General features: G+C 39.9%; 4 protein-coding genes across 5 annotated transcripts; all 4 read left to right on the forward strand.

Moving 5' to 3' along the window:
• Positions 1-10,237: 10,237 nt before the first annotated feature.
• On the forward strand, positions 10,238-38,563 carry LOC148039092 (uncharacterized). The gene is made up of 3 exons (XM_087674979.1): positions 10,238-10,612; positions 37,662-38,061; positions 38,169-38,563. The coding sequence occupies exons 2-3, from the start codon at positions 37,933-37,935 to the stop codon at positions 38,265-38,267; spliced, it is 228 nt and encodes a 75-aa protein (XP_087531105.1). The 5' UTR covers positions 10,238-10,612; positions 37,662-37,932; the 3' UTR covers positions 38,268-38,563.
• On the forward strand, positions 17,001-19,111 carry LOC148039093 (uncharacterized). Its single transcript, XM_087674977.1, has one exon. It carries the CDS (start codon positions 18,170-18,172, stop codon positions 19,109-19,111), a length of 942 nt encoding a protein of 313 aa, XP_087531103.1. The 5' UTR covers positions 17,001-18,169.
• Positions 19,390-20,823, forward strand: LOC148039094 (uncharacterized). Its single transcript, XM_087674978.1, has 2 exons — positions 19,390-20,277; positions 20,407-20,823. The coding sequence occupies exons 1-2, from the start codon at positions 20,170-20,172 to the stop codon at positions 20,536-20,538; spliced, it is 240 nt and encodes a 79-aa protein (XP_087531104.1). The 5' UTR covers positions 19,390-20,169; the 3' UTR covers positions 20,539-20,823.
• A 26,791-nt stretch (positions 38,564-65,354) lies between the features above and the next one.
• On the forward strand, positions 65,355-67,642 carry LOC148039095 (violaxanthin de-epoxidase-like protein). 2 transcript variants are annotated; one of them, XM_087674981.1, is made up of 4 exons: positions 65,357-65,558; positions 65,676-65,742; positions 65,896-66,113; positions 66,211-67,641. In XM_087674981.1, exons 3-4 carry the CDS (start codon positions 65,967-65,969, stop codon positions 67,486-67,488), a joined length of 1,425 nt encoding a protein of 474 aa, XP_087531107.1. In that variant the 5' UTR covers positions 65,357-65,558; positions 65,676-65,742; positions 65,896-65,966; the 3' UTR covers positions 67,489-67,641. The 2 variants fall into 2 exon arrangements, with proteins under 2 accessions (XP_087531106.1, XP_087531107.1); XM_087674980.1 differs by having other exon boundaries at positions 65,355-65,742; positions 66,211-67,642.
• The last annotated feature ends 4,447 nt before the right edge of the window (positions 67,643-72,089 follow it).

Below are 72,089 nucleotides of genomic sequence, written 5' to 3' on the forward strand. Positions count from 1 at the left end.
GGTCCTGCTCTTATCAATGCATCTTGCATATCTGAAGGACGCATTGATTCCAACTGAGTGTTCATTGGTGGGTTCAGCCCATCACAGAACTTCAAGACTCATTGGGGGATACTCATTGTCGGGGCGTATTTCAACAAGGAGACAAATTTCGAGTAGTATGCCTCCAGAGAGACATGCCCAATTGTGTACGCAGGTGGCATGTATCTTCCCTGCACTACTTCCTTTAGTTTATCCCAGGTTATTGTGCTTTTTGTGTGATTGCTTGGTCTTTACACCATTGCTTCCACCATAGTCTAGCTTCGTCGGTGAGCTTGAGCTTGGCAATCATGGCCTAGTTCACAGGTGTTGTTCCTGCCCGCACTAAAATAGTCCTCCATGGATTCAATCCATATTTCGGCATCAGCTTCAATAGTCTTCCCTTTTCCATCAAATTCCAGTGGTTTAATTTGTTAAAGAAGAAACTTCTTCTCTTGTGCCCCTGTTGGGCTTAGTGCAGAAACAAGACTCTGGTTCTGTGCTTGGGGTTGTATCTGGTTACCAAATTAAACTTTCCGTGTTAGGATTGCATTTACACACCCCTACACAACTTAAATCAACGCACATATTCTTTTCCATTGCTACTATGCAACAAATCGAATGAACATAAAATTCTTATCTATCCATAAAGAAGCATAAGCCTTAAGTACAATTATTCGGGAATAGGTAGAGATTGACTGTGATGATTTTCTTTTCAAGTGATACATCAACGCCAGGTCAATAATCTGCTGTTGCATTTAGCTATAGGGATAGAATAGTAATATGGATTGGGGCAATGGATTCTCACGAAGCGATAGGTCATGGGAAGTTCAAGAAATCCTTGTTTTTGAAATCCATGACATTCATTTTGCCCCATAACTTTAATTGTGTTTGCCGGCAAGACTTTGACCACCTCCTCATAGATATATTGGTTCTGTTCTACTTATCGGCGTCCGATGTGTAGGATCGAGTTTACATGAGCCTCATGGAAGGTGAATAACTTGATAATCTATAAGTCTTCCAACCACTTTAGCCTCTTCAGATTGTTTTGAAGATAGGCAAGTCGATTGGCATCTATGTAGTAGTATCCCATGCTCCAAGTCCAACGCCTTTCCACATACATCGATGAGGGGTTGTAGAGTCGATTTAGGATCCCCATCATGTCGGATCATCTGCGATAACTTGAAGAGTTCATAGACGTCCTGAACATGATATGAGATACGAGGAACCTGATCCATGCCTTGTAAGTCTAGAAGTGACAACAATCCACAAGTGAGTAAAAGGCTAAATATTTTCTAGTGAAAACATCAAGTCACTCTTCCCAATCTATCCTAATTGTTTTATTCATTGGTTGGCTATGATACCAACTATCCACCTAACGGCTGTCCAAGTATGTTTTTGCGGCCCATCGAGTCTAAGCGTTGTTGCTCGGCACTCCCATGGAATGTTCCAGGGTTTGTCGCCTAGGGTTTCTCGAGTCCACCTCACAACGGAACGTTCGTAGTCGAACCCACTAGGATCGACATAAAATCCGGGTTCCTCATGGTCAAGGTCTCCTGATAGCATTCTAGCGTCGAGTCTTGGACATCCTACTTTACGTAGAGATACCCAAGGTCGAAGTAGATCCATTTGAAAGTAAACTTAATATTAGCATTTTAACTTAGATACAAGTCTTGTTCAAAAGGGACGATTTTCGCAATCTGTGACAATGCACCTTATTTCTTCCAAGATTCCACCCTTGCACTAGTAACAGAGGCCCCGAGAATCTATCTCAAGTCACACAGATCATTTGAGTAGGACCCGGAGGTAGGGAATTTACAACCAGAGCCCCCTTGGCATCCAAGTATCCTCCCACATTCAAACTATCCCACGAAGAGACCTCTCGTGGTGGGTTTGGTCCACATTCCCGACACGATTAATTAGAACCCCCTTGGTTAGGGTTGGTGACCAACTGGGGTTGGCTTGGCACGTCCTCCATGAATTCTAATGCCAGGAGGCATATTTCACGGTGGATTGGTATATTTCACAGTGGATTTCGTGCCACGGTGGATTCCGTGAGGTTTTACGGTGGATTCCATAAACTTTGTTTACCGGGGCTCATACGCAAAGTGGATTCTTTGTGCGAGAAGTTGACGGGGACGCCTATCCTTTTCGGGCGTTTCATTAATTTAGTGTGTACATGGGTGATTCCATAGCAGGTGATTCCACAAAATACATATTAAATTAATAAACGTTTATGAGTTTAGAGTGCGCACTCGTGATAAATTAAGGTTAGGATTGATTTCTAACCAGTTGATTTATTTATGTAGCTGAAGACTGCTAGGTATTCACTTTTGTCAGTTTAATTGTATTATTTTACTAACGATTGTGAATGCTTCAGTTGATGTGTAGAGATAGCAGCAGTGGCGGAGGAAAAAGCATTGGAGGATAGCGTGTATTCGAGTTATCACTTATATTTTGATGGGTGCATACCTTAGGCATGGCGCCTATATTTTGTCGCGCCTATTTATTAAGGCGTTGGATATTTATTTATTATTTTGTATGCGCATAGACGCACGACTATGATGTTTGTATTTGGACATTGTATTAGGTATGCCTGACTCTTTGGGCGCCTGCCCATTAGCTTTATTTCTATTTGGCATTAAAGCAAACTCAAAAGCCAAAAGCGTGCTATTTTGTAATTTGGGCTATTATTTGAGCTTGAAGATGATTAATACATAAAATACATGCTTTGTGGAGCACTCACACAAGCCATGGGGGGAGATTGCACCCAATTGGTCTCTTGTTCATGTCATGCATGCTTTCTATCTTGAGTTTTGTGCAAAAAGTAGAGTTCTTTTGTTCTTGGGGACCTTCCAGTGCTCACTACGTGAGCATACAGCATCCAATCTGTGCACCAGTGGTATCAGAGCGAAGTTGAGATCGAGAGCTTCCAATCGCTACCCATCTTGTGCGAAGGCGGAGCTCTTGGAACGAACGAGCTCTACAGTCAGTTTCATTGCGAACGGTCGATACGAGTGGATTTCTGGCGGTCAAGAACCCTGTCTACAGCCTCTCATCGCGAAGGACCGGCCTGAGGAAGCGGAGGACCACGTCAATATTTCCTTCAACAAGTCGTTTGAAACAGTACACTAAGCTTCATCTCCATAGCCAAGAAGTTTAGAAGCTTTAGCTAAAAGCTTAAAAAGCTTATTATAAAGCTTAAGTTCATAAAATCGATGACTTCTGAACAGGCGGCATCTCAGCGTGATTTTCGGTGGGGCTGAAAAATGCCCCCACCTAAAATTCGTCGTTCAGCTAGATTAAGCTATAAGCTTAATCAACTAAGTCACAAGTCAAAAATTTTCAAAGTCTGTCAAGTTCTATCACTCTGTAAGTCCTGCAAGTCAGCAGAGGTCAAAACTGACTTATTCTAAAAACTCCCATAAGGACTGTTCCTGCACAGAAGCACTGAACTGCAAAGTTGTTCCCTGGAAGACCCTGTTCGCATACGCAGACTTGCTGAACCAGTTTCAGCATATGCAGAAGGTCATACGTAGATTTTACGAAGACTTCAAATCCCGCAACCGCAAAAGTCGAAGACTGTGAAAGCCAAACAAAAATCTATAAGCCTTGTATACCCGACTTTGAGCTACGCTCATCCCGCTAATTGGATTTTGAGAGTGTGAGGTCTTTTGGATTTTTAAGGATGACGGAACAAAATATGGATGATTTAATGGCTGAAGGCGATCTTCCTGAACCTACGATGGAACAAAAATTAGATTTAATTATGATGTAGCTGGATAAAGAACGAAGAGCCCGACAAGCTTTCTAAGTTCAATTGGCCAATTTACAACGATCGACTACCGACAAAGATGAACCACAACCCGAAGATCTTATCCGATGCGATTCTCAAAGCTCAATCCATCCGCAAAGAAACAAAGATAAGTAAAAGAAATTTCAAATTCTGTACTTTCAATGGAACTCAAGATGGAAAGACTGTTCTTGCATTTATTAGTCAGTTTGATGATTACTTTCATGAAGAGACATACACTGAAAAAGATAAAATTAAATGTGTCACTAATCATTTAGTCGATCGAGCATCTCTTTGGTGGACCGTGGTTCGTAAGAGCATAGATTGTCCCACTACCTGGGAGAGTTTCAAAAAGAAGTTTATGTAGAATTTTCTTCCTCCACAATTCCATGAAAAAGTCATAAAGCAATGGGACCTTCTTCAGCAAAGAGATCGTGAGCCTATTTCTCAGTACACTGAATGCTTTTGGAATGCCTTACTGCAACTACACATGCTTGAAGACGTACCTGAAGCGACTCACAAGCGCAAGTTTATGTCTGGATTACTTGGGCATTACTATCCTGAAGTCAATATGTTCAAGCCTGCAACCCTTGAAGATGCAATTTCTTTAGCTCATGACACTGAAGACAAGATTCGAGGAAGAGACAAGTGTCCACAACAATTTCAAGCAAATGGTAACTATGGTTCTAAGCGATTGAATTCAAATTTTAGAAGATTCAATCAAAGTCAATTTCCTTCATCATTTTTCCATAAGTCTTGGACAAAACCACCTCCTTTGCCATCAAATACCAATCAAAACCCTAAGCCATCCTCACAGCCAAATCCTAATATTATGTTGTTCAAGCTTTAAGACAATGGAAACATTACTTAATGGGTTCTGAGTTTATGATTAAGACTGACTAACAAAGTATTAGACATCTCCTTAGTCAACCCTAAATGGGCAGCTTTTATTCAGAGTTTTCATCCCCTTATCCAATATCAACCAGGTAAAGAGAATGTAGCAGCTGATGCTTTAAGTAGAAGACCGACCATTCATAATATCTCTGTCATATCATTTGATTCTCTAACTCCTATGAAAGATACTTATCATCAAGACATTACTTTTCAATCTGATTGGAATAAATTAGTTGGAAATAACTGGATTCCTATTGATTCACTATCTTACAATGATGGATTCATGTTTTATGAAAATAGATTATGTGTTACAGTCCCATTTAGATCTTTTGTTTTGAATGAGATTCATTGTTCTCCATATCAAGGTCATAGAGGTATACTTCGCGTATATTAATTGAAGATTTTTATTGGCCACATATGGACACTGATGTATCTAACTTTGTTTTTGAATGTTTAGTTTATCAAAGAGTTAAGAGACATCATGGTAAACAGTATGGTTTACTTATGCCTTTATCTATTCCATCAAGACCATGGGAACATATTTCTATGGATTTTATTACTGGTTTACCTAACACTAAAGCTAACCATGATATGATTTGGATTGTTGTAGACAGGTTTAGTAAACAAGCATATTTCATTCCATGCAAGAAAACTTTAACAGCATCTCAGGCAGCACAGTTGTTTTTGAAAACTGTTTTCACTAATCATGGATTACCAAAAGTTATTATTTCTGACTGTGATTCTAGATTTTGTAATAATTTTTGGATTACTTTGTTTGCTAACCTAGGAACAAAGATTGATTTCTTATCTGCATTTCATCCTAAAACTAATGGTCAAACAGAAGCCACTAACAGTACTATTTTAGATCTTTTACGTGCTTACACTATTTCTAAACCACAGACATGGGATACACATTTACATTTACTGCAGTTTGCATATAATAATACACCACACACAGCTACAAAGAAAGTACCGTTTGAAGTAATTTATGGTTATAGATTGTCTACACCTGTTGCATCTTTATCAAATAGAATTCAGAGTGCTGATGATATTGCTAACATGCACGCTACTATTTTTTATGAGGTTAAAGACATGATTGCCAAAGCCCAGCAATCATAAACAAAACAAGCCAATAAGAAAAGACAGGCCATGAATTTCAAAGTTGATGACTATGTTTGGTTAAGAATAGAAAAACGTAGATTACAAAATGTAGATAAACACCCAGTTGTGAAATTAGCACCTAGATTCTATGGACCATTTAAGATCATTCATAAAATCAATGACAATGCATTTAAGTTAGAACTACTACCACATTGGAAAATTCACAACACTTTTCACATTAGTTTATTACGACCTTTTAGAGGCCAATTACCTGTACACCTTGTTTATGAAAATCCACCTTTGCTAGATGAAGAGACTGAAATCCTTGAGCCTGAAGCTATCATAGATACTGACTTTATGACCACTAGAACTGGCCGTAGATATTCTAGATATTTGGTCAAGTTTAAAAACCATCATGTTCAAGAGGCCCAATGAATGTACGCTAGAGACTTAAATGCTTTCCCCACTCTATTAGCTCCACATTGAGCTAATAGCAATTGAGGACAATTGCTATCCCACCCCGGGGGTATGATGCCAGGAGGCATATTTCACGGTGGATTGGCATATTTCACGATGGATTCCGTAAACTTTGTTTACCGGGGCTCATACACAAAGTGGATTCTTTGTGCGAGAAGTTGATGGGGACGCCTATCATTTTCGGGCGTTTCATTAATTTAGTGTGTACATGGGTCCATAGCGGGTGATTCTGCAAAATACATATTAAATTAATAAACGTTTATGAGTTTAGAGTGCGCACTCGTGATAAATTAAGGTTAGGATTGATTTCTAACCAGTTGATTTATTTATGTAGCTGAAGACTGCTAGGTATTCACTTTTGTCGGTTTAATTGTATTATTTTACTAACTATTGTGAATGCTTCACTTGATGTGTAGAGATAGCAGCAGTTGGCGAAGGAAAAAGCATTGAAGGATAGCGTGTATTCGAGTTATCACTTATATTTTGATGGGCGCATACCTTAGGCATGGCGCCTATATTTTGTCGCGCCTATTTATTAAGGCGTTGGATATTTATTTATTATTTTGTATGCGCATGGGCGCATGACTATGATATTTGTATTTGGACATTGTATTAGGTATGCCTGACTCTTTGGGCGCCCACCCATTAGCTTTATTTCTATTTGGCATTAAAGCAAACTCAAAAGCCAAAAGCGTGCTATTTTGTAATTTGGGCTATTATTTGAGCTTGAAGATGATTAATACATAAAATACATGCTTTGTGGAGCACTCACACAAGGCACGGGGGGAGATTGCACACAATTGGTCTCTTGTTCATGTCGTGCATGCTTTCTACCTTGAGTTTTGTGCAAAAAGTAGAGTTCTTTTGTTCTTGGGGACCTTCCGGCGCTCACTATGCGAGCATACATCATCCGATCTGTGCACCAAATTCAACCTGATTCATTATTCCAAATTCTTGTGAGTTTGGGGTCATACAATCCTTTCACAGACGATGTTCTTAAATTTACAAGCACAAAAAATAGTGAAGGCGAGTGCTCAGGACATCTGTTAAGGTGAAGTCCCTATCTTTGATGCTTAGCATTTGCCCTTCTTGGGTCTTTCTTGCCTTGGTGTTAACTTCCTTTATCCTCTAAGGGATAGAGCATACCCCCTTTCCGACCCCACTTCTATGTGATAGGAGCGAGCAATTATGCAATTGGATTCATATCTGATAGTTCTCGGATGGTACTGCCATAGCTTGCTAGTCTTTAGTCCAGGGTTGTTGTCTTGGGAATATGACACTCGAGTTTTCTTGTATTAACATTGAGATGTATCATGGTTAAAGGTGATATCTCCAAAGTTGTTTTGGATTTATTGCGACCAAATGCAAGATAGAAACCAATGAGGGGTCTATTTGTCTTTAGGTCAGCATATGTTTATAACAATAGCTTGGCTTGTTTATAACTAAACCCTAATTAAGTCGAATTGAGCCCTAGCCTTATGTAACATATAGGGTTTCATTTATCGATTTGCCTCGGACAATTAAGTTTGGCAATTCATGTGCGCGTCTTATATCTATCTTTAAGATGAATCCCTAGCATGTAATGTAACTAAAACTGTCCACGGATGCCACGCAAAATGATATGCGAGTCCTTCCTAAGTTGATGATGCAATGCAGCTCTTCTATTCTTGGGAATTCGTTTCAATGCACTGATGCAAATCATAAATAGTGATTGTATTTTTTTATTTGTGCAAGGAACATGAAATCATCACGCCTAATGCAAATATGAATCGCATCTCTTTAAGGGTTTATAGGTTGCCATCATCTTGCACAGTCTTGCATATTTGCAAATTTCGCAATGCAAAAGTATTATTTCTTCCTAATGATGAAGTCTATGCTTTATCATTCTGATAACCCTTTTTTTTGAGTTTCTTTTACCTCTCAAGCATGCCAATGCTAGTGCATAAATCTAATGCTCTATGAACATGCTCAATAAGATCCTTGATTTCAATGTGCACCAATGTGTAATCTTTTGTGCAAGTTGTTCGTTCTAAAGCATGCCAGAGTGCAATAAAACACAATACCGAACATGATTTTATAATACAGCCTAGTTGGTGGTTAGCTATCGTAGATTTTCGCATGGATACTCCTCCTAATGTAGTCGATCTACATTTTTCAAAGATTCCTACCAGAGTATGATTTATGGAATGCACATGGTTACAAAGTATTGCAGTTCCTTGACTCGCAACTCCATAAATTGATGTGAGATTCGCACTCGATTGGACCTTACTTTGCTTGGGAGGCATCGTATAGTTCGACTTTTTCTTCGTGGCTATGCACCCGGGCTATAAGGGAGTTGACTCCTCATGGAAGAAATTGGCTGTGAGAACCCTCTCAAGGAGGGGGGGGGGAAAGAGGGGAAGCTTGAAAGCTTCCAAGGGAAATTTCCCTTTCTCTCTCTCCTCTCTCTCTCTCTCTCTCTCCCTCTTTTCTCTCACTCACTCACTCTCTCTCCCTTCAGTCCAATAGCAGGGGAGGGTAATGATAGTAATCCCCCCTCCTTCTCTCGCCTAAGGGGGGATTTTATAGTGGTATTGGGGGGAAAATAGTATGGCATGGAGCCCACCCCTTATCCCCATTAGGGCAACCAGGTGGATGGCTGCCATGCAGAGTATGGTGGAGGGGGAGAGAAGGGGTAGTCGTACAGCTCGTCGTCTCGTAGCACCTGGAGTCGTTTGCCACCACAGCTCTCCCTCCCTCTGCCAGATGTCGTCCTCATGGCCGTTGTCCCATCGTAGTCCCCCCCTTCGTTCACCAGTTGGTGGTGTGAGTAGAGGGCGTTTTTTATTTTATTTTTTTAAATTTCGTTAATTTAAAGGGGGGGTCTTACTGTTATAAGTGCCAAGGGGGGGGATATTACACATACAATGTGGGATAACCAAGCTGCTCATACAAGGCTTTTGGCAAGCTACAACATTGCGGATTTTAGAACAATTCATATGTAGCATAGTTTATAATGGTTGAACTGCCATATCCACTTTGGGCTATAAAATTTAAATGGCTAATTAATAATGAACACGTTATGATAGGTTGCACTAATGTAGTCTACACTATATGTAGATTGTAAAGCTTAAGCAAGATGTTGATGGTTGGAAGGTCAATGATAGTTTGGCCACTCTTTAGCCAAGGCTGTAAACCATCCCTTTGCTAGCTATGGCACTTGGCACCCTACCTCTCATAGCGCTTGCCATGTGAGATTGTAATTAATTGGAGCTCATTGCTTGGGAGTCAGTCATGGTACTTCTACATGACTTGAAATGTCCTGGGACATGCAGGTTGTGAATTGAGTCAATGGTAGAAATACAATGTTCCAACTTTGAGTAGTCATAGGCAGCGGTTAGGTTGATCCGCAAACTCTGAGCAGATGATGTAGCAATACTAAATGGATATTTCAGGTCAACGGGACAACCATGGCAAATATGTTTTTTTTCCACTCAATACTATGATGAATGTATAATGGTTTATAAGTTTACTTGGCAGTGGATTTCAGGCCGCATACCTTTGCGTTGCAGAGAGCAGGTTGTTTGTGTCTTCACTCTCCAAGTGGTTGGAATTGGAACATAGTCACATGCGGCAATGTGTACCAATAGGAATCACGATCCATCACTTAATGAGTTAGTTCATGTCAACAACATCCATAGCTGCAGTATTGTTTTACAAACTAAGAGCACGAATCCTTAAGAGTAGAGGATCTTTAGTTTTTTCTTTTTGCAATCTTTTACGTGAGACTAGAATCTCGTTTACAATTTACAAACTCACCATTAATAAATTAAACGTAAGTACTAAGTTAAGAAGTTTAAGCAAAGCTATTATATTTTTGCCTTTCTTTAAGAAGGGCAAAGTTTTGGATTGACATTTCAAGGAGAGTTTTGATTTGTGTACCACTTTCTCTAGCAAAGAGAATTGCCTTTGAAAGGGCGTGGGAAGTTGCAAAAATGATCCGATTCCTAAGACTTTCTAGGTCTGTGCCCACGGAGACTTTGTGAGTCTGTACCCCCAGTATCATGGGCTCTGGCGGCGGCAACTTGATGAGAGGCACGTGTGAACCTGACAGGTCTGAAAGCGGCGCCTATTGACCTGCTCGCTTCTGCCAGACATTCGCGAGAAGTAGGGGACAGAGCAGGGACGTGACAGATCGTTCAGTTCAACGAGCAGACGGGGCGATGCCTGTGCTCTGGATAGTGGAGACGACACAAGCCGCCAGGAGAAGTGGCAATTGACGTCGCATTCAGTCCAGCCGGCAAACAAGTGTCCACAGGACAGTCCGACAGGCCACGGTTTTTGCAGAAACAGGTCAGGGGTCTTCTTCTTCTTCTTCTTTCATCAGCAATAGGAAGTGAACATGGCAGAGCTGCGAGGCCAGTGTTGGTGTCAGCTGGTTGAGGCAGCAGCGACTGCAGATATGTTCCTGCTCTGATACCAGTGTTAGGTGTGGAGCTCTTGTGTGGCTAGCAGGCTATGGATGGTGAAGCTCCATGATGGAGAGAGAAGAGAAGAAAGAGAGAGAATGTGAGAGAGCACTTGCACAACAAGGCTACAATCTGGCACAACAAGGCTACAAGCTGAAGAGATCGGTGATAGATGTTAATAATAGTACAATGCTTAGGGCCTCATAATATATGCCTAGGGTTTACCCAAACCTTTGATCCTTATTAAATGCTAGGAGGTGTAAAAGGTTTTCACATCTTTGACACACACTTACACACCTAAGGTGTCTCACACACGTCAGGGGTATGTATAAAACTAAAACTAACATAGATTATCTCTGAGCTAAGGAAAGACTAATCACTTGGGATACAACTTACAATCCAAGTTCTTCATAGTTGTTTATTGCAAAGTGTAGGAAGTGGAAAATGAGGCATCAAGAGGAAAAGCACAATGCGGAAAAAAAAAAAGTCACCTTACAAGAGAGTGAGCTCGGAAGAAATCTAAAAGCATGGGAACAACCACTAGGATTACAAGACGTAACCATGAAAGCCGCAAGAAGGCAAGGGCAAGGCCCCAATCACCCCTATTTTCACTCTCTTGACGTCCGCCACCACCATCGCCATCTCCACTTCCAGTTCTATGACCCAGGTAGATGCCAACAACTTAATCGCTTGGGTCCAGTACTTCGTGAATAAAGAAGTGGGCCAAGGAGCAAGAGAAGGAACCCCCCTAGTAGGAACCAAAAGGCCGGCTACGGCAGATACCGCGAGTCGAGGCAAGACCCTATGAGGCAAAATGTGGCAAGCTCCACAATCTCCGTCCCTGCAATAGAGAGGCCATTCGAAGAATACGATGAGTATGTCAAGAAGCTCCTCTCTCCTATTTAGTCTGATCGGACGCGCCCGTTCGATTTTGAAAATCGGATTAACTTTGAATCGGATCAACTACAAATCAGACCACTCCCTAATCGGACACACCACCTCCGTCCGATTTCGAGAATCGGACGAGAAGGAATCGGACATACTATCTCGTCCGATTGGACGCTCGCGGTTGTCCGATCGCCGCAATCGGACCTAGTATCATGTCTGCTCGAACATACATTCAATTGGACCAAGCATCCCCATCCAAAATCTGACGTATCCCAATCAGACCAACTCGAGCTGTTTGATCGGACACACCTTGTTCGATTGTGACAATTGGACCCGACCCCGTCCGATTCCTAGAATCGGACACTGGAAAATCGAATGTCCGATTTTCAAAATTGGACACTGGTAAATCGGACACAGCCTGAGAAAGAAAATGTGAAAATTTGACAAACCTCGGCTAACGAGAAGCGTGACCCGCGTCAGAAGAACCCACTGAACACCTCACAGGTAGTTACATGCCTAGAAATCATGGACAAATAGTCTAGAATAGTGTTTGGTGTTGTGGGTTGATTGTAAAACCCTAACTCGACCGAGCTGAATGGGATAGCGCAACGAAAAACCCGAGAAGTCGGTGAAAACAGCTAGAAACTGAACACATGACCCTATCAAGCCAACCCATAGACAAGAACGCCGAAGCTACACACTTTGTTTTTTCACTCACTCAGATTTCCATCACCCAAAATACATTTAAGGAAAGCGCAGAGCTTGGTTGCGCACAATGCACTGAAAAGAATATACCCACATACACATGCACAGAGTGAGGATAAGTTGAGGGCTGGTTGCAATTAACAAGGAATTCACTCAGAGATAAAACCTTGAAGGAACCTACTAGTAGAAGGAGACCCAAGAACATAGAAGGGTAATTTAATCCCCAAAAGTAGGACCAAGTGAAGAACATAGCTGAAAAGCCAAACACAACAAGGATAGACACTATTGTGGAAGTGGATCTACCCGGCCTTATCAACTTGATTGACAACTTGGCAGAACAGGAAGCCTTAGACATGGAAGAGGGCAGCTTAGGCCGAAAAAGTTACGTGAGGAGCTTGACCTAGGAGACCTTCCTGAAGCTGTACAGGAGTTGGTGAACAAATACGATGCTCAAACCCGGCTAGAACACTGGGGTAGACCTATAGAGGACGTCATAGTAGACCTCGAGGAAGAGAGGAAGCTGGCTCGTAAGGCTCTGCAAGGCCTGGCTGCGTACAACTAGGACCAGCAAATTAGGAGCTTGCGCCAAAGCTTGAAAATGCGAGAGATCGAGAGGGTGCTAGCTTTAGTAGGTAGAAATCGATCGGAGAGCGAGAGAGCGCTAGAGGGAGACCTCACACTGAGCGAGCTTCTGACGAAGCGACTGCTAGATAACACGGCAACAGAGCAAAGCACTGCATCATTAGCAATATCATTGCTAGCAAAGTTAGGGGTTAACCAAGGCTCTAAGAGCCAATTGAAAATTCATGTGATGGTGAAGCAACTGGACAAATACCAAGCAAATGACGACCCGTACAGCTTTGTGGAACAATTCGAGCACGTATGCGAGGCCAACGGCCTTATCGATTCTACTCAACGCTTCCAAGCTTTCGAATTGTGCTTAGGTGACAAGGATTGGACTTGGTACACGAGTTTGGATATTGCAGAGCGTGCCAATTTCAATGGCTTGAAAAATCTCTTCATTAAGAGATTTTGTGAACTTGGGTACTTCGATAACCTGCTAGTGCGACTCATGAATATCAAGCACAGAGAGAGGATATTCGAGGTTATGTGACGAGCCTCTTCAAGAGAATCCCAATGGGCGAGAGATCAACCGAAAGAGCGGTATCTATGGTATTTATCAGCCGAATACAAAGTGAAGAGCTCTACAAAGCCTTGGCTGGCAACTCGAGCTTGCAGCGAGACGCATTGGCAAGGGTCTTTAAGGAAGCTATTAGATTGGATGACTAGCTCAAGGAAAGAAGCTCTAGAGGCTCGAATTGAGAAGAGTCCAATACCAGGAGTTCCGAGAGGGTCTCAACGCCGAGTGAGAGCAGGCCCAAGCGTGCAGGACAAAGGAAAGGGCACTGATTCGAGAGAAGAGCTAGCAGAGATTAGGATGGACATAACCAAACTACAAGAGATGATGAGACGACCAACGCGTCCACATGTCCAATGCGTGCATTGTGGCGGGAACCACTTGCCAGCTGAGTGCCAGGACTGTAGATCATGACCTTGTGCTAATTGTGGTAGATTCGGCCATGATACCATGCGTTGTAGACTACCTCGGAGACTCCCATACCCGCAGCCTTACGGTCAACCCTACCTTGATATAATAGGCCACCGAACTTCTTTGGAAGGGGAGCCCCATTGGCTCTTTTGGCACCTAATGATACTAAGCCGCCTATCCCTAGGATGGAAATAAATCCTACAGGTATCCCTAGACCACCTGGACCTCACATAACCCACCCATCGAGTGACCCTCCAGTCCACTATATGGACGAGCCTAGCGGCGATAAGCCTTATGTAAACCTATACATGTCCTACGACGAGGAAGGTAACGCAATCCTTATGGACTATCGACCAGTGCCTGTGATGGCATTAGGTAGGGGGATAGGCAGAGGCCTAGGAACACAGACCCAAGAGCCGATCGTGCGTTGAACTTGCAGTCACTCGGGACACATTTCTTCGTGTTGCCCCAGGAGAGAGCAAGCAAATAGAGAGAGGGCATGACCTGAGATGTGCTGAGTGTGGAATCACTCATCTCTTTGTCGATTGCCCTAGGCGGAGGCCATTCTCTAGTTCGGGAAACAAGCCATCGGTTCTATTAGGATTGTTGGGTGTCGAGACACTCGATGAGAAGGCCACGCCTACCTGTTGCATATCATGACCTGCATGCAGACGAAGCAGATCGGCATATCATTGCCGAGACCTAGCAACCTTGATGCAACCTCAATTGGAAATAAGAGTTGGAGATGAAGGAAGAAAAGACCAGATGTTAATGTCACCCTCAAAACCAAAACTGCCACAACACTGTCGGTTGGAAGGAAAGTCATTGACGCAGAGGAAGAAACGTCAACCCTATGGACAGTTGAAAAGGAAAGTGCTAAGGTCGGGGAGTATCCCAACACGAAGCACCAACTCGAAGCCATCAAGAAGGTAGAAGAGTGGGTAAAGGAGGTCTAGGAGCACCTAAAGGACGCTGAGCCCATACTAAAAGACGTGATCGATGATCTCTCAAGCATAAGTATGCCAATCTCTCTCCCACGATCAAGATCGATGACTACGGGGGAAACCCAGCGTGTGTATTCAATTTCGTAGATGAATCCTACTCTCATTAGCTTGTCGATTTTTTTCCTTGACAACATGGGCGTGCTTTGGATTCATGGGGTATGGTCGCTGCTTGACCGGTGTTGCGTCAGGTGTCATGGGTATGTTGTGAGTCACCTCTGACTAGAGATATCTGCCAAGTTGATGCCGTCGTTGGTGTGGACCTTTACCTTGTCCATTCCTAGCAAGGCATATACATCTCCCTTCGGCTTTCTCTCTACTTTATTTGCCAAGCCCAACGCCTTTTCCACCAGCTCCGAGGTCAACTCAATTTGCACCTGACGAGTTCCCTCTCCCTCATGCACAGTTACGGTGCCGTGGTTCCTGTGGAAAGTCCTCAAGAACTTTGCATAGTGGAAGTAGTCCACCCCCTGGCTTATTGCTTCCACGTATTTTTGCAGATTGCATTGCTCGATGATCTTCCTCACAGCCCGCTCTTCAATGGCCAGGTTTTCTAGGTTGAAGATATGTCGGAACTTGAACTGGTTGAAGGCTCGTGTTTCCAATGAAAGTCCATATTTTGCTTGTTCTTTTTTTGAAAAAGGCAAATTGCCAGCCTTTTCTTGGCTTGCCATTATGGATGCCTGTCATGAAGCCATATTCACCATTAATGTTTTTCAAAATAATTAAAAGCAATAGGAACCGACTACATACTTGATGAATTGAAATGCTTGAGTGCAGTAGGCTCTTTTTTTTTTAGTAGTCTATTGATTTCAAATTTTATTGACATTTTCCTCAAATACAAGTTGTTGCATCCTACCCTTGCAACAAGATTTTGGGGACCCATCGTGGTTTGACCGTGCGTCGTTGTTTCTAGTTCTGTTTTGGCTTCCTAGGTTTCGAGTGTGGGTCCATCTTGGCTGAAATGCAACGGCATCAGGAACAAGAGGTGCAGTCCAGTGGGATAGACCCGAATGTGGTGACTTATAACATACAAAAACTGTAAACAACGCACGGTCAAACTGCGATGGGTCCCCAAAATCTTGTTACAAGGATAGAATGCAACAACTTGTATTTGAGGAAAATGTCAATAAAATTTGAAATCAATAGACTATTAAAAAAAAAGCCTACTTCTGTACTCAAGCATTTCAGTTTAGCAAGGATGTAGTCGGTTCTTGTTGCTTGTAATTATTCTAAAAAACACTAATAGTGAATATGGCTACATGACATGCACCCATCATGGCAGGCCAAGAAAAGGCTGACACATTGCCTTTTTCAGAAGAAGAACAAGCAAAATATGGGCTTTCAGTGGAAACACGAGCCTTCAACCAATTTAAGTTTCGACATATCTTCAACCTAGAAGACGTGGGCCATTGAAGAGCGGGTTGTGATGTAGATCATCGAGCAATGTAGTCTACAGAAATACGTGGAAGCAGTAAGCCTGGGGGTGGACTACTTCCACTATGCAGAGTTCTCGAGGACTTTCCATAGGAACAGGTCGTTGGAAACTCGTCAAGTGCAGATTGAGTTGGCCCCGGAACTGGTGGAAAAGGCGTTGGGCTTGGCAAATAAAGTAGAGAGAAAGCCGAAGAGGGATGCATATGCATTGCTAGGAATGGACAAGGTAAAGGTCCACACCAACGACGGCATCAGCTTGGCGGATATTCCGGATCCCGAAGTCCAACTCCAAGCCAAGATGGTACATGCGTTGTTCCGGCAGTGTTGTGGCACTTTTGGTTTTGAGGGCGACCTTTGCGTTTGGTCTTTTCTTCCTTCGTCTCGAGCTCTTCTTTCCAATTGAGGTTACGTCAAGGTTGCTAGGCCTTGGCAATGATATGCTGGCCTACTTCATCTGCGCACGGTCATGACATGCAACGGGATAGGCGTGGCCTCCTCATCGAGTGTCTCAGCACCGAACAACCCTGATGGAACCGATGGCTTGTTTCCCGAACTAGAGGATGGCTTCCGCCTAGGGCAATCGACAAAGAGGTGAGTGATTCCACACTTAGCGTATCTCACGTTAGCCTTATCTCTATTTGCTTGCTCTCTCTCGGGGCAACACAAAGAAATGTGTCTTGGGTGACCGCAAGTCCAACATACGATCTGGGCTCTTGGGTTTGTGCTCCTAGGCCTCTGCCTCTCCCCCTACATAATGCCATCACAAGCATTGGTCGGTAGTCCATAAGGATTGCGTTACTTTCCTCGTCATACGACACGTATGGGTTTACATAAGGCTCATCGCCGCTAGGCTCGTCCACATAGTGGACTGGAGCGTCACTCGGTGGGTGGGTGGTCCATGTGGTCTAGGGATACCTATAGGATTTATTTCCATCCTAGGGATGGGCGGCTTAGCATCACTCGGGACCTTAAACCTTTGCTGGCCAGCACCTTAGCCTTCCTGATCACTCCACTTGTAACTCCGAGGCATCTGAGCACTCTTTTTTTCCCATTTTTGTTCAGGACTGTTTTACAGCAGTGAACCTTAAGCTTCCCACTCCATTTTCTCCCTCCTATCCTACTCTAAACACAACAAAATCCAAAAGCAAAGTACTAAACTGATTTCTCCTACTCAACCAATCACCAAAAACCAAAAATATTTGTAGCATGGATTTGAAAACCCAAAACCTCCTATCTATCTCAAGCTTCGGATCGGGAATGAAACCCTTACTTCGATGCTCTATTTGAAGTGCGCAAGCGTTCAATAGGGTTGCACTCGTACGTCAAATGGACAGGTTCGTACCATACGAACCATATGGTACGTATCCATATTGTTTTGTATTGTTTCGTACAATATTTTAAGCATGTTTTGGCCACGTATCTTGCGGGACAAGGCGAGCTATCCAGGAAGTTTCCGCGCGAAACGGGCTTGGGAAAAAGGTGCAAATTGGGTACGATTGATCATTTGCGACACACACATGTGACATGTCACACACTCTTGCAAGTCTCGACTCTCTCCTCAGCCCTCGCTCTTGTCTCCAAGTCTCCAAGGCTGCATCAAGCTCCCATCCCCTCCAAGCTCCCTCTTCCTCTCTCCTCTTCCCCTCTTCTCTTGAGTCTTTCTCCCATCCTCTCCCTTTTCAAAGTTCGTTTTTCTTCCAACTTTCCAAGTTTCCTCGATCCCCTCCCTCTTCAAGGCTCAAGCATTATCTCACTCTCTCCTCTTCCCCCCATCCCCTCCCTCTTCAAGCATCACTGCCGATCGGAGTGACAAGTCTCGACTCTCTTCTCTTCATCGGGCCTCTGGCCTCGCCTTGGCACCATGACACGTGAGAAGCATGAGGCCTTTAACTTGCACGCCATCCATGTGGAGAGGGACACAAAGAATTCCAACTCCCACAATTGGATATGCAAGTATTGCAGGAAGAGCTACACAAGTGGTGCAACCTGGCTTCTCCAACATCTTTCCAAGATGGGGGGGCAAGTCGCTCCGTGCAAGTTGATTCCTCAACACATTGCGGACGAGATTCTCGCCAAGATGAGAGGGGGATCCACTAGAGGAGGAGGTGGCAGATCGGCGACGGCGGCATCTACACCTATGCCTACTTATGAGATAGCCTCAAATGTAGGCCTATCTTTGACCGATGCCGGTGAGGCCTCCACCATTGGTGGTGCCGACTCCACATCCGCTTCGGGCTTTGGCATTGGCAAAAGGCAAAGGTTAGAGGCTCACACGGTACCGGAGAGGCAATCCTCTCTCTCTCAAGCTCCCGGTCATACACGTGGATCGGTTGCTTTTCTTAGAGAAAGGCAACGACAAGCCGATGTTGAGATTGCACGCACGGTGATCGAGTGCAATCTTGCATTCAACATCCTAAAGCATGAGCAATGGAAGAAGATGGTGAGAACCATCACCAATGTGGGCCCATGTGAAGGATGGAGCGGCGTCTCATACAATGATATGAGGACGAAGAAGATTGATGAAGAGGAGAGGATTGATAAAGCCCTTGATCCTATTCGGGCCGCATGGACAAAATACGGTTGCTCCATTCTCACAGATGGATGGAGTGACCGTAAGAAACGGGGTATCATCAACATACTTGTTTCATGTCCACTTGGCACATATTTTTTGCGGGCCGTAGACACCGACAAGAGGGGAAGAAAAACGACCGGCCCATTCATCTACCGCCACATTCGGCAAGCTATCATTGAGGTACACATTGTCTTTTTAAAGTTTCTTTCATTATTTATGAATCATAATTAGAATTTTCAAGTCGTGATTCATGATTCATCTCTCCCCAAAGCTTTTATAATTTGTGCCATGTATGATGTGCTTGTAGGTGGGCCCGTTGAATGTGGTGCAAGTTGTGACCGACAATGCATTCAATTGTCGGCGCATGGGCCGTTTGCTTGAGGCTGAGTTTCCTTCGATCGTGTGGACTCCATGTGCAAGTCATTGTTTGGAGTTGCTCATGGAGGACATCGAGAAGCTAAAATGGGTGAAGAGGGTGGTACAAGGCTACATCTGTTGTCACCTTCTTCATGGTGAAGGTGAAGGTGCTTGCGATGTATCGCGAGCATAGCAAACTTGAGTTGAAGAAGCCTTCTTAAACTCAGTTTGCTTATATGTGGTTATTGTTGGAGCGGCTTTATGAGGTGCGGTCCGCCCTACGCCAAATAGTGGTGTCCACTCTATGGAATGAGTGGGATGAGCATGAGACAGAGGAGGCGAAAGCCATGCAGCGGCTGTGCCTTGATGAGCAGTTTTGGCAGAAAGTCTGTGCCATTGTGATTGCCGTGACTCCCTTTTATAGGGTGTTGCACATGACTGATTGTGAGGGGTCCACCATGGGCCTTCTCGTTCACTTCTTCAGAGCGGCATTGGTGGAGGTACGGGCTTGCATGATGATCACAGATTCTCAGCGTGCATACATCATAGAGATAGCAAAGAGGAGATGGACATGGATGCATAGGCCCATCCATGGTTTTGCAGCATTGGTGCATCCGGCCTACAAGTCGCCGGCGATCATGGATGACAGAGAGCTCCAGTCAGATCAGCTTGCATATTTGACTCATGTGGTCCCCATAGATGACCACAACACAGTCCTAGAGGAGCTTGGATGCTATGCAGATCAGAGAGGACATGTGGCATTTTCTTCTCCCACTTGTTGGAGAAGGAAGTCACTTGTAAAGCCCCTATTTTGGTGGCAAAATTTTGGATATGTGCTGGAGACTCTTCAGCCCTTGGCCATGAGAGTCCTTGCGTAGGATTGCTCTTCGGGTGCATGTGAGAGAAACTGGAGTGCCTATTCTCTCATTCACATGAAGATTCGCAATCGTCTTAGCACACGACAATTAGAGCAGCTAGTCTATTGCCGCACTAACTTGCGCATGATGAAGGCCATGATGAGTATGGGTAGTCCAAAGCAGGTAAATACCTAACCATAAAATGATAAGTCAAGTTTAATTTTTAAATTTGTCGGTTTCAACTTGTTACTTTATAGTATTATACTCAACAGTTTAGTATTTATAATCTATTATCTTATGTGCATTGTGTAGGTGAATGTTGATACATTCAAGTTGACGGGCGACACTCTTGTGAGTGTACATCAGGAGGTCGATGAGGAGCAAATCTTTGTAGAGCTCTATAGAGAGCTTATAACAGCAGACACCCGTGACGCTTGTAGTTAGCGTGCTCGTAGGCGAGGAGTTCGAGTTGCCAGCAAGGGCATGGTCATTCGACCCTCTTCGAGATCGAGGAGGGGTGGTTCAGGTGGTTTGCAAACATATATGATGCGGGGCTCTAGTAGCTCTCGTCCAGTTCCTGATGATGACATTTCCCCCTTGTCTACAGTTAGACCGTCATTGCCTAGGGAGCCATCATTTGATGATGATGGTAATCTTATCAGTGCGGATGAGTATGAGAGTGCCTCATCATTCAATGACGAGGAGTCATCTTCAAACTCTCTTGATGAGCACTCAGATGATGATGATGATGATGCTGATGATAGTGATGCCTCATGAGTCATCCTAGCCTCTAGGCCTCAGCTCTCTCGAGTCTCACCTTTTTGTATCTACTTAGTACTATCACTGATGATTGTATCCAGTTTCACTCATTGATGATTGTATGATGTATCCAGTACACTGTATCGTTCGGCGTTGCTCGTACGTTTGCTGCTCGCATGTGATTGCGAGGGCTTTTTACCTCATGTATTCAGTATATTTTGTAATGGCACTGCTAGTTTCACTTTAAACATGTGTGTCTATTATTTATAGTTTTAGTAAAAATAAAGTTAATTTTTTTTTGTACTAATATCGTACCGTACCTTATAAAATCTTAAGGTACCATTTAGTACCGTATTTTATCGTACCGTACCGTATCGTACTTTTCGTACCTGACAACTATGGCGCTCAAGCTTGAATCCGTTGGTCCCGGCAACGAAACCAAAATGTAGAGGCGAGCTCAAGCTCAACTGCTAAGACCGATGGACCTCTTATTGGCCAAGCGTTTCAAGCGAGCACTAATGGCTACCTCTCACATAGTCGACGCGCTATCCCTCTCTACGAGCGCAGTGAGCTTACCTTAACGCCCGATTGAGTTGCTTTCTCTCTCAAACACTCCGATAGCTCCACGATTCGTGATGCATGCTCAAGCATCCTCAAGCCTCTTCCTTCAAGCTCCATCCTCTATAGCCATGCGTAAGACGAGAGAAGAGAAGAGAAGAAGAAGAAGAGAGGAGAAGGGGGAGGGCTTCACGTTTAAGATCCCTCACTCTCATATACTCCCTCCCTCAAGCACTCACAAGCAAGCAAGAGGAGAGAAGAAGAGAAGAAGAAGCACTCACAAGCAAGCAAGAGGAGAGAAGAAGAGTCCACTTTGCCACACACCAAAGAATGAGCTCTCATCCACTTTTTGAACTTTATATACAAAACCCTAAATCTCTTTTGGGCGGTTATCCCCTTATCCCCTTTTTCTTACATGGCCGGCCGTGGCATAGGCCCTTTTTCCCATTGTCCTTCTCTCTTCCTAGCTTAGTCCTACCGCCCGTTCATGGTTACAAATTGTACAGGAGGGAGCCTAGTGTTCTCTATAGAGGTTTTGGGTGCGGCTTTATATTTAAAGGTGCGCCTTCTTGCTTTTGGCTTCTTGCAGCTTCCAAGGTTGCATCTTGTACTCCTGGTGGTTGTTCCCATGCTTTTAGATTTCTTCTAGGCCCACTCTCTTATAGGGCGGCTTTACCTTTTTCCCGCCTTGCGCTTTTCCTCTTGATGCCTCGTGTTTCGCTTCCTTGGCTTTGCAATAAACCATAGTCAAGCCCAATGGCAAGTTTATGCAATCCAATTTTGTGTGATCTTGATTATGTAGGGATCAAGTGTAAGTCGCTATGGAGACCAAGTTTGGGATCAATATGGATTAGAAGAGCACTCTTATGGTCAGAGATGTTCCATTAGATAATCCATTATTTTACGTTTTGTTTGACTTTGGGGTTGGTGCTTCACATTCACCCTCACAATCCATGCTCTTCTCTTTTACTTATGACTTTACATTTAGATTCATCTGTATTGCATCTAAAACCCTACTTTGGCCAACTATCAAGTATTTTGTCTTAGCACACATTGTCTTTGATTCACACTTAGGCTTCAGGTTACTATTAAACACTTCAAGGTGTATGACTTTACATCTTGGTGCTTTGTTGCTAGGAATGTCACCTATTCACTATGCACCTTCCACGTATCCATGAGTGTGGTACACTCGTCTATCGGTTCAATTGTGTGGGGAATCTCCCTTAAGCATACTAGTGTTGACAAACCCATTCATTAATTGTATCTCTTTTCATTAATTCATTCGCACTTACAGCCCCAAAAGAGTTGGGTGCCCACATTTTGGGGTGCCACTCGAGATTGTTTGTGCCTATAAATAAGGCATTGACCTCCCCCATTCACATTGTCATTCATTCTTTCTCACACACTCAATCACTTTTTCTCACACACTCAATCGTCTTCTATCCATCCATTTGACTCTTCTTTCTTTGGGTGTCTAGCACTTGGTGGATACTACTTGCAAGAGTGGTCCGAGTGCTACCATCTGAAGCTGTTTGATTGCCGCCCATTGTTTCTGGAGTTGTTGACACTATTAGTTGATTGTCGCCTAGCTTGCCACACTGCTTGGGATTGCTGCCTACTTGTATCCATGACATCCACATTTGTGTTTTCATCTTATGGTATAGCCCACTTTTGCGTTTTGTTTGGACATGCCGCCTTGCTCATGGAGTTGTTGTTTTTCACACGAGCTTTTGCTTTTTGTTGCTTAGCCCCTTCCGGCATCTGGCGACAAGTAGTCTGCTGCTCATGCATGCTGTGTGTTGTAGTTGGGAGACCCTCTATTGCCGTGTTTTACTCTTAAGGCAGGCTATCTGCATCCTTATAGAGCATTCTTCACTGCAGATTTTCTGCGTTTCACTCTCTCTCTCTCTCTCTCTCTCTCTCTCTCTATTCACTCGTTGTCTTGGTCATATGTTTCTGCACTGCTTTACTTTGAAAATTAGTGGCCAATAAATTGGTCTAGGCCCAAATCTGACACCGAGTACCACCTAGTACCTGTTAGGCATAACTTATTACAAGTTTTGCCTTTAGCACCAATTGATATCTCGAGATCCTTGGCTTGTTACCATGAAATAAATTAAAATGCATACTACACCGAAATTTCCATAAGGCATCACAGTAACAACATTGGTCATTGTTATCTAACCATACCACATGCCCTAAACCTTACTGAAATTTTCAGCCGGCATAAACATGACATAAGTCTGAAAGGCAATCTAGAATTGTCACTAGAAACCCATGGGATACATTGAAACCAATCTTCCTTCCGTGGGTGGGTGGTAAATCCCTGATTACAACTTAATTACAGCAATAAACAATAAATGCAAATCTGAGAATGCAAATTTATCTACTAATCTTGGACAATGCACACCCAATTGGCCCTAAAAGTGGTGCCCCTTTAGGCATTTCTTTAGCTTTATTGAAGAAAAAGTTGATTTACAATGGGATTGTCCCGATCCCCTTTGCAATCCAAACTCCCCTAGCTATCCAAAGCGACCAGCAAGTCTTCAATCTGATTTGCCCCTCGATTCAGACACTTAATTGGCCTTCACCCACTTCATAGACGATGGAAATGCCCCAAATTCAATGGCTGGCTAGTTTTCCACTTGAATGTAGCTGCTTTAGTTGAAATTCACCTTCAGCCCTGAAAAATCCAAGTCTTGGAGCTTCCAAATTTTGACACGCTTCCTGAGGCTGTTGCTAAACCCTAATTTCTGCTACAAATTAGGGCTTACGGCAGAGAAATTTTAAATTTCTCAGCTTTTGGTGATCTCAATGCTGCAATCTTTGGAGCAAGGCTAGGAGATGAGAGAGAATGCTGAGGAGAGAGAAAATTCAGACTTTCTTCGTGAAGAACTGAAGAAAATCTGTCATTTATTGCTGTTGCTCTGTCTCAACAGCTTGTAGATGCAAAGAATTGAGGAAAATCAGTCATTTACTATTGCTGCCCTATCTGAATAGCCTGTAGATGTTGTCACCTGTTGTTGATTGGTCTTCTCTTGCCCTTGGCTGCCTCAGAAGGTTCTCCAATGGTTGCAAATCAGACAGCAACATCTCCTCTCTCTCTCTTGCAAGTTGAATACACTAAAAATGCCTCTCTCCAGCCTCTAAAGACGTTTTTGAGTCTTGCATGGACATTTTTGACAAGTGGCAACCTTCCCAAATGATTTTTCCAGCATTATCCATAATTAAGTATTACTTTTCAATCTTTAAATACTAAAAATTAATCTAATAATTATTTCGGTGCCTTGAAAAATAATGACTGGCCAAGAATTAAATTTGCTAGGCAACTTCCATTCATGAGTGTCTCTGCGTCATCTTTGACCATTAGATTGGCGTTAGGTACCATTAAACGCCACTTCTTTAGTGTCACCAACTGACACTTATGGCCAAATGAATGACCTAGGCCAACAATTGGCACCAGATACCACCAAGTACTTGTGCGGCATAACTTATGGTAACTTTTGCCTTTGACATCTCGTGATTTTCTTAGATCCCGTGCTCGTAAATTTACTCTAACCCTAGTTGTACCTCACATGTTCAACATTTAATTAATCACGTGATAAAAAATTAATCCACATATTAAGTGAGATTTCAAAAATACATGTCCTCATGATAGCCCTTCCCCTTGAAATCCTTGCAATCGTCCTCGATTGCATTGCCAAATGTATCAAAAGCAAAGTACTACACTGGAATTTCCATAGGGCATCATAGTCAACACAACATTGCACACTGCTGTTCAACAATTCCATATGCCCAATATATGCTAAAAATTACCAGCCAACATAACATAATATCAGACTCACAAAGAATCTCAAAAACATTGCCAGATTATCATGTGACATGTCCATTTCTCATGAGCTCAACTCATTTGGCAAAACCAAACCAGAGTATAGCGAAAACCAAGCATAAACCATGGCTGAAACATCAATGGCATCATAACATATGCTGTTTTGTCCATGGAACTAGATGTAAACCATTGAAAACTGAGCATAATCTTATCATAAACTGATCACTTGTTGATCTGAGAACTGATCACAAACTGCTGCAAATGTGACCCCAATCTAATCACAAACTCATTGCAAAAGCTGATGCAAAACTGATCCAAAAAGTGACCATAAAACGGTTCTCAAGCTGATCAAAAACTGAGCTGAATACCACTGACTATTAATGATCATACGTTGAAAACCAACATTCGATAATCAGCCCTTGATGATCATTAACTGATGCTACACCAAGCATAGCCAATGCCATACCAAGTATAATTGATTGCACACCGAGCATAACAGATGCAAATGTACAGTTTCAAAGCTACAGTAAAAACCATACCGATCTGCATACCAAACATAGTGACTAGTACATTGAATAGAGATCTCCTGGCAAACATACTGTTCAGCTACAGTACCTTGAATGTATTTTGAATACATTCGAGATCCACAACTTCTAGAGCAGTCCATTATTGAGGATCAGAGGTGCTAGCTCCCTCACAAGCATCAGGTAATACTTTGGACCTCTGCTGTGCTGAATCTAATTGAGCTCGAACTTAAGTCAGCTCTAACTGGAAAGCATCAAGATAAAGCTGCAACAACTTAGGATGGTCTGCCAAGTCATCCTCCTCCATCCATTTGGCATCCATTAGTGAATAATTCTGAAACTTCACCAAGTACCTTCTGGAACCCTTACCCCTAATCTTCCTCTCTTTGTGTGCCAAAATCTGCTCTGTTGAACCAATATTTCATCGAGCTCTTCAACCTCCGATTGAATTTCAACAATACATCCTCTAGCACATCTCCATGAAAAGGTCTAAGCAAGCTCACATGAAAGGCATTGTGTATCCACCAGTGTGTAGGCAATTTCAGCCTATAGTATACATCACCGATCCTCTCCAACACTTACAACAAGGACAGATTCCCCTTTCAATTTTTTCAGCCATGTCTTTTCAATTCGCAGCAATACATAATCACCCTCTGCAAAGTGCAAAGCACATCTATGACGATCATTGCTCTCTTTTGCTTATCCTGTGATCTTTAAAGCACATAGTTAACCTTCTGATAAGCTACATCCATGCTTTCCACATAGCGATCAAACTCAAAGATCTTATCTTTTGTGTGCAAAATAGGGTACTTTCTTACCACCCTCTATTTAGCTTGCTGTTTATTAGGACAGGTCTATGCTATATGCCCTTCCTATTCACGAATATAGCATTTATTTGTAGCCATCAGCTCCTTACGTTGTGCATCTCAGCCTTTGCCTCTTTGACATGTGACTCGGCATCATCATCGTGGAATTCTGCATCCTTTCCACACAGCAATGTGTCGGCTATAGTAGCAGTTTCTACAAGCTGAGACATACTGGAAATAGTGGACTTAATGCAAAAATCCCGAATACCTTTGGCAAACCACAAGTATACTTCTCCACCTGGTCATGGAGGGGTACTGTGCGATAAGAAGTAACTAGCAACAATGCATTCCCAAAATTCCTTATTATATTGATCCAAGTTCTTGCAGTCTTTGGAATTCAATGATTCCAAGCTGTCATAATGTCTACTTCAAAGGTACTTGGCAACCAATTTGAAGCAAACATTGGCTTGAATTGGACCCAAGTGGTAGGTGACTTTCCTTGAATAAGAAGTGTAGACCACCACTGCAATGCATTTTCCTTTAAAAATATGGCTGCCTTGCGTATCTTAGATGCCTCTGTGAACTTGCCTCCAGAATAGACTGCATCAAACTGTTGAATAAAAACAAGTGCTTTCAGCCTATCTTGTGCACCACTAAAAGGCTCAAACTTCATGCTTTTGCCACCGTCATCATAGTTCTTTGGTTGACCTATGGGAGTCAAGTTATCATAAATGGGCTGTTGCAAAAAGGGTGCATTGGCTGTATTTGCATAAAAACCAGCACTATCTGAAGCACCTACATGACCAGCACCAAATCCTTGTGCTCCAACAGTCCCTAGGGATGCCGATACATATGCATATGGCCCGCTTTGTGCCCAGGCATCATGCCTATGCTGCCATGCGCGGGATTAGACATTCTACTTGTATTACCCGGATACATTGGGTGTTGTGAGCCATGCATTGGTTGCTGCATACCGTAGGGATTTGTGTCATACATTCTCATATGCGGTGCCTGTCCAATCATAGCATGAAAAATGGTACCACCACCAAAGTATCCTTGTTGTCCCATGCTTGCATGTGCATAATTGCCTTGCTGCCCATGTTCCCATGGATTGGCACTACCAAGTTGGCCATGCATTTGCACTTGCTGCCCCACGAATACCAACTTGGTAGCTGTTCTAAAGAAGGCTCAGGGATTTCCTTCAGTTCTTGTGGCTGTCCCGAAGTTGTAGAAGGTGTCTTCATCTCTTTGCCTTTGCTGTCTTTCTTTGGGGCATTCAAGAATTGAGTAAACTGGGGATCCTTTGCCAATTCAGCAAAAAGATTTGCTGTTGTACACATTCGATCCTTGAAGCTATCATAAAATTCTTCAGCCCCTTGCTGGCCATCAGCCTCTTTATGCATTGAAGTGCCAACATTTGGGTCATTTCCCACATTTTCAGCATGCTGTCCATGTTGAGAACCATGCCCAATATCAGTCATTGCATTTTCCCCTTCACCACATGATTGGCCAAGGAGTGATATATCCTCTCCACTTGATGCCATATCACCATGTGAAGACATGCTTGCTGTAATTCACCGTTGAGAACAATTTCAGCAATAATGCAATAGTCCCAAGTTGCAATCAAGTACCATGGGCTCACCAATTCAAAGGATTTGACGGTATCCTAGCAATGGAACCATGAAACCAGCGTCTTTCATGGATGGGTGATAAATCCTTGATTACAACTTAATTGCAGCAACAAACAATAAATCCAAATCTGAAAATGGAAATTTATCTACTGATCTTGGACAATGCACCTAATTGGCTCTAAAAGTGGCACCCCTTTCAACATTTTTTTAGCTTTATCAAAGAAAAAGTTGATTTACAATGGGATTCTCTCGATTCCCTTTGCAATCTAAACTCCCCTTGTTGTCCAAAGTGACCAATAAGTCTTCAATCTGATTTGCGCCTTGATTCGGGCAATTAATTGGCCTTCACCCACTTCATAGACGATGGAAATGTCCCAAATTCAATGGCTGGCTAGTCCTCCACTTAAATTTTGCTGCTTTAGCTGAAATTCACCTTCAGCCTTGAAAAATCCAAGTCTTGGAGCTTTCAATTCTTTGCACGCTTCTTGAGGCTGTTGCTAAACCGTAATTTCTACTGCAAATTAGGGTTTATAACAGAGAAATCTGAAATTTCTCAGCCTCTGGTGATCTCAATGCTGCAATCTTTGGAGCAAGGCTGGGAGATGAGAGAGAATGCTGAGGAGGGAGAAAATTCAGACTTTCTTCACGAAGAATTGAAGAAAATCAGTCATTTACTGCTGTTGCCCTATCTCAACAGCTTGTAGATGTAAAGAACTAAAGAAAATCATTCATTTACTATTGCTGCCCTATCTCAATAGCCTATAGATGCTGTCACTAGTTGTTGATTGGTCTTCTCCTGCCCCTGGCTATCTCAAAAGGTCTTCCAATGGCTGCAAATCAGACCAGCAGCATCTTCTGCTTCTCTCTTGCAAGCTGAATACACTAAAAATGCCTCTCTAGCTTCTAAAGACGTTTTTGAGTCTTGCATGGACATTTTTGACAAGTGGCAACCTTCCCAAATGGTTTTTCTAGCATTATCTATAATTAAAGATTACTTTTCAGTCTTTGTACTAAAAATTAATCTAATAATTATTTCGGTGCTTTAAGAAATAATCTGACTGGCCAAGAATTAAATTGGCTAGGCAGCTTCCATTCCGGAGTGTCTTCGCGCCATCTTTGACCATTAGATTGGCGTTAGATACCATTAAACGCCACTTCTCGTGTTACCAATTGACACTTATGGCCAAATGAATGACCTAGGCCAACAACTGGCACTAGATATCACAAAGTACGTGTGCGGCATAACTTATAGCAACTTTTGCCTTTGACATCTCGTGATTTTCTCAGGTCTTGAGCTCGTAGATTTACTCTAACCCCAGTTGCACCTCACATGTGTAACATTTACTTAATCATGTGATTAAAAATTAATCCACATGTTAAGTGAGGTTTCAAAAATACATGTCCTCATGACATACATCCATAACTCATGTTTCTCAACTGTTCTCACTTTAGAACCACAGTAAAGCATATTTTTAGCATAAACCATGGCTGAAACTCTCAATGGTATTTACTCACATGCTACTATCCATGGAGCTAGTTGTAAACCATTGAAAGTTGAGCATAATATGATTATAAAGTGATCACTTGCTGATTTGAGAATTGATCACAAAATGCTGCAAATGTGACTCCCAAACTGATCACAAGGTGATTGCAAAATCTGATTAGAAATTGATGCAAAACCGATTCCAAAATTGACCACCATAAATGGTTTTCAAACTGATAAAAATTTAAGCCGAAACTTGTCATAATTTTTATTTGAAATTGAGGCAAAAGCTCATGCCAAACTGATCATAAACTAATGTTAAAGTATAGTTTCAGTGCCCGGGTGAAACTCAGTATAGTTTTAGTGCCCGGGTGAAACTTATACTCATATGCGTATATCTGACAGTGACTTGGATGCATGTTGAATACATCCGAGATCCACTATATACAAGAGTTGTCCACAAGTGGTGGAGTGCAAGTGCTACCTTCCCCTTGAGCATCATGCAATACTCCGAGCCCTTGCTCTATTTAACGTGATTGAGCCCAAACTGAAGTTTGTTGTGATTGAAAGGCATCTAGGTAAAGTTGCAACAATTGAGGATGATCTGCCAAGCCATCCACTTTGCATCCATTGGTGAAACAATGTTGAAGCTTCATCAAGAATCATATGGAAACTTTGCCTCTAACTTTACTTGCCTCGAAATCTCCACTAGATTGTAGGTCTTTCTTTTCCTAAAGCATTGCATATGTACACATTGCTGCAATTCCAAGTTAACTAATATGCAACATTGCATCCAATTGACTAGCCCCTCATGTGTGCTTGGCATGCTAGGAGCACAAGATGTATAAGGAAATATTTTTGACCATTGCAATGTGATTATGCATGGGAATTCGTATACTACCAACCATATCAAGATACATTTTTCTATATATTACTAGTTGCATTTTTCCTCATGACCAACACTGTACGGAGTATTTGCATGACTAGCATTAATACCATGAGCCCCATAAGCATTCGCGGGTGCAGACGTATTATCAAACATGCTACTTTGTGCCTTAGGCATCAAGCCAATGCTACCATACATAGGGTTTTGCACATTTCCAGCCATACCCAAATACATTGGGCCTTGCATACCATGCATTGGCTGTTACATACTAAAGGGATTTGTGTCATACATTCTTGTATGTGGTCCTTGTCCAACCATAGCACGAAAAATTGTGCTACTACCAAAGTATGCAGGCTGCCCGATTATAGCATGCATGCCCGGTTGTCCAAAATTCATTGGATTGATACTTCCGTGACGGACTTGCATTTGCATTCCTTGCCTCGTAGGTACTAGTTGTTTTGCTTCATTAACATCTTTGGGAGCTTCAAGTGAAGGCTTTGGCATTACCTTCCATGCACCTTGCTCTTGCGAAGCTCTTGAAGATGATTTCCTCTTCTTGCCTTTGCTACCCTCCTCTAAGGGGTTCAAGAAGCATATGGACTACGCATCATTTGCCAATTGCTTTAACATTTCAGCTATTGTTATCAACTGATCTTTACACAAGTCATCAAATTCTTCTTTCTCTTGTTGGTTATCAACTTCAAGAGACCTAGGAGGACCCAACTCTTGTCCAATTCTCTCATTTTCAGCTTGCTGCCCATGCTTCGTACCTTGTCCAAGATTAAGCATTGTATTTTCCTAAACACTTTGTGAATTTTCAGATTGAGAGGCATCATCCTTGCTTGATTCCATCTCAGTATCTGAAAACATTCTTGCTATAATACTCACCCGAATATAGTTTCAGCTCTAGAGTAAAGCTTCTGACCTTCAATCAGGTGCCTTGGTACCAGCAATTCGAAGGAATTAATATTATCCTGGCAAGGAAATCATGAAATCAACTTTCCTTATTCGATAGGGTGGTAAATAACCTGTACACCTTGTTGGCCCCAAAATTGGTGTCCCTTGTGATATTTCTTTATCTTATATTGCAAATGAAAGGAGTACAATTGAGATTTTTCGATCTCCTTCGCTAATCCAAGTGCCTCTTACTATCAAAACTAATCAGCAAACCTTCAAACCAATTTGCCTCTTGGTTTGCTTGGGGATTGGCCTTCACCCTGCTTTTTGAAAGACAAAATCAGCCCCAATCTAATATTAGTTGGTTGGCCTCTTGAATCTCCTTGAAATTTCTCAATTTCAGTTGTTGGAATGCAAGTTCTAGACCCTCAATTCTGAGCATGCATCTCGAGGCGGTTGACAAAACCCTAGTTTTTTGTGTAAATTAGGGTTTACAACAGAGTTCGATTAAAATCTCTTCCTCTAATGGCTCAAACTGTTGGAAAATGCTGAGATAACTTGAGACGGCTAGGGGATGAGAGAGAATGCTATAGAGAAATTTTAGAGTTTCATCGCGAGAAACATTGAAAAATTGCTGGTACCGTGCTCAAATAGCCATGGAGGATGTCACCTTCATCTTAGGACCATTAAAAAGAATAGTTAGTTGTGGCCTCATGGTAGACATACTGGCAGCACTGTACACTCTTCACAAGTGGCAAAGTAAAAGTGTTACCGGATCCCTGCTCTATTGTACGTGATTGAGCCCAAACTGAAGTCGGCTGTAATAGAAAGGTATCTAGATAAAGTTGCAGTATTAGAGGATAGTCTGCTAAGTTATCCTTACGTCGATACCCTAATTTCTCCCAGAGGAATGAGTCAATCTTCTCTTCGAAGCACGGGGAGTATGCTTAAGGCCATAGAGGGTCTTCCTCAGCCTGTATACCTTATCATTAGAAGAACCGAAGCTGGGAGACTGTTAACATAGATCTCCTTCTTTAACTCCCCATTCAAGAAGGCAGACTTCACATCCAGTTGATAGACCGGCCATCTCGTATGGCTATCCACCACGCGAATAGTGGCCATCTGAGTTATAGGGGCAAAAGTATCATGGAAATCAATGCTTGGGCGCTGTGCAAAACCTTTAGCAATAAGGCGAGCCTTGTGCTTGTCCAATGTGCCATCACTGTGGTACTTGGTCTTGAAGACCTATTTGACTCTATTGATCTTCTTATGAGGAGGCTTCGGCACAAGATACCAGGTGCCATTCCGCTCAATCGAATCTAGCTCCTGCTCCATTGCTTTCCGCCAATGATCATGCTGGCCTCCTTCATGGAAGTGGGCTCCCGATTCTACATGACACAGGTCATCAAATAGTAATTAGTGCAAACAAGCTCAGTGTGGTGTGCTTGGTTCCGTCGGAACGCCGCAGGCCATCTTGCGGCTGCCACTCCTCAGGGACCCCCTTAATCTTGGCATCATGAAGAGTGTCACGAGTCCAACGAGGGGAAGGCTGAATCTCGCCTTGTCGCTCTCCATCTGCTGAAGTTTCAGGAAGGTCCATGGACGGCGGGGGAGCAATTGGTGAATCTGGTGGTTGAGAACTAAGCTCCTTATTCGAAGAAGAGACCTCAAGAGACACAGGCTCGAGAGGAATAGTCGTTGGCACCTAGCTATCATTGAGATCTCTTAACATACAATTGGTAGCCTTAAGACTTTGTGAGCTATAGCCCACCAAAACCTATCATTTGGAAGCCGCTTTAAATTTGTCATGCTGTGTCTTCGGGATGTGAAAATAAGCATTACACCCAAACACCTTGAAATAAGAAACATCTAGCTTAGATCCAAGGTACACCTCATATCGGGTCATACCAACAACAGTGGAAACAGGAGAACGATTGAGGATGTGAACGACGGTAGCGACAGCCTTAGCCCATAGACACTAAGGTGTCTAATGATGCTCCATCACCAAGGTACACCTCATATCGGGTCATACCAACAACAGTGGAAACAGGAGAACGATTGAGGATGTGAACGACGGTAGCGACAGCCTTAGCCCATAGACACTAAGGTGTCTAATGATGCTCCATCATGGTACGGGGCATCTCGATCACACTGTGATTCTTCCGCTCCAAGATGCCATTATCTTGAGGGGTGTTTGTATTTGCAAACTCGTGTTGAATACCACGATCTGCACAAAAACGAGCAAGCTTATAAAAAACAAATTCTCTGCTTTATCTGATCGTAAGGTGTTCAACTTCTGGCCCGATCGGTTCTCCTCAAAGAGCAACCAATCCTTAAAGTTGGAGAAAGCCTCCGACTTCAGCTTCAAGAAATAAGCCCATGTCATCTTGCTATAATAATCCACAATTAGCATGAAATACAAGCTCCCTCGAAGGAACTCCATTCTCATCGGTCCATAAAGATCGATAGAAACAAGCTCCAAGGGGACTGAAGATTGCCTCGAAGCCTTGCTGGGAACAGCATCATGAGTCTACTTTCCACGGATGCAGGATACACAAGGCTGTTGGCTCACCACAATATGCGACAAACCTTGAACAAGCTATCCCTTCGACGCCTTCCGAAGGTAATCATAATTGAGGTGGCCAAACTGAACATGTCAAAGCTCGTACTAAGTTTATGAGGTAAGAATAAGAGATGTCAAGGTAGAAGAAGACCGCGACTTGTAGACTCCGTTCTCATAACTTGAAGAAAGAATTTACTGCGATCCACAATCAAGAATCCGAAAAGAATCCTCATCAAATTTGACCAAGAGGCCGAGGGCACAAATCTTGTGCATTGAACGTAGATGTTACCCCAAGGCCGGCACATAAAGTACCTCAAATATGTGGTGTCCATTTGGAATTTTTTGACCTTCTTAGCTGTCGGCATGATCTAAGTCATTGCTGAACAGCTGCGTTTTTGGTTCAGCTCAGGTCTGAGTGCTGTTTTGCTGGTGCTAGAGGTTCTACACTGCTCTGACACACTCCTATAGGCTGCATTTTGCTGCCTACCTACATTTGCATGAGATTCAGCTCTGAATGGTGCTCACTTTACTCAAGATCTGTCTTTGATGGACATTCACACTCCAACCCTTCCTCAAACCTGCTCCCACGAGAGCCACCAGTTGTTGGATAGCTTTGTCCTTGAGCTCTCTCTACACTCCCATTCATTATTTGTTCATTTTGTTATCTTCTTCCATGTGTTTTGTGTTTTTGCATTAGTGTCGAGTTTTTTTGTTTTTCAGTCATGGTCATACACAATGTATTGTCTTGTAAACCTTAGCGTATCTCCACAACTCAATTGTAATCAATCGGGAATCACTCTTTTCCACAGTTCGCACTTAATCTTAATTATTGTGCATTTAATGCACACCCAATCCTTTACAAATAGGAGTCTACATGAGTGCATCCTTCAATCCCTTCATTCCAGCCAGCTACTTTGAGCACTCTCAACTTCCATTGCTACCTACACCCCATTCTGGAGGCCATCTCAGTTCATGGAACTCCACTAAGTGCTGCTCCTGCTGTTTCCATGGTCTCCTTCAGGATTGTCTCCGTATGTAGTACGAACAAATTCGTACAATTTAGTACGAAAAAACTAGCACTTTTTGGCCACTCTTCCCCAAGGTTATAGGTTTCTTTCTTTCTTTCCCCTTTCTTTTTTTTTCTTCTTTCTTTCTTCTCTCTCTCTCCACCAAGCCTCTTACACCCTCTCTCTCTCTCTCTCTCTCTCTCTCTCTCTCAGCCTTTTGTCTCTCAAGCCTACTCTTATTTGTATGATCCTTCATGTATGATATATCCACTCCCATCTATGTATCATACGCATGTATTCGTATGATTTAGTATGAAAGAATTAGCCCTTTTTGGCCACTCCCCCCCACCCCAAGCCTATGTATTTCTTTCTTTCTTTCTTCTTTCTTTTTTTTTCTTCTTTCTCTCTCCTTGAACTCTCTCTCTCTCTCTCTCTCTCTCTCTCTCTCTCTCTCGCCTCTGTCACCGCCCCTCTCTCTCTCTTTCTCAATCTTCTCTCTCAAGCCTACTCTTATTTGTATGATCCTTCATGTATGATATATGCACTCTCATCTATGTACTTGTAACTTGTAGGTAATAGTAGTGCACGTTGAGCATGTGGCATGAGGTTTTGGCATGTTACCCTTATATATTCATCTTATATACTCTAATAGCATGGCTATTTAGACTTTAAACATCTATTCTATTATCTTTAGACCAAAATAATCAAGTTAAATTTTTTTTCGTGCTAATATCGTACGGTACCTTATAAAATCTTACGGTATTATTTAGTACCGTATTTTATCGTACAGTACCGTATGGTACTTTTCGTACCTAACAACTATGGTCTCTTTAGATTGCTGACCTGGTTTTGAGAGCTTCCTACTTTAGCATATCTTCTCCATCTTGCCTAGCTATCTACTGCTGTTCTACCGCTAGCTGGCCTGTTCCAGTATTGTCTACATGTGTGTTTCCACCTTTTGCTGCTGCCCAGCTGTTTATGGACAGTCCTCAGCCTCTGACACCTGGTGCCCCTTGCATTTAGTGCAAGAGCAGGCAGCCCAACATTCTGAAAGTCTCTTACAGCTGCCACCTTTGACTCCAGCATTGTGTTTTCACTGCTGCTGGTCTTCTCGGAGCTGATGTATTGGTGTTTGCTGGTGGGACAGGTCACCCTGCTGGTTGCCTGCTTGTTGGAAGTCATCCAGCTGTGGATGTTATTGGACATCCCATGACCATATGAGTTTTGCAGCTGGACAGCTGCCTACACTGCTGCCCGCTCACTCAGATGTCATGAGACATATTCAGACTTCTATGGGTGCAGCCCACCATAGCTGCTCCTCACCTCAGGGGGCTCTACCACCCAATAGTCTCTAGATTGCTACATTGGCTAGATAATTCCTTGTTTGGAGAAAAGCTGAATAGAATAGCAAGGTCAGGTCAAAAGAAGTGGGAGATTCTACTATTTCCAGCTAGTCAAGTCTTCATTTTTTTCGTTGTTTGTGACAATACTTTCACATACCTAGAAATCACAGGTTGGTGTGGTCTAGATTGGAGAAAATTGGACAGCATGATAAAAAACATACCTTGTGCCAGCAAGGCAGATGCAAGTTTTTAGAATGCGTTCCAAATTCTAATTTGGAGGTGCCTTGGCGAGATTGGGGTTTCAGCCATCTTGATGATTTTTTACAGCATTTAGCAAATGCAGTATATCATAAGATGATAGAGGATAAGGGTGAGCTATAGAAAAGACTAATAAGGTGTAGTCATGTAGAGACGGCCGTACAAAAATGGCGAGAGATTGCCACATGTATGGGAGTCAAAGATCCTGTAGTGGAGCAAGGTTTTTGTCTGGAGCCTTCTTATCGAAGGCCTCTCTAATGGTGACATGGTGTTGTTATGCAAGATCGCTTGTGGTCGTTGTGTCTTTTGTTCAATATGTTGTGATTGATTTCATCTTTTGATTTCTTGCCTCGTTGTGAGACACATTTGGGAGTTTAATTTTTGGACTTCAATGACATTGCAAAGAACTACTAATTGAACCCAATTCAACACAAGAAGATTACCTTAGACTTGTACATTGCAATCTGATTGGTTTCATTTCTTGTGTTGGATTGGGCTTTGGTACATCCGGTGTACCAGAGATGCTTTTATTTTGACTCTGCCTCTAGAATTCATGGTCATATTGGTCGTGCTAGAGGCTTACTGTTACGGTAGGTGGCTTCTATGATATTGGTAGGGATTGTCATTTGTGATGCAGCTGCGTCCATGGTTAGAGGTTACTTGCACAACTTTGATCACTGTTGGTGGGTGATGGTGCACTGGGCAGAACTCTCTTAGTGTTGAAGGGTTTCATCAAGCTTCATTTTCTTACTGGTAAACTCATGGTTTTTTGGGGTTTTGTTTTTCTCATGGTGAATATCGGTTTTGCATGCTGGCCAGACAGCCTCTTGTATATCTGGTTATTCATTAATTCAGCAACCTTATGTAAATGTGCACGAGAGAGAGAGAGAGAGAGAGAGAGAGAGAGAGAGTTTGGAGAGAGATGCGGAGCGCGAGATCTGACGATGGCGTCCCTGCGTCGCGCCGCCCTGCCCTCGCCTGATCCTGCGCGCCCGCTTGTCCCCTTCATCTGCGCTGTCGCAGCGTGAAGCCGAGTCCCTCTCCCTCGAAGCGCCCGTGTTCCGCCCTGTTGCTGCCCGGCGTGACGTCCCGCCCAGTCGCTGACGTGCCCAGTTGCTGCTCGCGTTCCGCCCAGTCGCCTGCAGTTCTGTGCCTCCTCGACCTTCTTTGTGCTTGTTCCCTGCGCCGCTAACGACATCCATCGCGACCTGTTCTTCACGCCCTACGCCTGCCGCCGCCTTCTTCGCTTGGCGCCCTGTCCACCACCGCCTCTGACGCCCTGCAGATATTAATCATGTCAGCCACCGGAACTAAGAAGGGAGTTCTCGAGGTCTTCAAATTTGCATGTTATGTGGGTGTTCCGATCATCATGATGACACTTATTGCTAATAATCCTGACAATCTAGAGAAGGTCATCCGCAATGTAAGATTTCAGCAACTTCACAGATTATTGTAATTCATGAATTGTAAAATTGATATATTGAATGTTTAATGTGTTGGTCTCATTCCTTCTGTGTGTCATGTAAACAGCGTTCTTATGTAATATATCCTCCTGAAGGTGACCCACTGCCATCTCCAGAGGAGATCAAAGAGCTGATACGGAAAGGTAGAGCTTCTCCTGAGACTTGATGATATTGAAGTGGATTAGCCATGTAGCTAAGCAACACATGTTGTAAGAAGTGCTGGGTCTGAAGCAAAAGGCTTGATTTTATTCTAAAAGCTCTAAGAGGAAATCTCAAGCGTCTTTGTGGAGGGGTCCATATTCCTGTGGTTTGTCTCAAGAATTTGACGAGGAAAAGTTGTATATGATACTAAAGTTTCTCATCATGCACATTGGTCTACATAGTAGGTCTCGTTAACTTTGTTTCTAAGTGCTACATGCGTGCTTTTTATTTGGGTATAAACCTCAAGTGTTAGTTGGATTACTCTACTTGTTGCACCCTTCAGTTTTTTGAGTGCCACTGCAACTTTCCATGCTGAGAGGTACTGCCTTGATGGCTCATGACCTTGCATGCTGTTTAAGGGTGAATTTAGTTTAGTCTTTATTCAGCAGTAAATAGCTTTTGGGGGACTGGTTGTAAGGTTTCCCTGGCAGTTTTTCATCTTCGGTGCATCCACAAGCCTATCTTAAAAGGCATGCTTCCAAACAGCCCATTAGTCCAAGAATAGCCTTTTCCATTTTGCATGTCATTTCCTTTGGATTTATAGTTTTGCATAATGCAAAATCTAATGCAGAGTCCCTTTTTAACTGCGTCTTTACACGACTAAAAAGCCTTAAAGAGTCCACAAAATGACCTGCAGTGGAATAGCATGAACTATCCATGGATCCATTTTGCACACTCGAATTTGATATGAATACATATCTTCATAAAGATGGCAGCATACTCAAGATATTCTGCTGCTGTGAGGCACAGACAATAGAAGTCTTCAAGCATCATATATATTCTCCATATCTTCAGTTCATTCATTTGGGTATTAAGACTGCAATTCAATTGGAGTGTATTCTTGGCACAGTGCCTTGTTTAAATAACTAAAGTACTCGGAATTCTGTAAAACACGGTTGGTACCATTGTTTTAGGTTATGCTAGGTGTGTTAAGATCACCCACATTAGACAGCTTTTTCAGCCTAAATACAAAATAGTCATGTTTAGATTTTTAGAGTGTGATTTGGATTTAAATCTTGGTGTTTGTACTCAGTAGGCGAGCACACTTTAGTGGTGTTTTGAGCTCAAAATGCAAGCCCATACAAAAACTTACCATCTCAAAATGTGTTCTTCGAGAATGCTAGGTTTTGGACCTTTTGAAACATGCATGATTACCATCTCAAAATGTGTTCTTTGAGAATGCTAGGTTTTGGACCTTTCGAAACATGCACGATTGTTTTCAAGCTTATTTGTCATGAGGCCGTTCTCATAATTTTCACTAATCAAGAAATTATTTTCCCATTGCCCTTGGTTATATAGTCAACAGGCTATTCAATATGATTGCAAAAGAGAGATGAAGTTTGTGTCAATACTTGAAAAGGGCATAATAATGTATTGTACAATGTAAGAAGTGTATTAAAGACTTAAATTTAGCTATTTGCACGTGGAATGCATTGAGGAAATAACTACCTTGAAATTCCTTCCTATGTGGGATGGGTGCTTTTTCAACCTCTATAAAAGAGCAACATGGGACCTGGGTTCATGTTTGATAAGAAGGACCATTCAATTATAGGAGCTTAGCACAAGGATATAAAGGAGACAAGTATGCATTAGGGTGGTGTAATGGATCGCTATTTGAACATATTATGTATTGTTTTAATGTTTGGCGTGTCCTCCTAGCTACCTTACATTGCCAACACAAGTAGCTAAAGTAGAGTGGATGAAAATTTTTGACTTGACAGGTCATTCTAGTGGTTTAGCACAAACCCAAGAGGTTAGATTTGAAGATGGTATTTAAAAAAACAAAAAAATTGGTTAATCAACAAGAAGTTAAGACACGTGGAGTTTCCAAAGGTGTTTTATCAATAGCATTCTCTTGATTTGTCGTGGCTTGTGTTTTGTATTTTGGGTTGATAATCCCTTAAACCTTTGCAGTTGAACACCCTATACTTCTATGTTCATGACCTTGTACACAAACCTTCATTCCAAAAGCACATGGCATTCTTTTTTCAACGAGGTCAAAATAAGCGTATCCTTCCAATTTACTCTTATTCTTGGAGTTAGACATTTACACAAAATGTTTGCCTTAAAAATGAAAAGTGTAAAATTTTGGATAGTTATTGCAATGGCATGATGAAGAGTTGAAGTCGGTTTTTCCACAAAATTTACATACATCTACACAATAGAAGGATGTTTTTTGTGGCTCTTTGTGTTTTTGTTTTCAAGTATCTTTTGAATATCATGTTCCATTATTCATTATTAGCAAAGTATGCATCTTCTTGTTCAACTTGCTTGGAAGTGCACTAATGGTGCATTCGCTTTTGTAACTAGGATAAGAAATTTCTCTCTTGGTGATTGGCCTAAGTTGCATTTTACTTTGATCAAAGTTAATAACCCCTTATTGCATCATGTACCTGAGTTGGAATTTGTGGGGACTACATTGGCTTTTGAAATCCTTGAAAAATATTTGGTCAATACCAAGTGTTACCAACCTTATATATGTTGTTAGCAAAGTACTTGATATCTTAACACAAAGTGATTACACTTACATTAATGCCCACTAGTACTAGTATTATGAGGAATGAACGACATGTTTGACAATTAGATAAAGTCACAATGAAATCATAGATAGCTTAAAGAAGGCTACAATTTGCTTGATGCCCTTGGCTAAGATACTTGTGTGATTGCATTTGATTTATTGTTGTAACCAAAGCAAACCTACAATTATAGAGGTATTGCATTGAATATATGTAAATTAATGAATGCTTGTGAATGATCTTTGAAAGTGAACTTTTGATGTTGCTTGGTCCTAAATTGCATTGAAATTAGTACCACTGTCGTCTTCACCCATATTGAGTGCAATCCAAAATGTTTGGGTTGCTAGGTGGTTATTAGGAAACTATGGTTTCACATGCCATGCTTGGGAGTTAGATGAGTCGTCTACTCAATAAAATGGTTCCTCTCTCTACATAATGCAAAAGAGAGAAGTTGTGCTACCATGAGAAAGTGTGTTCATTGAATAGCTTGCCTTTGGATGCCTTCTACTTGATACACTCTATCGATGTGGATCTTCTAAGCTCCTAGACTTGTTCAATAATGAGTGGAACCAATCTTCACTTTGCGATAAACACACTAAACGGTCCTTCCACCTTGTGTTGATGAAACTTTTTTTTCCTATTTCTTTTGCAATTGATATGCACTCAATTACTCATTGTGATTGCAAACTGTGTAAGCACATGGTAATCATGTAGGGGCTTCTAGGTCATTGAGTTCTTTTGAGCAATCTCTAGATAGGAAAAAGTGCATGAATATAGAGAATCTTGGAAAAGCTTATAGTTCTTAGACTAGAGAGTTTGCATATTTATGACTAGTAATTTTTATTTTATATTCTTTAGATTCATGCTAGCTAGAGAACATGCACAATTATGAGGAAAACTTGCTAATTTGGTTTTGGGAAGTATATAGAATCATGTAAATAGTGCTCCTCTATAAAGAGAATTGGACTTTTCTTGATTAACATCATGCTTCTTTTACATGGAGAATAATGCTAGTACATTTTCTTAAAGTTTAGATTATATCTTCCATAAAGAAACTAGGTGGTGGTGTACAATGTTAACTGAACAAACCATAATGTTGAGTTACTTGTGAATGAGTATTTTTTGAATATATGTTTTAGACCTGATATTCATAGCTTATTACACTAGGTGATCCTCACATAACAAAAGAGTACATTAAATATGTGATAGCCTATAAACAATATTTAATTTAACCAATGCCTATGTTATAGAAGTGGGCATTGCATCAATAAAGCTACTACAAAGAATGTGCTCACACATTATGAAGAATGGCCTAACTTTGGAAACTTGTGAGAAATCAAAGTATAATAGCACTTACCCTTCATTTTGTATGATTTGTTAGATGTAAATTCAAAAATTCATCATGAACAATTTACCATGATCAAATGGTTCCATGTTGGCGATGCATGCATTACACATGCATGCAAACAATACAATCCTTGATATGTAAGGGTAAGGGCACCTTGCCACATGCCTAACAAATGGCCTCAATGTGTGCATTGCATGACATCTCTAGTGAACTTGAAAGTTTAAGTCATCTAGAGCCCACATTCACACAAAACTTTCTTTATTTTAAAAAATTATTCCTAATCTAATTGAGTACCTTTTCTTTTTGACAACCCTAGCTATCCTTTGATTGAGAATTTACCACAAGGAGTGCAATCTTCCCCCTTGCAATTAGAGATTTAATTCTTGGGTGGAAGTAATAATGAGCTCGTGAATAAGAATAAAAAGAGAGGGCTTGAAAGGGACACATTTAAGAAAATGAGATATAGGTTGGTCATTGGTATGTGAGCATGCTACATTTTAGTAAACTAGCTATGCTTCAAGAGGCTTGCCACAATAACTCCATGCACTAGAGTTGGTAAATAGAGTACTTGAAGGACTCACTTGCCAAAGTGCTAACGTGTATTGTGGAGCTAAATGCAACAAAGATTGGCAAAGAAGGTGGCTACAATTAAGAGGAAGATTCAAGATGAAGTCAAGGAAATGACAACCATAGTGAAAGAGGAGGTATAGAAGAAAATCAAACAATGGAGGACAAAGATTAGGAAGGCATGATTGGCACCATCTTTTTGGTAGTTAATGCAAATGCATTGTGAAATAGGATTACATTCAATATACATTTAGAAGGCCTACTTGACAATGTCATGAAGAAACAAAAGAGAGAATAGTATATAAAGATGATCAAGCATGTTCAAAGACATACATGCTAGAGAGGAAAGTATGAGAAGAATGAGGGTTCAAATGGGTGATGCCATGGCATGCAACTAAGAAATATGAAACATATAAGAGTGAAGAAACTTTGGAGTTTGGAAGCATAGAACATAGAGGAGGAGCATTAAAACAAAAAAATGTTTCAAGGGAATCAAAATATGGATTAGAAATGAACTTACACAACTCAAAGCATGGCTAGGTAAAATTGCCAAGATAAAAAAGGCTAGAAATAAAACAAGTATTCATTAAGGTCACCAGGCCACTGTAGAGGAAAATTCAAATAGAAATTTAAATTGCTTGCCAATATTTATATAAAAAAGAAATCTTAGCTCAAAAATTAAGGGGACAATGTATTTTTATAATTGAGAATATTCATTTTCAATTAGAAAAGTAACACTACAAATTGGGATATGTGAGCGGCGTGTAGCATTGTCTTCTTGAGTCATATGTTGTTTTACTTGCATTGGCATTGGTTATCCATTTGTTCACATCTTCAAAGCAAAGCCTCTAGATAGCAAAAGAATGAGGGTTGTAAGACATACTCTTACAAATAGGCATTTGTGACCATAAAACACTAATTAGAAGAACCAAAGTACACAAATAAATTGATATAGGAAGGGGTTATGGTACACATCAAAAGTTACTTCTCTCTTCTCATTTGAAAAGATTGATGAAGACCTACACTCATCCTTTGCACTATACCAACACTCAAAAATATTTGACCATAGAGAGAACCCACTACATGTATCTTGTGTATAGATACATATTTATGTGGGTGCATAGAGGCCTAGTATCTAAACGCAAGTATGTTAACATTTATATGACATTAGTTATATTATATAAGAGAGAGAATTTGTGTGTGCATCTACACTTGTGTCACATTTGACTATTACTTTGCTTGTGAGTGTAAGTTGTATTAGAAGTTGATATACACATGATAAATATAGTATGTGTCCATGTGTATGTTAGATGATGAGAAGTGTGTGCATTGTAAATTAAGGCCAAAAAGAGCACACCAAAGGGGCCTCAAAAAAGGGGAGAAGTATTGATCTATTTGAAATTTTATTTAGATGTTGTGATGAGTGTAGTTTGTTAAGTGTGAGTTATATGTTAAATAAGAGGCTCAAGCTTGTAAACAACACCTTTATCAATGCCAAATGTTGTTTAATGAGCATAAATTTAATGGAGAAAAAGAGATGGATTTTTGTTCAAAATGTATCTCAATAAGGACATATTTATTTTCCTTGAACACCAAAAGAGAATGCAATCATGGAGAAAGATAAGCTATCCATTGCAATGTAGTGATGCATATTTCACTGATTGTTGTGATGTTGGAGAGCATGCCCTACCCCGTTAGAGTACACAATGTCGTATACACAACCACAATATAAGGAGTAATCTCATACCTAACAAACTTTGGGTTTGTCATCTACTTCTAGCTCCTTCCTTCTCATTTCTCCCTCTTATGTTTGTATAAGCACACAAAGATCTTGTAATTCCTTAAGACTTTTAAATGTTTTTTTTTTTTGGTGGCTTCCTCCCTCATACGATTTTGGTCTAATGAGCTATCTAATTACAATCAAGCTCATTATGCAACATAATGTTAATCTCAACTTATGTTGTATATGCTAGTTGCTTATGTGATTCCAAGTTCCTCCCTCATATGATTTCGGTCTAATTAGCTATCTAATTACAATCAAGCTCATTGTGTAACATAATGTTAATCTCAACTTATGTACACTGTATATGCTAGTTGCGTATGTGAAACACAAAAAAAGGAAGCATAAAGTTTAGGAAATATCATAAGTTGTTTTTGACAAATTTTCACATTATGAACAAGAACAACATCATCTATCACATCCCTATCTAGGGGAGGTTGGAGATGAGGGGTTGCCATTCCAGAATGGGGGCAAACAATCCCCTACCCCTAACTACACCCATCTAGATATGTGGTGCCCCCCAACAAATAGAAGTTCATGATGTTGAACTCTATAGGGAAAAACAAGGGTAAAGATCCCCTTTTTTCCACATGGGAAAATGTCAAAAACTTAGTGTACATAGCTAACTATCAATACTTCAATTTGATTAGCTAATTTCCAGCAGCATAACTGAAAGCTAAACTAGATCTATTTTGTTTTAGAAAAAATTAGTTTAAACCATGCATTGATTAAGCAATCACATTCTTGCCACATGGCATCTTCAGATGTTTTTGTTAAAATTTCATCTAGGATTGCCAAGTAACTAGATGGTATGTGGTCAACTTAATAAAAAGAATAAGAAACTAAACAAGGTAGACACATGGAACAAAAAAATGAGAAGGTGAATAAGTTTTAATTGTTCTAATAGAAGTTTATTGAGAATTACTTGCACTTTTTGTAAGATCTAAAATGAAACTTTAGTAGTTTAGAAATATTTGAAATTATAGTTAGAAAATTTTAGTTACTTTGGTAGCAACTAGAGGCACAAAGCATTAAGTTGCAAGGTTGGGAGTTATCAGGGACCCCTATTTTGGGATTTGGAGGTTGTGAAAGCCCTTGGTTGGGGGTCTTGGAGGGGCTAGTGGCCCCCCTGACAGCGATCTTGGGGCAATGCCCTTGGCCAATTTGGTAAAGACAATATCCCTAAAATATTCTCACTGGCCGACTAGGGAAGATTCATAATATGGTCGAACATGCCGACCAAACTACTATCCTAGGCTATAAAAGGAAGACCCCTCCCAAGACATCATCAATCTATCTTTCATCCAATTAGAGTTCTTCTTGGTGCGCAGATCGGTCGCAGAATGCTCACGTAGTGAATCCCGGAAGGTCCCCAAGAACAATGAACTCTACCTTTTTGCACAAAAAACAATGTAAAAGCATGAACGACAAGAAGAAAAAGACCAATTGGGTTCAATCTCCCCCATGCCTTGTGTGAGCGCTTCACAAAGCATGTATTTTATGTATATTTCCATCTTCATGCTCAATAATAGCCCAATTTACAAAAATATGACAAGCTTTTAGCTTTTGAGTTTGCTTTCTACAAAAAAAGGAAATAAAGCTAATGGACGGTGCCCATAGAGTCTGGCACGCCCAATCTCAATGTCCAAATAGAAATAACATATCTGTGCGCATAGGCGCATACAAAATAATAATCAATAATCGATGTCTCAATAGACATAACAAAATATAGGCGTGGCGCCTATCAAAATATAATCCAAAGGTCGAATACTCGCTAAACTCCAATGCTTTCCTCCGCCACTGCTGCTATCTCTACACATCAACTGAAGCATTCACAATCGTTAGTAAAATAATACAATTAAACCGACAAAAGTGAATACCTAGCAGTCTTCAGCTACATAAATAAATCAACTGGTTAGAAATAAATCCTAACCTTAATTTATTACGAGTGCGCACTCTAAACTCATAAACGTTTATTAATTTAATATGCATTTTGCGGAATCACCCGCTATGGAATCACCCATGTACACACTAAATTAATGAAACGCCCGAAAAGGACAGGCATCCCCATCAACTTCTTGCACAAAGAATCCTCTTTGTGTATGAGCCCCGGTCATCTAAGTTTACGGAATCCACCGTAAAACCTCACGGAATCCACCGTGGAATATGCCTCCTGGCATCACTTCTAGAAAGTCTTAAGATCTTTGCCCATCATATCAATCTAGATCGCCCTCTAAGCTTCACAATGGAAGCACACAAATGGATAGAGCCATCTTTGTATCAGTTTGTTTAGAATTGAAGAAATTTATGTTCTTCTCATATTTGTGTGTATTCTCTACTTCTTGCTCGGATTATGCTCACTATACCATGTAATTTTTACATATTGTAGCTTACAATAAATACAGATTTCCACAACCTTAATCTGTTGTTGCTAAAATATATACCACTTGGACTATCAATACTATGCATTGAATCCATGCATTGTCTTGTTGGCATTTTCATGGATTCATTTGGCTCCTCAAAAGTGAGGTGCATGTCAAAGGCATAATATTTATAACTACTTACAAGACAATAACTATCAAGCTCATGAATAGTGTACAAAAAATCAGATATATTGTAAGTATATACACAATTATTTGTAATTGTTATATAAATAGTAATCAAATTATTCGATGATATATTACTAAATACATCTTATATTTGTACTAATGTAAATGACATTACATATTAAATATGGGCAATCATACAAGTATTAATGACCCAGGGTGTGTGTGTGTGTGTGTGCGTGTGTGATTTTATAATTGGTATGACTAAATAAGTAGGTATGCTTTTAGTGATATATGGGTGTATATAAAAATTTATTTGATGCACTATATGTTACGATTAGTTTGATGATACATGTGTTAGTGATATGGTCATCCCCTAGACATGTAGTCTTGAGTGTAGTCACCTGCAGTTTGGTTGTAGCATGGGTAGTTCCCATCAGTCGTGGGCAGTCAGATAGGTGCCATGTGGCATCATAGAGGGAAAATTCACAAATATAGGAGCAATCGAATAAGTGCCACATGAGTAGTCAAGCAATTAGCTTGTTTTTTAAGGCACCTAGCCCATTTTTAATGCAATCAATAAGTAATCATTAGCCATCCTATTGCATTTTTAAGGGCTATATGTCAACACAACCCCCACACTTTGTTATCATTCTAATGGTAGATTTCGTGGTTGTTGATTGTGGAGATTGCTATGTAGACTTCGAGGCTCATAGTTGGTGTGAGATCATCGATGATGAGACATGTAAACATACACATTATGCCCATGTACATATCTACATTTTTTCTTCAACATTTATCATTTACTTATCTTCTATGATTTTCTATCTCTTTCTCTCCCTTACCTCCCATGTTCACTCTGTCTCTTAGTCTTAGTTATAAACTTCCATACTGTTGCACTCTCATAGGGTATTAAAGCATAATAGAAGGACTGACTGTAGACCTAAAAGGGAGATTTTGATGTGGCACAAGGCTACATTTTCAGTGTTCGTGGGTGAGCGAGAGGGCTACATATTGACACAAGGCTGAGGGGAGCATGGGCGTACGGGAAAGGAGTAAAGTTGTTGAAGTTGATGTTGGTTTTTGATGTTCAAGGAGGAAGGTTGTATTTTGAGCCTTCAACTATGAGTGAAGGAGCAGGACAACTAGAGAAGACCCCTAGCCCACTATGTTTGCACAATAATAAGATGGGAATGCTTTTGTGTTTTTGTAGGTAATGTAGGTGAATATGTCTTTTGAGTCTCTGACATAGAGTTTCAAGTGATCATAGACCAAAACCTAGCCTATTGGCTCTTCAAATGATCAATGGTGAGAACTACCACGTTTGACACATTATGATGCTTATCATATTGGAGTCCTATGATTTGGCAGAGCTTGTGACAGAGGCTACCAACCGTCCATTATCGAGAAAGACAAGTCTGACCTTTCCATGATAGACTGTTTGGAGTTGGCCACAGTTTAGGTGCATTAGGACAAACTGAATGCCCCCATCCATTTATTTATCTTTCTTTTATAAACTATAGCCGTGATTGCCCATATAGAGCACCTGATGATGGCTAGGGAGATATGGTTGGAGCTTGATCACATGTACGACAGAATGACCATTATGAAACATGTTTCTTTGGAGGTAAGGATGAGGACCTTGAGCATCCACATATCATCTTCTATGCAGGAGCATGTGAACAAGCTAAGGTAGCTTGAGATGCAGGTGTAGAATGTGGGGGAGGTGATCACTTTCAAAGACATGGTGACAATGCTCCTTTTGCAATTACCACCTAGATTCAATGTATTTTACTCCACTTTGATTGCTTTAGGGTGGATAGAGTCTGCCTTGAGTGAAGTTGGTTCCTATGGTTTCGGACTAGGAGGAGTAATTGAATGGGTAGAATGCTTCCAAATCAAAGGCATTGACAAGGCAATCCTCTCAAAAGAAGGGGAAGGACCAAAAGAAGAAGAAGGAAGACAAACCAAATAAGGACAAGGAGAAAAACTCCACTTCTCACATCTGTGGCAAGTTAGTGTTGGGGGTAAAAGTGCATGTCCCTAGCTGCCTATGTATTGCTACACTGATAGTACCCACACACATATACACTACAGATGGTAGGCGCCCATCATTGTCACTTCATTATTTATTCTTTCAATGATATTTGAATAAAGGGAAGGTTGGCGATCACACATTGTGACTATTGGAGTTCCCGCATCTTCTCTCTCTCTCTCTCTCTCTCTCTCTCTCTCTCTCTCTCTCTCTCTCTCTCTCTCTCTCTCTCTCTCTCTCTCTCTCTCTCTCTCTCTCTCGCTCCTTCCACCATAGCTCTTGTTTCCACTCATGTGCTGCCACTTCGGGCTCACTCCCTTCAATTGGTATTAGAGCCATCCTCCTCAAGAGCTCGAGCTCAACCTGGCATTGCTTCATCAGCTTCAACTGGAATACCTACAACAGTTCACAGTCATGGCTAGCCACAGCCTCAACCTTCAAGGCATGTATTGAGATCCATCATCTCTCGACTTTTTTCCATTACTTGAGGCTTGTTATAGGGCTTCCCTGGGACCTATTAGAGCTCCCCTTGTACCACATTCCACTCAGTAATGGCAGCAACAATACCAATAACTTAGCATGAATTACACTAGTTTACTGGCCTCCATCTCTGATCAACTTGCTCATAATCTTTAGTTGTTGAGCTCCTAAGCACTATTGGGAATTAACTTGGCATTGTACTCAGCACGTTGGGACTGAGTTTAGGCATCATTTGAAGCTCTCAAGACCAACCATTATCTCATAGTTTAGGCATCATAACATTGACATAACATTCTCAAGTCTATTTGATGTCGGATCACTTGGGAATGTTATGTCAATGTTATGAGATGCTATTGGAATGATTTGAGCACACTTTTAGCTCAATTTTCTTAGAGATTTCATTGCTGTAATAACAAAATTGAATGTCATTTATCTAGAAAAGCATATGCCTCTTGTCATTTCATGCTTCTGAGGCTTGGTATTCATGTCCACATGTTAGCTTGTTGACACTTGGGGTTGCTTGGTACATATCTTGAGATGTTTCTTGGATAGGTTTGAGCTTTCTTTGCTTAGTTTGGAGTAAGGTTCTTTGTTATATATATAGTGCACAACAAGTATTTCACTTGAAAGCTTTATGCATTGAAGGCTTATATGCTTCTCGATCCAACATATGCTAATGTACATCCTTGGCAGCACTGATGTATGGGCTTGGACGTCTACGGTGACATTTGAGGCTCTGTTTTGAGCCACATTGGATGCTTCGCCACCTTGGTTTTATGCTTCCATTTATTTTGTCCTTGCCATTACATGTTTGAAGAATACATATTAAGCTGCAACTTTTTTGCAAAATGGTCACTCAATTGGGGTGTGCTGTGTTTCGCTTTTGGGGGGCATCACTTTATTGGCCCCTTTACCTTAAGAGCCCCTTCCCACCAAGTTTTAGAGAAGTTGCCAAAAAATAAGAGGAAAAAAGTGTTGATAATGCAAGGGTTCCATGTCCCAGTCAGTGCATGTGGGAGCCCAAAAAAAGAGAAGAACTATTTAAAATTAAAATTGGATGATTAAACAAAACTAGATGGTTCTTGTAAAAAAGGCACAACCTCAAATCAGAATACATACCAACATTCAAAATTTTTCTACAATAGAAATTGAATAGAACTCTTGCTTACATATAGTGTCTAGTGTGCCTTTCTCTTCTAGCCTCCCTACTGCCTTCTTCTATACATCTCTAGTTCCAAAATAAGCCTATAATTCCTATCCTTTTTGCCTAGCACTTGTAAGCTACAAGCTATGAAGCTACAAAAACTGATCTATTTCAAGCTCATGATCCTTATTCTCTATATGAACCTATTATTTCAAAGATTTTAGTATCTATTGTCCACAAGCCATAGAACATTCTTATCTTGAATCAAGGCATGCTTACTATCCTAAGCACTCATCAGCTCCTCAAGTAGAAAGAACTCATCCTCTTCAATAAAACAAATTCACTATATTGCTATCTAGAAACAATAGAAGCTTCTATGTTCAAGCAACATAAGCTTGTTGCCCTGATCGAGCTCCCTATCCATAACCAATATAACCTACTCATTTTTAAAGCTTTTGTAGAATTTCATGCATCCTTTTCCAAACTTCCTACTACATTGCTATTCATAGCATCATGAGTACCTATTGACCATGCTTTATCAGGGTAGCAAAAGGATTCCATATGTCATTCTCTTCACATAGAATAGTATACATAGGAGCACACATATTAGATTGTACAATAATGCATATACTTGCAAATCTATATGCTAACGACATGAAGCCAAAATTAACCAATCATGCTTCTGTAGCATCATGGATTTTTTCCCCATAGAATAATTTACTTACTTTTGCTTCATAGTTGTGTTACTTTCACAAGATTGTGCGAGAGACTATTTGGTAGAGATCTTATATGCACAATGGTTGACTTGCATATGGTGCTAATACTACAATAACCTGTCTAAGTAGCATGCAAGATGAAAACTGCAAATGATCTCACACAAAAAAGTTAAAACTGAGAGACAACTACTATATTTTACCTCTGTCCATGCAATTGGGCCGGCTAGCAATAAAGTCATGTTAGTGTGTTTCCCCTTATAAAACCAAAAAAAAAAAAAGTATAATACACACACTTGCAAAGCATTCATTTGTAGAATGATTTTTTTTCGATGCTCAAGATGATGATGAACATTAGCAAGAGCTGGAGTCAAATTGCCATATGTGTTGTTTACAATGTTATGTGACATGCATCATGAGGATATACAGCAAGGGGACATACCTTTCAAATTTTATCATCTAGTTGGCTGATTACTCTCTCTCAAAAATGCAATCACCATTTCTATAATGTCATTGGCATCAAGCAATATGCAAGCACATGTAGACAATACCTTTGGTTGTGGTAGGTCTATTGTATTAGACAATTTTCAAAAAAATTGTAATTGCATTTATGGCAAGGAGGTCACACTTGATTAGGTGGTGAAGGGCGGAATCAAAATTGAGTGAAGTGAAATAAGGGTTTTAAGAAAAAAGAGGTTCACCTAATTCTAGTGCAATTGATTGCACATACATTGATATGCATCTACCTCCAAAAGAATCCCATGAGACATGGAGTGATCAACATGTTAATAACAACAGCATTGCTCAATGCATTTTTTACATTAACTAATGATTCCTTAACATCAATGTTGGGTGTCTTGGTGTTGTCCATCATAAGCATGTCTTGAAGATCTATGCTTTCTATCATCAAACAAAGATTGACAGGTGAACCATTCACTATGGTGACCTAATAAGCATTTTGGAGTATATTATTGGTGATGGAGGCTTTAGACATGGAGTGATCAACATGGCGATAACAACATGATTGCTCAATGCATTTTTTACATTAACTAATGATTCCTTGACATCAATGTTGGATGGCTTGGTGTTGACATTGATTTCTTGGTGTTGTCAATCATAAGCATGTATTGAAGATCTATGCTTTCTACCATCTATGTCAAATCAAACAAAGATTCACAGGTGCACCATTTGCTATGGTGACCTAATAAGCATTTTGGAGTATATTATTGGTGATGGAGGCTTTACCCATTTGCCATAGATCATGATTCCTTTTCTCAAGGGATCCCACTACATCAATACTACAACTAGAATGGTAGCGGAGAGAGCATTCGATTGTTTGAAAGGCACATGGCATATTCTTGATGGAAAAGCATAAATCCTAATATTGCATTTATACCACACATGGTCCACTCATGTGTTATGCTTCATAACATGTTAATTGACTTAGATGAAGAGGTGTCAATTTTGGACAAACCCAATATTGACCTTAATGATCTCTAGAAGATCCTAATTTGATTAGGGGGTAATGACATTGATGAAGAATCTCGAGTGGCCCTTAGAATTTGTGATGACTTGATGGAGTACCTTGATGGTCAACGCATACTCAACTGATGTAAGGAGGAAATCCATGCTTGAAATACCTTGATGGTCAATCCATACTCAACTGATGTATGGAGTACCTTGATGGCCAACACATACTCAACCGATGTAAGGAGGAAATCCATGCTTGAAATACTATTGTATACTATAGTTATATATCATATTTCTTACCATTTTTTCAAATTTTTACACAAGATTCATGGTAAATTTTCAAAAAATGAATCAATAGGGAAATTTTAAAATCTTGAATTTGAAGGCATAGTGATCAAAGCATGTGATGTCCTAAAGAACCGATTGAATGAGGAACCCCTATGAAGGAAATGCCAACCTAGCAACAAAAAACATGACTTCCCCTTCCTCTTCCTATCAGGATGAGTAACCCTTAGCCTTGCATTTCTTTTGTGTAAGCAACATTAAGATTTGATGGACATCCACTTGTCCAAGGTCTCCAACCCATCCTACCAATGGCAAAATAATATGAAACTTTTTACGAGATTGACAACTTAGAAAATTGACAATCCATATAGAAGTGTAAAATTTTTGGGTAAATATCTATGGATGGGCAATAACGAGGAATGCCTATCCACCAAGGCTAATGATCCTCAACAAATGAGCCCAATAAGGTGATAGACTAATTTGGTCTAGGTAATGAAATAAATATTTTCTTTGTATAACGTGCAAATACATGCAAAGGAAATGTTCAATGCCACATTGATAAAAACTAGGATCATACCTTTCTTCTCGAGCAACAAAAATAACATAAGGTATTAATAAATGTTAATAACAAAGTGTACAATTTCTCTACTACAAAGCTACCATGAAATGGTACTAAAGAATGTTTAAGCAAAATTTTAGGAAAAGTTTCAATCAAAGCCATAGAAAAAAGTAGTCTACGTGAAAATTTCTCATAAAGCCTACATACACAACAAAAAAATTTGAAAGCAAGTTACAACCAAACTTCTTGATAGCAAGGCAATAGTTTGATTCACAAATAGGAGCAAGGGACTCAAATTTAATGTTTCTGTCAAAGAATTGGCATGTCTTCCATTGGTTAATAGAAACAAATTTACTTATTTGGTAAATGGCAAAGATTTCCTTGAGTTTGATAGTGTGTATGGATAAGACCATAAAGAAGATCTCAATCATCCCCTAGAATGTACATGGCAAGCATTCAAAGGGGAGGAAAACATCGTGGAGGATACTTCTAAGGTAAAGGAAGTTGTCCATATCACTGTTGCAAGAAGTGAAGGTAATTGAATGGCATTTAGGGATGCATGAGTTACCTAATTACACTCGGTTTCTTTCCTTAGCTAGAAGAGGTAAAGTGATGAATTGCTACTAATTAAGTAAGAGTTTTGCTCACAACTACGATGGTAAGATGATCATGGCCATGTAGTGGGTTATTTCGATTTAAATTTTCCTTTTTCTTTGGGAAAGGGGAGGGGGGGATGGTTGTACTATGTATCTACAGCCCTTTAGCCTCAATGAGTAGAGTTGCTCTTTGGCATGCCTTGAAAGATCATTAATATCTCCCTAGCAAAGACACACTAGCCAAAGTGTTAAATGCTTCCCCTTATTGTGCAATGTTCTTGCATGAAAGTGAAGCATTTGCATGCCTTCTTTGGCATTGCCAAGATACTGCTGAAGGACTAGTATCACAAAGGAAGCTTCCATTTCAACCTAAAGATTACTATATTGCTTTATTTGGAGACCAAGCTAATATGGATGAAAAGATGCTCAAGCTATGGAATATAACATGAGCTATTGTGGTGGGATTTTAAAAAACTCTCTAAGGCTGAGGTGGACATTGCAGTTCATGGTTCATGGCTGACCTCTTCCTTCTTCAGCCAGGCACACTGGTACTTGCATTTGATCATTTGGAATCTACATTTAAATCTGAGATTTTGGGAACAGTTAGAGTGATTAGCAAAAAAGTCCAAGTATGCAAAACAAACTTTGAACTACTTTCTAATGTCTAAATAGATTTTTGGTAATGCCGGCATAGCTTTAGCTATTGTACATATTTTTTATTAATTTAATCCTACTCCATAATAAAAACACACAAATGAGTAAATATATACGAAAAATACAAATATGGAAGGTCTATGTCTCACCAAGAATGAATGCACACATTTGAAAATGAGACAAATCCTAACATAAGGAAGGAAATCCTAAAAATGCAAAAGAAGTATATTAATTTAAAAATAAATATTTATAGCTCCCTAAGGGATACTCCAAAATATCCACAATATATCTTTGAATGCTCCATGCACCAACTATTAATAAAATAAACCAAACCCTTCTCCTAATTTGATTGCATATATCAAATTCCATGACAAATGCTACTTCAATGAAATTCTATTAAGAAACCAACAACTCTTCATCAATTCTCAAACTTACACCATAACAACCTAACTCCAAAATTGTCCCAAAAAAGGTGATATATCATCCTCTTTTTCCTACATAACACACAAGTACATGTAGAAATCACATGGCATAGTAGACAGAATCTGAGCAAGGAGTAGCGAACACACATCAAATATGAGAAGAATAGAGATTGTTTTAATTTCAAACAAACTAATACAAAGATGGCTATGACCACCTGTGTGCTTCCACTGTGAAGCTTAGATGGCGACCTAGACAAATGATAGGCAAAGAGCTTAAGGGTAGCTAGAAGAAATCTGACTAGGTGAAAGTTAGATTAATGATGGATTTAGAGAGGTCTTCCTTTTATAGCCCAAGAAGGTAATTTGGTCAACCTGTCTAACCATATTATGAATCTTCCCTAGTCGACCAAGGAATATTCCCTTTACCAACAAGTTGAGGATGCTGCCCTTGGATCCCCATCAAGGGGGGTGCTAGCCTCCCTGAGACCCCCCAACCAAGGGCCACTTCTGTGGCTCTTGAACCCAAAAATAGGGGTCCCTAATAACTCCCATACCCCAAAACTCGATGCATTATGCCTCAAGTTGCTACCTACATAACTGCTCTATCTAACCCAAAGGCTAGATCCACAAAGGTCACCTTTTTTCCATTCAGGCACATAGACCTCATTTGACATACAAGTCAAGACCCACCTAATATCTATGCTCACACATGGCTTCTCCTCATAATGGAGGCCTTACAACTTAGAGCACCATGGATCATTGGTGGCACCTTTATGAGTGTGGGGCATTGAGTATATATAAGAAACCCCCCCACACTCAGCAATTTCTAGCCTTTGGGTTAGATAGAGCAGTTATGTAGGCAATTTCTAGCTTTGGGCATTTACTTTAGATTCAATTTCTAGCTTGGCTTTATCCAACTTTATCCCAAACATCATCCCATCTTTGAACTTCTTTCTTCCATCATCCCATTATAGCCTTCACATTTAATGATCAAGGGAATTGATTTATGTTCACAACATCCTTAATTAAAACTATGATTTGCATGAGAGAAGAATCTCCTAGTGCTCAATATTCCTTGGCATTTCATGTCTACTAATAACTTGTATTCCTAGTCTAAGGCTAGAAGTCTAATGCATGTCACTTTGGCTTTGATGATCTACCTCTTACAATTCAAGCTTGTGGTTTACCAGATCTCCTTCTATTATCCCTTTGTCCTTGAATCCTTGATCCATCTACTTTCTACATGCCTCTTGGACCTTCTGCTCTACTGCCAAATCTTTATCAAGTTGCGCCTCTTGTAATTGCCACAACCTCTCTTCATAATCATCTTCATCAAAGACCTTAAGGAAGGAGCTTGTACTTCTGACCCATTGGAATGGAGAAAACTTAATCCACTCTTTAAAGCAAGTCTAGTAGACCCATAAGGCACTTGCCAACTCCAATCCCAAGACTTTTTGTTTTCCATAGTCATCTTAACTAGCATAGTCATTAGTTCACCATTGAATTTCTCATTCAAACGATTACATTGGGGGTTATAAATGGTATTGTACAATTATTCATTTTGTTGCATTTTAAAATCACATAAATCTCCTCAAATCTTGAACTTGTATTAGATAATACGTCCAATGGAACTCCAAACTTGCAACATATATTCTCATAAATGAAGTTGTCGACAACCTTTCCATGAGCCACAATCAACACATCACAACTAAAAAACTCCTCCTGCACTCCACAAGCTCTCACATCGACAGGATGCTTTCCACATTGTGTTACTTCTCTCCTTGCATCACCTCCTTATATAGATTTCCTTCTTGTTTGACAACACCTCTATTTCCATTAATAATGCTAAAGGTATCCATTACCAACACAAAAGTGTTGCCACATATGGCTATACACTAACATGGCATCGAGCCCTTCCTCTTCTCATCACTTTAATAGTGCCAAGCTACTAGACTTAACAAGAGGATGTGCATGATGTAAATACTAAAATCATCAACCTCATGATCAGCATGGCAGCCCCTTTAGATAAATGGCATGTTGCCCTCATGGATGAGGCGATGGCCAAAATCTGTTTGTACTAGCCGAAACAATTGAAAAAACCATATAAATTTTATCACTTTAGCATCTAAGACTAGTACGCACCAAATGGAAAATCCCCACTTTGTAAGTGTTAACCAACCAAAGCACTTATTTAGGGGTTGGGCATCCACATTCTTTATACATAGGAGAGGATGTGACGTGTTATTTACCTGCTAAATAGGTGAACTCCCCAGAAAGGGAGTCTCCCTATCCAATTTGTAAAGTGACGAACAAGGATGCACTTTTTGCATTTATAGCTAGTCAAAACAATAATAAACATATTTTTTTTGCATTTTTGCAAAATGTGTCCTTTTAGTGTGTAAATGCATTATGCCCATGTCTATTCCAAATTTAAAAAAATGCATGCCCACGCTTTGGGGCAGGGATCGGGCATTCGTCATTTGGTGTGTAACGAGCTTAAGGCTAGATCGCATGCCATGGTCAACCCTCAAGTCTTTTACTTTCATGACCTTGGCCCTATCATCATGGGCTTTCACACAATCTTGCTATGTGGGCACCACAATGAACCTTCATTCATGATAATTGTACCTAGTCCCATACACCAATTCTCCAAAGTTATCATATGTTAAGCTCATGACTTTGTAATGTTTTGTCAAACTTCATATTGATACCTATGCTATTGAATCCAAAATACTCAAACTCCAAGACTTGAGTGTACCCTAATAGCACATAGTCTCAAGCTCCACAATAATATTCACAAGTTAGAGATAAAACCATACTGCTCCTGAAGAAAAACCTTGAAGCATTTTCATACAAATCCAAAACCATCGTTTGCAAGAATTATCCAATTTTCGCATGGCTAAAAGCTACAAAACCATCTCCATTGTCTCACATTGTGGCTAAGTCCATGAGTCGGATTGTCTATTCCACGTCCATAGTCCTAGTTGAAACTTTTGAAAATGTCCTTACACCATTTGCACTCTTGTGCAATTCACTCTTTCTTCTTTTCAACAATTATATAAACTAGGTTCCTACAATCCCTATTGCTCTTTTCTTTGCAATCTCTTTCAGAGCCCATGATAATGCTAACATTATAGAAGGCTCTATTGCTCATTAATCAAGCACAATGCCACAAGCCCAACTTACGCACAAAAGCACAATCTGATGCAATCCAAAATCTAGGTTTGTGTTGCACGCACAAAAGCACAATCTGATCCTATCCAAAATATAGGTTTGTGTTGCATGCCATTGGTTGATACTCAATCCATTGTAATCTAGGTATTTGATAAACTACCAATCTTGAAATTGCTATGCCATTGGTGGATCCTCCATTAGAATTGATTGATTTATCCAACTATGCTCCAAGGTCTTTTAGTACTCGTTTGTCTATGAAGGATCTATTTAATTATTAAAATTTTCAATATTCTAGGGTTTAAACATAGAAAATTTTAGTATTTTTTGTTTTATAAGATTTTAACTAATCTTAAAAATTAGCATTTCATTTAGTATGTTCTATTATAGGGTTTGACCTTAGAATAGCAATGGTGCATATTGTTGCGCATTTGATGACAACCGTGTATGCATGCATGTCTACACTATAAGTCACCATGCATGTTACAAGTCCACTATATATATTGCTGCGCAGGATTAGAGGGGGTGAATGTCATGCGCAGCAATATATATTCCTCACTGTGTAGATAGATATATGGTGACTTATAGTGTAGACATGCATGCATACAGGGTTGTCATCGAATGCGCAGCAATATGACATCCACCCCCTCTAATCCTGCGCAGCAATATATATAGTGGATTCGAGGACTTCCCTTTTGTCATCCTTTTAACTACATAACTCAACTCTTTTAGATTAAATGACCTCTCCAAAATTAAAGTAATTTCAAATGGAACTTATGCTTCAAGTTCCTCTAAAAACATAATGGCATGACCTTGCAACTTCAAATGCTTTAGAAGCTCAATAGCAAGAATAGTTGCTAAATGCTTCCTAAATATCACAACAATCTCTTCAAGAGTGGAGACCACTTAATCAATATCATCTTCATCTAAAATAATATTGCCTTTTTTGCTACTCAACTTTGAGAGCTTGAAAACAAGAATGAATGGGAACATTTTCTTCAATATCCCATTTAATTCTCTTTGTACCATCATAGCTTTAACTTTATATCTTTCGTGCTGCTTGAGGAATGCATTGCATTTTGCAATGCATAAAGTAAAATCCCATCATGCACATGCACTTTAAGATCCTATGCTATCTTGTCATGTCATGCTCTTAGTGCATGTTTGAGCCCATTCAAGGTTTTGCATAGCTTACACACATAATCAGGGTGAACCATGCTCTCATAACCATGTGGCCACTCCATATACACTTTTTCTTCCAACCCACCATTCTCTCATAACCATGTGGCCACTTCATATATACTTCTTGCAACTCACCATGCAGAATGCATTCTTTACATCCATTTGATGCAAGACATAATCATTTGCTCCATCCACTAGAATGACAACTCTGACAATTGACATCTTTGCCAATGGAGCAAATGTCTCCTTATAATCAATTCCATAAGTCTATGCATAACATTTGACAACCACTCTTGCTTTGTACCTGCTCAGACTTCCATTTGTATTATATTTTACTTTGTAAATCTACTTGTAGCCTATAGCTTTTTTTCCCTTGGGCAATGGCACCATATCCCAAGTCCAATTTACATCCGATACAATCATTTATTCATCCATGGCTTTCTATCAATGAATATGACCAATAGCTTCCTCAAAGCAAGTGGGCTCAACTAATTTTATAGCATTTGCTATATATGCATAATGGTGAGGAACATAATCATCATATGTCAATATATGCACAAGATACCATACTCTAGTTTATCTATGCACTTGTATTGTACTCTATAATCCCTTTACATCAACCTTGATTTTCCTTATAACAGGTGTACAAATAATTTGAATACCAAACTCCTCATCCATACTTTGATTTGAGCCATTAGACTCACCATCTACATACGAATAGCATGTAGAAACATGTGGTGCATCAAATCACTCAATCACTTTTTCTTTTCCCTTTTGTGATATATTATTTAAACTTGTAGGAGTGCTATTTGCATGCAACCTGCCACTCCATGGTTTCTCACTGGACCTACTAGAAGAGAACTCTTCAAGCCCACTCAATGTCTGTGATTGTGGCTTCACATTTTCTGCAACCATCTTTTCTTTTTACATCATCTACAACAATCTATTTTTTAGCAATATACCAATTGCTCATCTCATCAAATACCACATCTCTACTCATCCATCTTGCATATAATTGGATTATAACACCTATAACCCATTTTCTTGAGGAAATAGCCAACAAATACACAATTTTGAGCTTTTAGATCCAACTTATTTCTTAGCTCATCAGCAAGCACATGTACATATGCAATACATCCAAATACTTTAACATGCAACAAATCTAGTTTCCTGCAAGTAAACTTCTCTTATGGTGTCACATCATACATTGCAATAGTGGGGGTCTTGTTCATACTATACATAGCTATAGAAATAACATCAACCCAATAATAATGAGGCATGTTTCTTTTAGCCATCAAGTCTTATGTGATATTTGCAATGTGCATATTTTTTCATTTCAACAAAACCATTTTGTTGCAAAGTATATATGTATGTGAATTATCTCTAAATTTCATGTTGTTTCTCCATGAAAAAAAAGAAGAATTCATTGGAGAGTTACTCTTTCCCTTCATCTAACCTTAGGTACTTAATTTGCACGCATGTTTATTTTCCAACTAGATTTTTGAAATCCTAAAAGTAAGATTCAACCTCACTTTTCTCCTTCATGAAATATACCCATACCTTCCTTGTATAATCATTAAGTTACATAATGCTTACATCCAATCATTGATGCAACATTTATAGGATCTCACATATCTAAATGTATAGCATCAAATAAATACCTATTTACATGTTTATTATGAGGAAATACATGCATTCTTTATTTTCCAAATTGATATGTTTCACAAACTTTTTGGATATCACCCACTTTGAACTTAGGGAAGCCTATCACAATTTCACTTGATTGCATATTCTTCAACCGCCACACATTTACATGGCCAATGTATTTGTGCCAAATTTCAATATCAACCTATCAACCACAACTTCTACACCTTATGCAAACATAGTAACCTAAAATATTCTACAAACCAACCATCCTAATTGAACTTTACTTGCAATCCTTGCTTAACCATTTGCCTATAAAAAAACCAAATTATGTGTAATGTTAGGCATATGTAGTACATCAATCAAACACTCAATTTTTCCATCCTATATAGACAATGGGACACTCCCAATATGAGCAATAGGATAAACTTTATTGTCACTTGTCTCCACAAAATGAGACATTTCATGATTTTTAATTTCTCTAAACCATTCTTCACAAGATGTGATATGGTTAAAGACACCCAAATACACGTATCATATATTATCACTCACTATTTATGCATTTGCATTCATCATGTGTTGCATAACAAATAACGTCTCATTATCAATCTAATTATTGGTAGATGCATAATTATTATGATGTATTATCCCATTTCTGTTACTTTCCTCTCTTCTCTTTTAGGACAGTCATATACAATATGACCTTTCTAACCACAATTATAGCTTTCTCTATTATCATAACCTATGTTTTGTCTACAACATCCTCTATGGCTACCCTTGGCTCAAGATTGGCCTCCACTACCAGAATGTCATTGCTCCTCTGACTCATGAGATTACCCCTAGTTTTATCCATAATGGTCACCACCGACACCTCTATCTCTACTTGTATTAGAGTAGAGTACCTACTCTAAATTATTCTTGCTTTGTGATAAGGATATAGCAAGACCCAAGTTTTTCTATTCTAATATCAACATAGATATTAAATCTACAAAATCAGGGATAGTATCACTTGTGTCGATAGAGGTTCGAAATGGCTTATACTCCTCACCCATACCATCATAACATGCAACCACTATATCATCATTATCAATCTATGCTTTAACACATCCAAAAGCCTCAATATTGCTCTTAATCTTCAATGCATAGTTGTTGATAGATTGCTTGCTATACTTGATATTATTTAACTTAGACTTCAACTATAATATTCTAGCTTTGGTATTTGTACCAAACAACTTTGTCAAATTATTTCAAGCTTTAGCAAGATTGTTTGCATCTTGTATATGTCCAATCATGTTGTCTGAAATACTAATGGAAAGCTAATATATTACTTCCCAAGTACCTTAGTTCCATTCCTTAAATGCCTTGACATGCTCAAGCATGACATTTTCCTCTGATAACTTTGGAGCCTTGGCATTATCTCCTTTAATATAGTCCCAATAATCTTTACCTATAAGAAAATTGGTCAATCTGAACTTCCAAACATGGAAGCCATGCTTGTCAAATCTTCATTGACAATTTGATTAAACCCCTTAGACATTGTATGGTTAAACCCAAAATTCATTATTATTTTGATTTTAGTAAACTAACACTTGTACTAGTCTTAGTACATAAGCATACACTAAGCAATACATATAACGTCTGATAGTTTACAAAGATTGTCTACCATACCTAACACTTGTAATCTATTTGCAAAATGACAAGGTTTGCAAAGTTCTTGAATCTCATAGGATTCATACACAAACAACCTCTAACTCCTGAACAGAGGCCAAAATGTACCCGAAACGTGAATCCAACTACACACACACAAACCAACATCTATTACACTTCCTCAAGCACTCCAAGCTCATGATGATAGTTTGTTAATTTGAGATTGTATGAGAGATCTCCACATGTATGCTCCATAGCAAGGTTTCCTTGTAGACTTTTTGTGCTTGGGGCTCACAACTCCTCGCCTAGATGTTGCTCTACTACCATGAAACGATAGGGGGAGGGAGAGAGAGCTTAATCTCATGCACGACACGCAACATAGAGAGAATGCACATAAGATACGAGGTTGAAAACCCTAATTTTTCTTTTTTGTCTTATTCTCCACTATGTCAGCCTACCAAGAATAAAAAGAGAGTATAATAAACATAATATACAAGTAGTCCATAGTATGAATACACTAACTAGAAATATAAGTAGATAGATAATCCCTAACTCTAGTAGGTGGACTAAGTAATGTCCAAAAATATTATTGGAACTATATGTCGATGTAGGTATCAACCATGCTAGTGATATGACTGCAGAAATGGTCATTCAAGTACATGAGTGTCAACTTGTGTTGACACTCGAGCTCAATATATATACTTGCCTAGCCATGCCCACGTGAAGTTGCTTTTATGTAAGATTTGGCTCTTAACATGTTAAAAGACTAATGAAAAATATTTCTTTCGTGCGGCGAACACACTCGTCTTTACACACAAGGCTTAACATGCACATCAAGCAACCCCTTACAAGCCACACATGAAAAGAGGGGCGTGGTAAGCATGAGGCTTTACACATACAAATGGACACTATTTTCATATCAACAAAGTGTGCTTGGCTTATTGGGATATTGGTGGGTCCTTAGAATGAGGTTGGAGGTACAACACCAATAAACTATGTGAGCAACAAATCACTTATTGTCAAACAATTGGGAGCCAACTTTCATTGTTTACCTTGTCAAGATAAACTGCACATATGCCAAGAAGACACAGGGTCTCTAGCTATGGGAGTTAATAAGAGTAGTAGGGGATAGGTTGATGTATATGATGTTAGAGAGATTCTTAAGCGAGGATTAACAACAGTAAGAGATTAGGCAGATTCTTGTAGGAGAGTAGAGATGATGATAGAGATTACATAGAGTAGAGACCAACAAGAGATGAAACAACATAGATGTAAGATATTAGAGGCTCAAAGTATCCCAAAACTAATCCTTGATTAAGAAAACCTATTTACAATGAGTCTCCCCTTCAATGTCTCCTATTTCACCCTATTATACCCAAAAATGCCACCAAACACTAGCTTATATTCTACTGCTCAAATGAAAATCTAATGGTTCCATTGGCTTTGAAAGGGGGGATAAACTGCAAGTCAGCTGCTTAGAACTCTCCTAGATCGCTCCTTCTCTCTTTTTATCGTTTGGAGTGCTGTTTGTTGCCTTCAAATTGTGATCACGTGTGACACGAATTCGAGAGCCCTTCTTTTTTTTCATGAGATCTCCAAAATTGGCTAAAATTTAACTTTTTTTGTACATGACACCCTATTCTAAAAGTTTTTTACACCTTTTGAGAATATTTACAAGAAATAATATAAAAAATATGATAAAATTATCCAAAAAAACTCGTAATTTTGAACCATCCATATTATAAACACTAACACTAATGACTAATATGATATTGACTCTCTACATTAATAAGAAAACCGGATGATGATGCACTCGAAAGTTTTTCACACTGTGTCCGTGTGTAGCAGCATGATAACGTGTGTTAAGAGGGTGTAAAAGGTTATCTGAATCATATTTCAACATGTGGCAACAAATTGTGTTGGCAAATAGTCAAAGTCTTGGTGTTAATGGGTCCAAGCCCATAGTGGCTTTCTTGGTTGCATTTATGCACTCCCTACCCATAAGTCGTCCATGCACTTTTTGGTAGTTTCTTGGATGAATTCCACCAATCAACAAAGAAGGACGATTATATAATTTGGCAAGTCACAAGTGTGGAACAACTTGGACACAAGCCCTCGACCATCTTAACATTAAAGGTGTGGTCTAAGGCGCTATGTGTTAAGGGTTGTCACCAAGATAACTGGACGTCGTCCAAATATAAGTGTGGGTGCAAGATGAGGATCCATTTGCATCCCTTGAGGCTTGGAGGGGTGTAACAAACCTTAATACACTTGTTTAATGTTTATGGAGTATCAGCCGCTTCTCTTCTTCTTTGAAAGGTGGTAGAAGATAAGCGAATAGTCCTCTAGGCTTTGTGAGAGAGAGAGAGAGAGAGAGAGAGAGAGAAAGAAGCAGCGAAGCAGCTCTGTGAAATTTCCGAATGTGTACGAACATGAACATCGCAATTTAAGTGAGACAGCAGTAGAGTCGTTGTGAGCGGGTAGGCTCACAGCGCAGGTAGGTCTCTTCACGGCTTTTGCAACCATGGCTCGAGAAATCGGTGCCAGCTGCATCATCTCAGACTCCCGCTGCCCTCTGAGTGGAGGAATCCCCTCACCTCCTCTTATTCTGCAGGAGCCTGTCAGCAGTCCCAGAAATGGAGCTCGCCTCATTGTCACAACATCAGCAGGCATCAAGGCAGGTAAAATGGGTAAATTTGTCGGAAATTTCTTGTTCTTTGGTTGTGCTAATAAGCCCTGTCGAAGGTTTGGGCGAGCACACGAAACAGAAGGAGGCTATTTGCTAGATGTTTTGGAATTGGCCCTCTGATTCGTACTGTTGTGACAACATGTAGTGTTCTGTCCCATTACAATCAAGCAGAGCTTGCGATCCTTTCGTAGATGTGCATCTGCGCAGGATACAGACATGCTTGTTGTCGGCGAGAAAACCACACCTCGATATAATGATGGCATCTTTTCAGAGCAAGCCATTGCCAAGATAGTTGCTTTTGTGGGTGATAAAGCCCAAAGCCCCTTAGGGCAGGCAACCTGGGAAGAGGTCCTGCAACATACGGTGTGTGCACCTTTCCTTTCTTCACATCTTATCTATCACCTGGAGGAGGAGGCATAAGGGCGTGGAACTGACTGGATGAACTTTTCTTTGTGTTCAGGCCCAGCGACTCAAATGGGTGAATCAGGCGTACGAGATGATAGTCATAAATGACAATGCTTTACAATATGATGAACCGAGTGCAGTTTGTGAAAGGATTATGCAGACAGCAGACATCTGCATTGTAGTGAGTGTCAACAAGACTCTGCCTGCTAAATGGATGTCAAAGCATTCAGGAACTGTACCAAACGTTATCTGTTTTGAGTCTTCCACTGATATCAAGGTAAGGCTAGGTGGAGAAGAATTAGCACGGAGAGACCCAATCACAAAGATTCGTGCAGCACTCCCAGGTAGTAGCTTGTCAGTGGCTTTAAATGTGCTTAGTGTTGTCGAAGAAGCATGGAAACGGAAGAACAGCGAAGACATTCGATTCATGCTTTTGATTTTGATTGACAAATTTGTCTCTCCTGTCGATTCCCTTAAAAGCTTGAGGGCAACTGACCTGAATGCTTTAACATGTATGGTAAAAAACTGCAGTTCTCAGATTTTAGATTGTCTTGCAGATCCAAATTGTAGGAAAGCACTATCTTGTTTGCAAAAATGTGCTCCAACTGATCAAGTCTGCAGCTATCAGTGCATTGCATCATATGAAAGTCCTGAATTGGAAGCCTTCTCTCTGTGTGTTCTCCAAAAGCATAACTGCCTTGGCTTGAATTGCAACATCCCCATGCAGCCTGATGTGCTGCCTCTAAAGAGCTTTAGGGGTCAGCCCATCAGCCACTCTCTCTCTGAAGATATTTTTGTTGGTTGGCTGGGAAAACTTGATTGGAGTTGGCGGGTTGCAGCAGGGCAAAATCCCGCATATGATCATTTCTCCTGTCAATTCCAAATCTTTTATAGAGGTAAGGCCAAGGGATCCATTTGGTATGATCCTATATTTCAGGTTAAGACATTGGACAACAGGCTGGTTTGGAGGAGAAGACATTACCGGGTAAAAAGGGGCTCTATTCCTGGCACATTCTTTTTCTCTGTTCTTGATAATGGAGTAGTATCCAAAGAATATTGGAGAATTGTAGACGTGGCCGATGACCTTGCTTGGGGGCTCTTCTTCTACAGTGGTGCCGCAGCAGCTGTTGGCCAGTCCTACACTGGTGCTATTCTTGCAACTCCGGATGGTCAGTGGCCCAATGAAAGTGAGTTTAACAGAGTCAACTTGGCACTGGAAAAGTGTGGCATAAAGACTTGGGAGATGTTTACAGTCAGTAATACAGCATGTGAAGGCCCTCCTCTAGGCATTCCTGAAAATGCAGGTCCCCAACTTACGACATTATGGGACTAGATTGTAAAAATATATACATAATATATTGGCCACAATCTAATGATTCGAACAACCCAGATTGGACTCTTGCAGTATCCAAATTCATAACTGTGTAGTTTTTGTGATTGTAAGACCAGTAAGCATGAATTCATTACATGAAATTGATCCCTTAATTTCATCATTGGTTGGTATTTCCTTTTAGAACTCACAACCAGATCTTGTGATCAAGGTGATTCTAGTTTAAGGTGGCTAGGTGAAATCAATGATCTATGAGTAGCTCAGTCACAAACCTCAAATGCAAGGGGGAAATTAGGCAATGCTTTGGTTCATATACTCAATTGCTATTCTTTTCTAGGATAAAGAGGCTAATCATCATTCTGGTGCCTAATCAACACACCTTAAAGGCTAGTAATCCAATCACACCACCATCGCCTCACAATGCTATCTTTCCTCACAAGCCTCCTTCTTAGTGTCCACTAATATCGATTTTCCACGCATCAATTTAATGCCAAGAGGCATATTTTATGGTGGATTTCGTGAGGTTTTTATTCTACAATAGATTTCGTGAGGTTTTTATTTCACAGTGGATCTCGTGATGTTTTTTAGTGGATTTTGTAAAATTGTATTTATTTGTTGGAGCTCGTACACAAGGTGGATTCCTTATGTGAGAAGTTGACGAGGACGCTTGTCTTTTTCGGGCGTTAGATTAATTTAATGTGCATGTGGGTGATTTTATAAAATGCATATTAAATTAATAGATATTTATGAGATTAGAGTGCACTCGTATTAAATTAAGGCTAGGACAGTTTTAACTTATTTTCTTATTTTATAGTTGAAGACTATTAGGTATTCACTTTTATGGGTTTTATTTTATTATTTTTTAACAATTGTGAATGTTTCAGTTGATGTGTAGAGTAGGCAATGGTGGCGTTGGGAAGCACCAAGCGATGGCGTGTATTCAAAATACTTAGAATAATTATTATTTTTGATGGGTACGTGTCTTATCACTAAAGACGTAACGTTAATATTTATTTAGATGTGCTTATTAATTAAAGTACGTAATAAATATTTATTATTTTGTATATGCATAAACATTCGATTTAAATATTTTATTATTTGGTATTGTATTTGGACACAATCCGACTTTTGGGACGCTTAAACACTTTATTCTTTATTTGAGGAAAAGCAAACACGAAAGTCAAAAGCATGCTTATTGTAAATTAGACTATTTTTTAGCTTGGAGATTAATAAATCTATTAGTATATGCCTTGTGAAGTGTTCACACAAGGCATGGAAAAAGATTGCACCCAATTAGTCTTCTTGTCTCTTGTCGTGCAAAATCTATTTTTGTCTTTACGAAGCTTTTGTAGAGTTATTTATTCTTGGGGATTTTTCGGCTTTTACTACACGGGTATACATCATCCGATCTGCGCACAAGTGGTATCAGAGCGAAGCTAAGATCAAGCGTTTTTAATCGCTTACCATATCACACGAAGGCAAAGCTCTTGGAATGAACTGACTCTATAAGTTGTCTCGCGACAAACTGTCAATAGAGGTGTATTCCTAGCGGTAAAGAACCCTACTGTGCTCTCAGATCATGAAGGATCTCACCCAGGAGATGGAGAATCACTCAAAAAGTCTCTTTATCAAAATATTTTTTCTCATAAGGAAATTGTAAATTGTTAAGCTTAATAAGTTTTTTTTTAAAAATAGCTTAAGCTTAAAGAGTCTAACTAAGCTCTTCAAAATCTCACAATCTGTAGCAACAGTACATACTCGTAGTCATCGAATCTGTTCAAAACGTGTCACCATCTTATCAAATTTACAAAAAAATCATTAAGTTTTTATAAAGCTTAAGGTTATTAAGCTTACTAAAGCTTAAAATTTTCACTTTTCAATCTCCTTCATAATGGATGTTCACACCATATTACTCCCGAGCCAATTTCGTAGTTCCAACAAGCCTCTGTTTTCACTTGCAACTTAGCAAAGTTGATTCACAGCAAGCAGGCTGTTACATGCAGTCTATGCATAAGAATTTTTCGCTTCGAAAAAGACCGTCATCAATTGTCATATCTGCAAAAAAGCAAGATCGTAAAGGCAAAAGTCCTTTTTTTTTTAAAGCAAGCCTTGTAATCTCAAATTTGAGCTATGCTCATCCTTCTAACAAGATTTTAAGTGTATGAGATTGTTTGAGTTTGCAGGATGTTCAATCAAAACATGAAAGATTTTATGGGTGAAGATTTATCAGAGCCAAATCTAAAGTAAAAATTAAACTTACTCATGATGCAACATCAAGAAGAGCGAAAAGCACGTCAAAATTTGCAAGCACAATTGGCTACACTTCAATGATCCATTGTCGATCAAAACTCTGAAGATGTTATTCGACGTACAATTAATGCGATACTCAATGCACAGTCTCTCAGGAAAGAAGCCAATATAATTAAAAGAAATTTTAAATTTCGTAATTTTGATGGACAACCTGAAGGAAAAATTGTTATTGCTTTCATCAGTCAATTTGATGACTATTTTCATGAAGAGCAATATGCTGAAAAAGATAAACTTAAATGCGTCACTAACCATCTAGCAGACAGAGCATCGTTATGGTGGATTATTGTCCGCAAGGGTGTTGATTGTTCCTCTACTCGGGAGGCCTTTCAAAAGAAATTTTTACAGAATTTCTTTCCATCTCAATTCCATGAAAAAGCTATCAAACAGTGGAATCTTCTGCAAACAAAGAGATCGTGAATCCATCCCGCAATACATTGACCGTTTCTGAAGTGCCTTACTACAACTTCAAATGCTTGAAGATGTTCTTGAGGCGATTCACAAGCGTGAGTATATATCCGGTTTGCTATATTTACTTCTATGCGGAAGTGAATATGTTCAAGCCAAAGACTTTGGAGGATGCGATTTCTTTAGCACATGATACAAAAGATAAAATTCATTGACAAGAAAAGCGACCACAACAATTTTCGACCAATGGTAACTTTGATACAAAGCAATTCAATTCTAAATTCCGTAAACCCTAGACTCGATCTCCTAATTTATAAACCCTAAGCCTTCTCTCCAATCAAATTTCAACATACCCAAATTTCGAGCCATTACTAATAATGTTTTCAAAGCAAAGCCTATAGTTTGCTACAAGTGTCATAAACTTGGACACTTAGCAGTGAACTGTCAATCCAAGAAGCAAGTTGTTCAAATCAATCACTTGGGAGCAACTAAGACGAAGACCATCAAGATATGTCAGACTTTAATAAAGATGATGATAATATCGATGATACTTCAGATACTTTACCAAGTATGCTAAATCCTCATTCATTATTAATGATAAAATGTTTTGTACATGGTTAAGAAAAGATTGTTTTGTATGATAATGGAAGCACGCATGAGTTTATTTTCACAAAGTTAGTAAAAGAATTAAATTTACCTATTGTTCCAACTCATTATCGCATAAAGATTGCATTCTTAGGCACTAGATATAATGGTACACAAAAAATTCATGATTTAAAAATTAAAATTGGTGATTATGTTGAGCGCAGAAGTTTTTTTGATGTGCCTTTGTAAGCTAGTGATATTATTTTAGGAATACCTTGGTATCACAAATATGATCTCGACATAGATTATTCTACACATTCCATGAAAATTCATTCTAACAGAAGAAAAATCACATTACATGGAACGCACACCCTTGATAATTTTCCCTTGCTTAGTCACACAGAGACTAAACGTGCAATGAGAAAATGTAGTAAATCATACTTAGTATGGGTAAATGAATTTGAAGCTAAGAAAAATATTATGCATCCTAGGCATGCACAATTTCTTTCACAATTTAAAGATTATTTTGTTGTTGATTTATCCCTTTGTTTACCACCTACACGTCCCAAAGACTATAAAATAGACTTAATCCCAGATTCTCAACCACCATGTAAAGCACCTTATAGACACAATCAAATTGAACAAAAAAAATCCAATCACAAGTTGAAGTGTTGAACTGAGGACTCATTAGGCCTAGTAGTTCTCATTTTGGTACATGTATCCTATTAATTAAGAAAATAAATAATATCTATAGGATGTGCATTGACTATTGTACCCTAAACAAGATCACTGTTAAGAATAGATATCCGATCCCTAGGGTAGACGACCTCATGGATAAACTACAAGGAGCCATTATTTTTAGCAAGATAGATCTCAAATCTGGATATCATCAAGTATGATTGGATATACCTAATATTTTCAAGACTACATTTAGAACTCAGTTTGATCATTATGAATTTCTCGTTATACCTTTCAGTTGTTTGACTAATACACCATGTACATTCAGTCATATGATGAATCATATATTTTTGAAGTATCAAAATTATGTAATTATTATTTTTGAATGATATATTGGTTTTCAATAAGAAAAGAATGAGCATTGTGAACATCTATCTTTGGTTTTTAAATTGTTGAAAGAGAATCAATTATATGCTAATCGTGACAATAGTAAATTTTTCCAAACTCAAACTGAATACTTAGATTACATTATCTCTTCTAATGATATTCGTGTTGATTCTAAAAAGATAGATGCAATTTTGAATTAGCCAATCCCTAAAAATGTGCATGAGTTACGTTCTTTCTTA

The sequence above is a fragment of the Lygodium microphyllum genome, chromosome 3 (genome assembly GCF_053477565.2).
Source record: "Lygodium microphyllum isolate KBCC chromosome 3, Lygodium_microphyllum_v1.1.10, whole genome shotgun sequence".
Classification (NCBI taxonomy): Eukaryota; Viridiplantae; Streptophyta; class Polypodiopsida; order Schizaeales; family Lygodiaceae; genus Lygodium; species Lygodium microphyllum.

Bases quoted from the DNA above. Each gene is read 5' to 3' on its own strand.
- LOC148039093 (XM_087674977.1), top strand. From the start codon at position 18,170: ATGACACGTGAGAAGCATGAGGCCTTTAACTTGCACGCCATCCATGTG.
- LOC148039094 (XM_087674978.1), top strand. From the start codon at position 20,170: ATGAAGATTCGCAATCGTCTTAGCACACGACAATTAGAGCAGCTAGTC. The intron at 20,278-20,406 runs GTAAATACCTAA...TGCATTGTGTAG, and splicing joins GTATGGGTAGTCCAAAGCAG to GTGAATGTTGATACATTCAA.
- LOC148039092 (XM_087674979.1), top strand. From the start codon at position 37,933: ATGTCAGCCACCGGAACTAAGAAGGGAGTTCTCGAGGTCTTCAAATTT. The intron at 38,062-38,168 runs GTAAGATTTCAG...TCATGTAAACAG, and splicing joins TAGAGAAGGTCATCCGCAAT to CGTTCTTATGTAATATATCC.
- LOC148039095 (XM_087674980.1), top strand. From the start codon at position 65,586: ATGGCTCGAGAAATCGGTGCCAGCTGCATCATCTCAGACTCCCGCTGC. The intron at 65,743-65,895 runs GTAAAATGGGTA...GACAACATGTAG, and splicing joins ATCAGCAGGCATCAAGGCAG to TGTTCTGTCCCATTACAATC. The intron at 66,114-66,210 runs GTGTGTGCACCT...CTTTGTGTTCAG, and splicing joins AAGAGGTCCTGCAACATACG to GCCCAGCGACTCAAATGGGT.